The sequence below is a fragment of the Apium graveolens genome, chromosome 3, assembly GCF_009905375.1.
Source record: "Apium graveolens cultivar Ventura chromosome 3, ASM990537v1, whole genome shotgun sequence".
NCBI lineage: Eukaryota > Viridiplantae > Streptophyta > Magnoliopsida > Apiales > Apiaceae > Apium > Apium graveolens.
The window spans coordinates 111,697,956-111,770,044 of record NC_133649.1 but is presented as its reverse complement, the minus strand read 5'-3'; the positions used below and the strand labels follow the sequence as shown (position 1 = coordinate 111,770,044).

General features: G+C 35.2%; 1 protein-coding gene across 1 annotated transcript; it reads left to right on the top strand.

Annotated features, from left to right (window-relative positions):
* Window positions 1-52,436: 52,436 nt before the first annotated feature.
* Window positions 52,437-53,081, top strand: LOC141714531 (uncharacterized). Its single transcript, XM_074518045.1, has one exon. It carries the CDS (start codon window positions 52,437-52,439, stop codon window positions 53,079-53,081), a length of 645 nt encoding a protein of 214 aa, XP_074374146.1.
* Window positions 53,082-72,089: the final 19,008 nt, after the last annotated feature.

Here is a 72,089-nt window from a genome sequence, read left to right as displayed (position 1 = left end):
TCAACTCATCAATTACAGAATTTATCATTTGTCTTCTCAGTAAAGCAAGTCAAGATGAGAGTTGGCTATGGCACAAGAAGCTGTCCCATCTTAATTTCAAGACCATAAATGAGCTTGTCAATAAAGAATTGGTTAGAGGTATTCCTCAAGTGGAGTTTACTAAGGATGGATTGTGTGATGCCTTCCAGAAAGGAAATCAGATTAAAGCATCATTCAAAAAAAAGCTTGATTCAACAATTGAAGAACCTTTGCAACTGTTGTATATGGATTTATTTGGACCGGTTAATGTATTGTCTATTTCAAGAAAAAGATTTTGCCTGGTAATTCTGGATGATTTATCAAAGTTCTCTTGGACATATTTTCCAAAGTCCAAAGATGAAGCTAGTGAAATCATTATCAATCACATAAGGCAAGTCAATAATCATCTTGACTTCAAAGTTAGAAAAATTAGGAGTGACAATGGAACTGAGTTCAAGAATTCTGTGATGAGATCATTTTGTGAAGAAAGTGGGATTATGCATGAGTTTTCTACAGCAAGAACTCGACAACAAAATGGAGTAGTGGAAAGGAAGAACATGTCTCTTATTGAAGCTGCAAGGATTATGCTTGAAGAATCAAAGTTACCAACATATTTTTGGGCTGAAGGTTTGAATACTGCCTGCTACACTCAGAATATCTCTTTGGTTAATCAAGCAAAGTGCATGACACCATACCAATTGTTCAAGAATAGGAAGCCAACTCTAAATTTTCTTCATGTATTTGGCTGCAAATGTTATATCTTAAGGAATCAAACTGATCATCATGGAAAGTTTGATGTTAAAGCAGATGAAGGAATCTTTGTTGGATATGTTGTTGGAAAAGCATATAGAGTCTACAATCTAATAACCAACATTGTTATGGAATCCATACATGTTGTGTTTGATGATAAAAAGATTGAGGGACTGCAAGATGGAGATTTCCATGAAAGCCTCAAGTTTTATAATGTGGAGATGGTTAATGATGACAGTGATGATGAAAGTGATCAAGAAACATTGACTAAGGATAATGCAGAAAAATCTACAACTAATGAAGCACATAATTCAACATCTGTCGAGTTACAAAATGCTTCATCCGTCAGTAGACAATATGCCTCATCCGTCGGGAGACAATCAGCTTCATCCGTCGAGATACAAAGTGCATCATCCGTCGGAACAATGAAAGAAGCTCAAAGTCAGAATAGATTATCTATAGAAAATACCCCTTTTTTCAAATCAAAGATTCACAAACTCAGGGGGAGTTTCTCATTATCAAAACTCAGTCACACATCATGACAACAATGAGAGCTATTCATCTAGAGCTAATCTACCTCAACAAAGAAAATGGACTAGAGATCACCTTTTTGAGCTCATCATTGGTGATGCATCTTCTATGGTTCAAACAAGGAAAGCAACTCAAGAAGAATATCTATATAACAGCTTTCTTTCTAAGGAAGAACCAAAGAAGGTAGAAGAAGCTTTGTTGGATCCTAATTGGGTTTTAGCTATGCAGGATGAGCTAAACCAATTTGAATGGAACAAGGTATGGAAGCTGGTACCCAAACCCAAATGAAAGAATCCAATTAACACCAAGTGGGTATTCGGAAACAAGATGGATAAAAATGGCATAGTGGTCAGGAACAAAGCTAGATTGGTTGTTAAGGGCTACTGTCAACAAGAAGGACTAGATTTTGATGAAACTTTTGCTCCTGTTGCAAGACTTGAAGCCATCAAAATTTTCTTAGCCTATGTTGCGCATGCCAATTTCAAGGTCTATCAAATGGATGTCAAAAGTGCCTTTCTGAATGGAGATTTGGAGGAGGAAGTCTATGTCAGTCAGCTTCCTGGTTTTGAAGATCCAAATTTTCCAGAATATGTCTACTATCTTTTTAAAGCACTTTATGGACTGAAGCAAGCACCTAGAGTCTGGTATGACACTTTATCAAAGTTTTTTTGGAAAATCACTTCACAAGATGTATTGTTGATAAAACTTTATTCTTTAGAAATGTTAATAGCTCTAGCATACTTGTTCAAATTTATGTAGATGATATTATATTTGGATCTACAGATGAAAAGCTTTGCAAAAAGTTTGCCAAATTGATACAAAGTAAGTATGAAATGAGCATGATGGGAGAACTAACTTACTTTCTTGGTTTACAAGTTAAGCAGATCAGTGATGGAATATTCATTAGTCAAACCAAATATATTTTTGATCTCTTAAAGAAGTTTGATCTAATGGATTGCACATCTGCAAAAACTCCCATGGCCACTGCAACTAAACTAGAATTAAATACTACTGAAAATTCTATGGATATTTCAAGCTATAGGGGCATGGTTGGCTCACTTCTATACTTAACATCTAGTAGGCCAGATATAATGTTTGCTACTTGTCTTTGTGCTAGATTTCAGGCTGATCCTAGAGAATCTCATTTAGTAGCTATTAAGAGGATTTTCAAATATCTCAAGGGAACACCAAAACTTGGCATTTGGTACCCTAGAGATTCTGGTTTTGATCTAACTGGTTATTCAGATGTAGATTATGTAGGTTATAAAATTGATAGAAAAAGTACAACATGAACCTGTAAATTTCTAGGGAACAAGCTTGTGTCTTGGTTCGGTAAAAAGCAAAATTCAGTGTCTACTTCTACAGCTGAAACTGAATATATTGCTGCTAGTAGTTGATGTGCAAAATTTTATGGATGAAAAACTAATTGTTGGACTATGGTCTACAAGTGGACAAAATTCCTATTTTCTGTGATAACACAAGTGCAATTGCCATCACTAAAAATCCAGTACAGCATTCAAGAACAAAGCACATAGACATCAAATACCACTTCATTAGGGAACATGCGATGAATGGTACTGTGGAACTTCATTTTGTTCCAAGTGAAAAGCAGCTTGCAGATATCTTTACCAAGCCACTTGATGAATCCACCTTTTCCAGATTGGTAAGTAAGTTAGGTATGCTTAATTATTCTTAAATTATTTCAGATATTTTTTTGCAAGTTATAATGCAGCCAGAAACTTAATTGATTTTTCTGTTTTAGATGAAATTTTGGCTAAGTCAAAATTTACATCCCGATGGATGCTCATTATCCATCGAGTTTGATCATCCGTCGAAAAATAAAAAACAATTACTTTTCTGGATTATTTTATAACCTGACGGATAATTGCTTTATTCTCATCGGTTGAATTGTCTCAATCTTAGCCGTTGGAACTCTGAACATTATCCATCGGATATAGTTACAGTCTTTAAGTATAACACGACAGATAATTGACAGAATTTTGACAGTTTATTTATTTTAAACGGCTATTTTGGGCTATTTCATTTGGTTACTTTATTTTACTTTATTACTTTTGACAGTTTATTTTTTAGATAGTATTAAAGCAAAATTCATTTTCATTCTTTTCTTTTATCATTCTCAAATCAATTGCTCTAACTCTCTTCTTCTCCAAAGCAAATACTCTCTTTCTCTCTACAAATTCCCGTACTTTAACAATGGCACCAGTAGGCAAAATCATGTCTCATTCTGGATTCATCTATGAAAAGAATAACTTCGTAGCTCTTGTGAACAAGGAAATTCCATAATCTGAAGATTTTCACAAAATGATGGATTTTGTGAAAGGTTGCAAACTTAATTATGCTATGCTGGAATCACCCACAATCTACTGTGAAGTTGTGGAGGAGATATGGACAACTGCTGTGTACCAGTCTACAGACAAGACCATAACTTTCACTCTCAAAGGTAAGAAATTCTGCATTAACAGTGACATAATTCAAACATGCTTTAAGATTCCTGAAAACACTACTACTGTTCCACACACAGATGCTAATTTAGTTAGCATGCTTAATTCTGTTGGCTATGCACTCTCTACCTCTAAGTTAAGTGAGATTAGGAGGCTAGGTCTTAGAAAAGAATGGAGTTATCTATGTGATGTTGTTACCAAAGTATTTTCTGGTAAGGTAAGTAATTTTGATTCTGTCAATACTGCCATGCTTAACATGCTTTATATGATAGTTACTGATAATTATCATAATTTCAGTGACATGGTTATGTTTGAATTAGGCTATAAGTTAGGGGAAGTTAACAAGAGAGGTAAAAGTGTCTATTATGCTAGATTCTTTATGATGCTTGCTAACCATCTTATGAAAAATATTGCTATTGAGAACCCAACCAACAAACTGAATTGTTGGGTTCAAGAAAGAAGAATCATTGCAGATCTCAATAGAGCAAGTCACCACAAAGAGGTGCCCCTCTTCTACTTCCCAATCATGGAGGGCCCTCAGGTAAGTGAGGTAAGAACCACTGTCACTACTCCTCCAACCTCACAAATTTCTTTGTCTCTTAGTATAGTTATGGCACCTGTGTCAATGACCCAACATATGCCTACCCAAGCTACTAAAACAAAATCTTCAAAATCCAAAACAAAGAAAGCCCCCTCTGGTTTCTCTCAAAAGAAATCAGTTGTAAAATCTACCAAACCTAAAGAGGGGAGTGTGCTGGGTGAGGGACAGGGTGAAAATTAAAGGAACCCTAAGGATAAGGTTGGTGAGGAAAGTGTACCCAAGTCTAGCCACACCACAGTTTTCCAAAAAACTGTGGTAGTTTATTAGGTCACACAACATTGTAGAAGGGGGTTGAATACAGTGTAGAATACAATCAAATCGATTTAAAGCACAAGTAACGGAAAATAGATGTATTCGATATAACAAACTCTGTTACAATGGAACTGTTCTCTCTCAATAATGAACAAATATCACGAGAGCTGCTAGGTTACAATATATGATCTTCTTGATGATCGTAACTCTTATAGAGTAAACCTATGTCTGTGTTTATATAGACACACAGTTACAAGATAACTTCTAGTTGATATGGAATATAATTCTGTCTCCTAAAATATATCAACCAGATATCTTATAATTCTTCTAGTCCTCGAACTCTTTCCTTGCATATCTTCTTCTTGTATTAGTCTCGATCTTCTTTCCTGTAAATCAGCTTCCTTTCTTAACTGTAAGTCCTCCAGTACTTAAGTTCTGATATCCATCTTCTGATAATCTAAGTTCTGATATCCCTAAGTTCTGACTTCCAGCAAGTCCTGATTCCAGTAAGAACTGATATTTCCTGTTAGTTAAGATCTGAGAACTAAACATGAAACATATTAGAAATGACATCTCAATATATTCAACAATCTCCCCCAACTTGTAAATTATGCAAGAATGTACAAGTTAATAGATTTGATGATGTCAAAAACATTTAAGTTCAAATGCAATAAGAGTTTGACTAAACAAATAATTACAACTTACAAAACATCCAGCTTTACCAGCATCACTGAATCAATCTGAATCCATAATGATTCTTAACAAAATCTCTTATCAGATTATCTTCAGCTTTCTTCAGAACTTCAGCTAACTGTGCTTTGACCTGCATCAGTTCTTCTTCTTTACTATCACCAATTTCATAAGTGGCTGTTCTGAGAGCTTGAATGGATGTTCTTTCAAGTTCATCACCAAGTCTGATAACCTTAGGATGTGAAGAGTTTTCATTATAACATAAGCATCTTCCTTTCAGAATAACTTCCAACTTAGCAGAATTCTTCAGCATAGGAATTTCTCTTCCATCACCTTCAGTAATCATTGGACTGTAATGAGAAGTCTTTGTACCAGAGATTATGAATAGATCTCTTATAGCCTTAAAATGTATTCTGACCATCTTCTTGTAACATCATATTTTACTTCCAGAAGATAGTGAATATGTTGAAGTTCTCTGATAGACTTCTTTAATACATCAGTATCAACTAAGCTATAAGTCCTTCCATCATTGAGAAATAAGATCAATTCTCTTTTAGATTCTCTTTGTCATGAGCATCTATCACAATTTGAGCAGACAACACCTTGTCAAGGTGCCTTTGTTTGATTTGTTCATATGGTTTGTCTGTCAATATGAAAGGATCTCTTAGAGTGACCTCTACTCCTGTTTGAATCTTCTCTTCGTCAGAACCTAATCCAGCTCTATCTCTAGGTTGCTTGGCTTTCAACCAAAATGTAGCAAGTTGATTAATCATGAGATTGGATTTTGGTTCAACTAGAGTAGCTTTCTTCCATAACAGCTTCTTCTTATATGCAATTATCATTTTACCCAAATCAACTTGAACCAAAATTTAATCCCAAAAATTTAACAACGTGCGGGTGAATTTAATCCCAAAAATTTCCAAAATAATCTTAAAATTTTCAGAATATTAAAAACTTAATAAATTATGATTTTCGTAATTTTTGAAGAATTCTGGAATTAAATACTGATTTTACAATTAAATACAATCAGAAAATTATTAAAGGATAAATAATCAATAAAATATTAAGTTTTAAATTTTATAAACTCCTAAAAAATATTAAATAAAATTATAAAGCAACAAAATTAATTTTAGAGACAATTTTAGCATTCATAAGAATAAATATTCAATAAAATTATTTTAAGAACAAAATAATACCATACAGTTCAATACTTAATTATATAGATAAGGTTCGTATCCAACAATTACCCAAAATTAACAATAATGTAACACACAGCTACTAGAACGATCACATATTTTATTTATTTAATAATTTGGTAATTACATTTATATATCGGATCCGAAAATAGGTTACTTAGCCGCTAAGTAACTACAAAGACGATATGATTTTAATACCAAACTTGGATAATTATCAAAACAGAACTTACTATAAAACATTTTATACGAAAACAAGGTAATAATATCTCGCCTTCTGAGAATACGAATTTTTATTGATCTATAAAATGATTAGCGTATCGAAAATTTCACGCCGGGACTCGTACAGGTCAAACCGTACCCCGGATCGAGAAAGTCAAAACATGAAAAATGTTCAGAATTATCATATTAGGTTAGGAAGGAGTTTTCGGAAGAGTTTCGGGTTGTAAAAACGCAAAAAATGGTGTGGGACGATTTCTGATTCTAAAAAGTAATTTTTATAATTATGTAAAAATAATCATTAATAATTCTATAAATTCTTATAAAATCAAATAATAATCCAAAAATTACCAGAAAAATACCAAAACTAGCTATATTTTATTATGGATAATTAAAGATTAAAATATTCTAATTTTATCAGAAATAAACACCCAAATATTAATATCAATCATCAATAATTCACCAAAAATTCACATAAAAATCACATAATAATCATTTATTAATGAAATAATTACATAATATTTCTCAGATGTTACATCCTTCCCTCTTAAAAGGATTTTGTCCTCGATATCACGCTAAGGAATAGACCATGATATTTTTCCAAGTATCTCTCTTATAATTTCTCAGGTTTCATCGCTTTAATCACAACTTAACGGTCTCTTACCGACATCAAATCTATCAGTTACTCACGTAACCTGAATCACATCTCCATTTCATACATATGGAGCTAAATCACTCTTCCTGGTTATTCACCTATGAATTTCTTATGAACTCATTATACCTATGACAATAAGACCAACTCATTCACAATCATTCTATCTACCTCATTATTTCAAAGGACTAACTTAATTTACATTAACCTTCTTTTCTTTCTAATTCTAATAGTTCGTGTTCATGAATTTTCTATTTTCACTGACTGTTCTACTTTACTTTTCATGCCTCCTTCTGTTCGGGTAGTCTGACCTATGATCATTTTCTAATCATATTCGAGAATCTTTAATCGATCTCTCGTACTTTTCATTCATCTGCGTTTGATATACTGAGCTCATGGCATCTTCTGCTTCGAAATGTTCTAAATCTATTCAAAAACTTAAACTTCCAAGAAAAATTTCAACAACTGCATTTAACTTACTACTTAACAGTATATCCCAATTTCTTTTCAACCACTATCAAGTATATTCATCGAGTGAGAATCTTTTACTATCTGAAAGGAAATATATTAATTTGGAACGGAATGAATCATAACTTTATTCAAAACCCGGTCTCTTGGTACTAATACTCATTTTGTTGTCATATCAAATTAGATATTAATATGAACTTTGATGCTCATAACATTCCATACTGAAGTCAACATCAATCATCTATATCAATACCACCTTTGATATCGAACAACAAAGTAAGTATCAACATAATCCAGAAGCCAGATCGAAATCTGTTTGTTTTTTTTTCATTTCAAAATTTTCAATTCCTTTATCCACTCCCCAGCAATCTTAGTGACATTCGCTCTTTCTTTTCTACTCAAGACACCTGTTTCTAAATGGATCTTGCTTGGTTGGTAATTAACCATACTTTCGTAGCTCATAATCAATTATGACCAGAGTTCATACCTTTGAAGCTTAGATATCAGTTGCTACTTTTCAACCCTTCACATGCATATCTTCAGGCGTTCAACTTTGTCTTCCTTAGTCCTTGAATGGGCGAGGATGTTATCAATAAATACAATTACACAATCCAAATACTCCTGATACACTATGTTCATTTAATTCCCAGACTTACAATTTCTGATAATCGATGCATAACTTCATACCTCCATTTCTCTTTTTCCCATGACCTCTTTTGTGCATAGCACGAAACACTCTTTATTTTATTATTCTTTCATTCCACACTCCTGAAGTTTCCTTCACTCATTACTTCATCCCTACTGGGTCACATGATACAGGGCTTTTGACACCAGCTCGACTCTGTGCGGTAACTGACGAGAAATTCTTACCTCATTCCTCGAGGTAACCTTGGTAAATCATTCGTTCGAACCTTCGAGACTTCACTTTAATTCTAAAGAATTTCGACATGAGATTCATTGTAATGTTCTTCTCTAACAGTTCGTCACTAATACATTTTTTTAATCTTTCCTGGTTACACGCATCTTTGGAACGAATTCCTATTTCCAATCATCGGCATTTCACTTCATTCTCCTATCAGTTCTGGCACAACTGATGTTCATAACTTGCTTATATCCTGGATCATTTTTATCAAATTTCTTTATCATTCTTTTGATTCCACTTTTTTTTTCTTATTTATTTCTCCATTCTCATTATTCCATATCTCTTTTAAACATAAGGAATTTCTTTACCTTGATAATATTAATATGTTCATTATAAGATAAGCCATTTCTGAAGTTAACACTAGAATGAAGACTTTTATTTATAATTTTTAAATTCTTACTAACAGAATTATCAAAATTCATCGGTAGCGATTTTCTTAACCTTGCTTAAATCATCACTGATCGCATATTTGGCTTTCTCCAACTGATCAACATTTCTTTTTCTCGAGTTCACATGCGGACTTCGTCAGTCTCTATCTTACATCGGATACTTGTATTTGGGAGTTTCTCAGTACTTTACAACAACTTCTATTCAATCGTAATTCGACAAGGATGTACATTCACGTCCTTCCTGGAGTATTATTACAGAGGGTAATATTTCTTTGCTCTATCTTGGATCTTCAGTTCTTGAAAATATTCTTCTCACCAGCAGGATCTAATAACTTTCTGTTCCTTTTGTCTATTAAAAAGGCGTATTCATCTAGATAAAATCTCGCACATGTCTGCGGTAACATCCCGCTAATTCTACTAAACTTTCAACTTCTGCTAATGTCATTACTTCCTCCAATTTGCGAATCTCTTTGATTTCGGATCTGAAAATCATGTCAGAGTTTGACTTAATTTAATTGGAATCGAACTTCATTTAACTACCCATTAGCTGGTAAAGTCAATCAATTAACTCTTTTAATTAATCAATTAAACCAAATGTTGACCAGCTACATGAAATCAAAAACCAATTACATAAAGTTGGTTTGGTCATAAAAATCTTTTCCCAAGAACCGAAATTGCAATTATTTGGAGTACAACTGGGAATGAGAATATACTTCTTTATTCTTAAAAGTAGGGTAATTTCTGAAAATTTGGGCAGCACTTCCCCTATACCATCGACTACCAGTCGGGTCAAGCCGACACCATTAATCAACCAAAGCATCCACAATCATATCCACCCACTTTTATCAACCAAAGTTATAAATTCACCACAATTCACATTATATCATTTTGATCAGCATCTGACTGGTATAACATATATCTTTTTAATTGGAATTGGGTCTTAAACCAACAATGATTAATATAACCAAACCTTCCTCAGTTTTTTCAGGATATTACAAAATGTTATTAGTGAACTTAAAATTTATCCCGTTGTTTTTTATTTCGCGATTCTTTTAACTTATTTCTTGTCATTACCAATTGTGTATAGTTACTTTCAAAAATTATGCTGCATCCAATCTTTTATCTTTGATGATACCCTCTTAATTTTCTTAATTATTCTGTTTATCTTTTAATAACTACACATGGTTTTCATTATTATCGTCACAATCTGGTGGAAACTCAATTGCCAGATCATTATTCATTAAAAGGTTTCACAGTCGAGTCACCATTGTTTCATCTCCACTCATGTTCCCATATCAAACTTTCGTCACTGATCCAATTATGGGTTGTTAGGTCACACAACACTGTAGAAGGGGGTTGAATACAGTGTAGAATACAATCAAATCGATTTAAAGCATAAGTAACAGAAAACAAATGTATTCGATATAATAAACTCTGTTACAATGTAACTGTTCTCTCTCAGTGATGAACAAATATCACGAGAGCTGCTAGGTTACAATTGTATGATCTTCTCGATGATCGTAACTCTTATAGAGTAAACCTATGTCTGTGTTTATATAGACACACAGTTACAAGATAACCTCTAATTGATATGGAATATAATTCTGTCTCATAAAATATATCAATTAGATATCTTATATAATTCTTCTAGTCCTCTAACTCTTTCCATGCATATCTTCTTCATGTATTAGTCTCGATCTTCTTTCCAGTAAATCAGCTTCCTTCCTTAACTGTTAGTCCTCCAGTACTTAAGTTCTGATATCCATCTTCTGATATTATCTTCTGATAATCTAAATCCTGATATCCTTAAGTCCTGACTTCCAGTAAGTCCTGATTCTAGTAAGAACTGATATTTCCTGTTAGTTAAGATCTGAAAACTAAACATGAAACATATTAGACATGGCATCTCAAATATATCCAACAATCTCCCTCAACTTGTAAATTATGCAAGAATATACAAGTTAATACATTTGATGATGTCAAAAACATTTAAGTTCAAATGCAATAAGAGTTTAATAAGACTAATAATTACAACTTACAAAACATCCAGCTTTACCAACATCACTAAATCAATCTGAATCCATAATGATTCTTAACAAAATCATTTATCAGATTATCTTCAGCTTTCTTCAGAACTTTAGCTAACTGTGCTTTGACCTGCATCAGTTCTTCTTCTTTACTATCACCAATTTCATAAGTGGCTGTTCTGAGAGCTTGAATGGATGTTCTTTCAAGTCCATCACCAAGTCTGATAACCTTAGGATGTGAAGAGTTTTCATTATAACATAAGCATCTTCCTTTCAGAATAACTTCCAACTTAGCAGAATTCTTCAGCATAGGAATTTCTCTTCCATCACCTTCAGTAATCATTGGACTGTAATGAGAAGTATTTGTACCAGAGATTATGAATAGATCTCTTATAGCCTTAAATTGTATTCTGACCATCTTCTTGTAACATCAGATTTTACTTCCAGAAGATAGTGAATATGTTGAAGTTCTCTGATAGACTTCTTTAATACATCAGTATCAACTAATCTATAAGTTCTTCCATCATTGAGAAATAAGATCAATTTCTCTTTTAGATTCTCCTTATCATGAGCATCTATCACAACTTGAGCAGACAACACCTTGTCAAGGTGTCTTTGTTTGATTTATTCATATGGCTTGTCTATCAATATGAAAGGATCTTTTAGAGTAACCTCTACTCCTGTTTGAATCTTCTCTTCCTCAGAACCTAATCCAGCTGTATCTCTAGGTTTCTTGGATCTCAACCCAAATGTAGCAAGTTGACTCATCATGAGATTGGATTTTGGTTCAACTGGAGTAGCTTTCTTCCATAACAGCTTCTTCTTATCAGCAATTGTCATTTTATCCAAATCAACTTGATCAGAATTTGTTGTTTCTTCTGTAGCTTGTTGTCCTTTATTCTGAACAACAACTTGAGCAGTGTCAGTGTAACGCCCCCAAATCTGGGGTCAAGGGATTTGGTTGTCACGATGAAACCTCAATCCAAAATAACTTGTTAAATCAATAAATAAATGCCAGTGGAAGATATTTATCATCTATGACCCCAATTAATCCAAGATCTTTTAAGGTTACAGTTCTAGAAACAAGATATCCAAATTCCACAAATAAATTTTTCACTTTCTTTTAAAACTCTTTTCAATAATTCTCAATCTCAAAACTTACCCCGCTAGTATAACTTCGAAAAGAAGTATACTAGGCCCAACTATAAAATACAAAATATAATACAATATAATATAAACAATTTTATACAATAAAACTTACACTAGTCCACAAACCCTAGACCAACCACCTTCCAAAAGCTTCTTCTTTGCTTCCTCGAATTACGCGGCTAAACAGCGCAAGCTAATCCTCACTGGAGTTTAAATTTAAAAAAAACAGGCAAGTATGAGTGGAAGAAATGCTCAGCAAGATCATTGTAATATATATAAGGTCGTTTTGATATAAACCTGACATCTGCAATAGCGCAGATCATTTAAAAATCATAATTGCTGAAATGAAAAATTTATTAAAAATCGGATAATTGTTTCTCACTATATTCAAAACTCTTTTTGATATTTTTGAGCGAAATGCTTCAGCAATACTTTGAATCTTGACGAGAATAAAACTCGTAATATAGTGTTTACGGAAATATCATAAACAACAATAACAAGAAACAATGATTATGGAATGAATTATAAACTTTATTCAAAACTGAACTCTTGATATTAATACTCATTTTGTTGTCATATCAAATTAGATATCAATATGAACTTTGATGCTCACAATATCCCATACTGAAGTCAACATCAATCATCTATACTAATACCACATTTGATATTTAACAACAACCTAAATATCCACATCAAGCAGAAACTAAATCCAAAACTGCATTTCACCATTAATCCAAAAACAGAAGCAGTTGATAAATAATTTATTCTATGATTAACAAAAACAATATGATAATTTAGATTGGAATCCTCGAACGACGGTGTGTTGCCACCGGTGATCAGCCGCGGAGCAACACCGGTATGCCGAAGCATATCCGACTAAACAAAGGGGTACCCAAGGCACATATCGGCCTAGCAAGGTGTTATATCCTGTATAACATATAGCTCACGCTGGACCGCCTCCACGACCTCTTACGCAACCATCCAATCTTAAAAACATTTTATTGAAAAGAGTCATAATACTCGACACCCTTATAAACTTTTATTCCCCCATGTACTTGGGCAGGAATACTCACAAAACCAACTATTTTTTTTTAAACCCAAAACATTTATAAATCCATTCATTTGATAAGTAAAATCACTTAGCTATTCTGAACATATAATAACAGAAGAGTACTTGCATAATAAGCATTTAATCCAGCGATATGTAAAACATTTATCTATTCTGAACTGAGGAAAGCAATACTTGCATGATAAGATTTAAAATAAATATCACTTGAACAATAAGTGATGATAGGGATACTTGCATTTGGGTTTTAGCAGTTAGTCACACTCGCAATGACGCATCTATTCTCACAGTCTGTCTCAAAACATCACCGTCTTTTACTACGCTAGATCTCTGATCTGCTGCTCATGAAGTGCTACAACCCAATATTCCATATTATTCAACTATAATCATCTTCCATTCCATCTGGTCTTGATCAACTCGGATGATCCGCATCTATAATTAAAAAATACAATTTTAATCGTCTAAACGGTAATTACTCGACGAACTGCGTGTCAAAATCCTATGGTTAACTAATGCGATAGCCCACATATAAAGAATACAGCCAAATACAAGACTCTTGACCCACATATGCACATAATTCACAAAGCATGTAAACACGTAATTCATGTATCACACAATTCATATCACATATGACTCGGTTCGTCAAAAGGTTCGACTCGTTATGTTTAAAACTAAAATTGGGTCAAAATACGATTTATCGATAAAAAAATCGACTAAAAATGATTCGTAAAACAAGCGACCTTTTGAAACAAAAGAATTTGGGTCTCGAAAGTAATTTTAATGAAAGCGAAATATTTTTCTGAGTCTATACGCGTTCGTTTCGTATTAAACGGACGAACGGTCTATTTATTACGAATAAAATAAAAATAAATGGGAATAAATCAATTAATAATAATATTAATTGATTTTTTTAAATACCAAAATAAAATTTTTAAAAGCTTAAAAGCGATTTTTAGAAACTATTTGAATTAATTACAAATAATTGAATTTTATTTAACTATTTATAAATAAAATTAATTGATTAAATGAATTAACCAGTTAATTAAATCTATAAATAATCAATTAAAACAAATTATAAATAATTAAAACAAATATGGATTTTTGAAAATAATAAAAGAAATAATTTTTTTTGGGAATTTAAAATAGTTAAGAAAATAATTTTTAGAAATTAAAATAATAAGTAAATTATTTTAAAATTAAAATAAATGGTTTTTGAAAATAAGAAAAAGAATTTTGCATTAAAATAAAAGAAAATAACTGGAAACTGTTCTAATGCAAACAAGGGATAGGATGTGGGATTCAATGGCGGAGAAGGGGGGAGAACTCGTCGGCCTTGCTGGGAAGATGACCGGCATCTCGCCGGTTTCTAGAATTTCCAGATTCCGGCCGAGAGGTCCGGCCACTTCCCGGACTCCGGCGTGACAAAAACAACACCAAACTTCACGGTTTTTAGCCCTTTTCTGATCTACAGCCACCCAGAAACTCAGTTCGCCGCACAAACATCACCATCGACTAGTAAACAACAAAAACTGATCAAATTTTAAGTCTTTTCCGATGAACTCAATCGGAAAAATCAATGTCACTCCAACCGGCCCCAAAATCATCAATTAATATACGGATTTAAAGCTACTAACCCCTGGAATACGTTCATCTAAACAAAATCAAGCTTAAACTCAAGAATCATAAACATAATCGATTTAAAAATTTATAAAAACCAAAAACTCGGTGATAACATTCCGGGGATCAAATAAATCAACCAAGTATATAAATACATTCAGTGAATCATCCTAAAACTATCTGTAACCTCAAAAACAATCAACAATCATCAATAATCAAAAATCGAAATTCAAGAACATGAACCAAAAATCGATTTTCACAATCAAGCAACCTCAACTTGTAAAAATTGTACCAATAGAACGGGCTCGTTGAGCTGATTGTTTTGGTATGTAGAGCATCAACAGAGGATCCTTGAATCTCTCAAAATCATTGGATTTGTGTTCTTGAAGAAATTTTACCCCGAATTTTGTTCTTGTTTTTTGTTTTTAATGAAAATAAAAATGAAATAAAAGAAATAATGGGCTATTTATATTTTCTGAAAAATAAATACCCAAAATCAATTTAGGGTGTTTCTATCCCCTAATTAAAATAATTAAGCCCCAAAATAATAATTATGGGGAATAATTTTAAAAGTGATAAAATATAAACTTTGTATCAAAATTTCCCAAAAATTGCGAATAATTCCAAAAATGCAAAATACTGCGTATTTGAAATACGAATGATTTTATAAAAATAAAAACACGAATTTTATGAGCTTTGACGTCCCGGTGGGGTCCGGTCCGTTAACCTTTGAAAAACAAAAATGATTGTCGTATCGAAAATTTTACGTCGGGACGCGTACGGGTTAAACCGTAATCCGGATCGAAAAAGTTAAAACACGGAAAATGTCTGTAATTACCAGATTAGGTTAGGAAGGAGTTTTCGAAAGAGTTTCGGGTTATAAAAATGTAAAAATGGTTGAAATTGGACGATTCCCGGTTTTATAAAATAGTTTTTATAATCATTCAGAAAATAATTTATAAATGCATAAATCATTATAAAATCATATACTGGCCCAAAAATTACTAGAAAAATATCACAATTATCTATATTTTATTTTGGACTTATAAAAATTAAAATACTCAAAATTATCACATATAAACATCCAAACATCACTTCCAATTATTATATAATTCACTAAGATTCATATAAAATCACATAAATAATTCCAAATAATAATAATAATAATATTTCAAAATATGGGATATTACAGTCAGAGGTTGTTTTAGAATCTTCACTTATCTTTCTTCTTTTCAGAATTTGAATAATTTCATCTTCTATCAAATCATCATCATGCAATGTAGTTTGATAGACTGGAATGGAAGAATTTTTCTTTTTCTTTAAAGGTTCACCAACCTTTTCTTTTCCTTTTGATTTAGAATCAATCTCAATTTGTGATCTTGTTTTGGCTTTAGATGCCTCAGTGACAGATTTCTCCTTGATCACAATGCATTTCTCCTTAGGCCTTGGAGGTTTATTTGCATCAGAAGCTTTAGACTTAGGATTTGTCTTCTCAGCAGCAAATCTAGCTTCTTCCTCCTTGAGAGTTTCTAAATCCATTCCTGGATTGTGTTTCAGAAATAATCTTCTTGCTATCTCCTCATCAAGTGTCTGGATTTTAGGATCTTTGTAATAAACAGTAGTCTGCTTCCCTTTTAACTTCAGAGTTTGCAAAAACCTCTGAGAGTCTTCAGATCCTGACTGAATCAGAATATCAGAACTTGACGCCAGACTTTGCTTATCACCACTTGACTTCAGTTTTTGAGCATTCATAACATCAGAACTTGACTTGTTCTGAATAAAAGATTTTCCTTGAAGTTTTCTTTGACCTCTACTCTTTTCAGAGTTTCCCTGGTCATCACTTTCATCATCCTTTTTCTTCAGTTCTTGAGTAGGTGAGCATTTGGACTTAACTACCTTCTCCCCCTTTTTGGCATCATCAGGAAGTAAGAGAGAAAGAAGAAGTTCAACTGAAGATTGGATTTCTTCCAATTGAGCTTTCTGAGAAGCTTGATTAGCCAGAACCTCAGCAATTTGGGCCTGTTGCTTCTCTTGAGTTTTCTCAATGGCTGCAACTTTCTCAGCAATAGGTCTGATATACCTGTTCTTGTCAAGCTTGAGTACTTGATCTAGCTTATCAGCTTGTTCTCTGAGTGTATCAACCTTTTCATGAGTAGCAGTATGTAGACCTTGAAGATGTTTTGTAGACAGAGCTGTGATCTTGAGTTGTGTCTTGAAATTAGCATTTATGAGAAACTCATCAGCTTTTGCAATATGCTATGTTAGAACTTTAGAACATGGAATAAAATATGATTGATTCCACTTCTTGGTCCAATTAACACCTCTGTGAGTATCCTCCCAAGGAATAGGTGCTTCCTTTTTAACAAATTTCTTCACCAATTCTTCCTTGCCCAGAATAGGTACTGGAGTCTCAGCGGAAACGCTGTCATCAGAACTTGAGGAAGACTCATTGTGTTCTGATAGCTCAACAGTGTGTGAAGCAACTGGAGATACAGGAATAACATTATCTAACTATAGCATGCCAGAAACGGGGAGTTCTGATCAGCAGAATTTATCTCCAGAGCTGGTGTCTTTGATGTAGATGGAGCTTCCAGATAAAGAACTTCAGGTATATTCAAATTATGAATATCTATTTCAGAATTATTAGTCTATTCTTTAGCATCATCTGTAGCTTTAATAGGAGAGACATGATGAGTAACAACTGTGTTGGAAACAGTTTCTTTGGCTTGAGCTGGAAGGGCTTCAATGATAATAGGTTCCTGTGAGATCAGAGATTTCTGATCCCCTTCCTCAGCTTCTTCAGTATCTTCTGATATAGCCTTAGCCAAATACCTCCTTGTCTTCATTTTCTTCAATCTCCTTGCCAATGAAGGAGTTGCTTCAGCAGCATTAGAATGTACAGATTTCCTATTCAAAGTATCAGAATTTGAGCTGCTTTTTCTTTCTCAGAAGTAACATTCTCAGCTTCATTTATCACAGGTTCAGATGCATGAACCCATGCTTCAATTGTTTCTTCTTCACTCTCAGACTCATCTCTGAGAATCATCTTCCTTCTCTTTTGTGGAGGTTGAGGAACAGACTTTATCCTCTTAGAAGTTTTGGAAGATGAAGGTCTGGTTGTTTGTGCTGATGGTTGAGAAGTCTGAGGTGTTTGTGTAGAGGTCGTAGGTGCTGATGGTTGAGGTTCTGATGGTTGGACATCAGGATATAATGCAGTGTATTTTACTGGATCATATATTATTAAGGCTTGTTTGACAGATAAAGGTATTTGGAGGGGTCTTAACACAACCTTCTTATTATTAGTAGATAATAAGTCATTAAAAGCTCTTTTAGCTAGTCTGAATGATGGAATTAATTCATGAGCTAATTGGGGCTTATCATCACAACAAAAGTTATAAATAAGCTGACAGAATCTAGCAAACTAGACAGTATTTTTATCTTCTGTCATCCTATCCCCAATGAAACCTAGAACAACACTTGCATAATCAAAATCAGTTTGATTAATGAGACCATACCCGATTTGTTGATTAAATATTGGGATTGCATCAAAGTTAGAACATTTTTTTGCAAAAGCTTTGGTAATACAGTCGAAGAAGAAACTCCATTCCCTCCTTATATAAGATCTCTTCAACTGACCCAGCTTTGCCAATGTCCTCTCATACCCCAGACTGGCCATCATGTTTTGAAGAACTGGCTCCTCAACAGTAGAATAAACACAGTTCTCAGGCAGCTGCAGTGCTTGTCGAACCGTAGTCAAAGTTACTACATGCTCGTCCTCCCCTGATAAAAAGATTATACTTGGGGACCCTTGAGCACCACCATCATCATATACTCCACTTCTCCAGAACTCCAACACTTGAGTTCCAGAGACTGCATCAGGTTGGGTTAGAGCGTACCCAATATCAGAATTAGTAAGAAAATCTTGAATGAAGTGAAGTTCCGATGGAGCTTCAGCCTTGCTAAGAATGGCGGAGTAGTTGTTAGGAACAAACTTAGCTCCATTGAAAATTACGTCTTTTGGTGCCATCTCTGTAAGAAATTAAGTGAGAAGAAGAGTGTTTGCAAAGTGTTTGTTAAAAGTCCTGAAAGAAAACGCTTCAGAGAATAAAAGAGAGAGAGAAAGTAAAAGAGATTAAGAATAAAAAAAAGATTAGAAAATCTTTTATCTCTCATATATATACTCTCTCCCCTGAATAGTTGTATTTTTGAAGCATGAGATACACTTTACACCTGGCACCATGTGAACAGTCAATAAACGGTTAAAGCGGGAGTTAATAGGCACATAAAATATGTAATAATTACCATGCACATGCAGTTTTTCAGGACATACACGTTAACCACTAACCCATAATGATTATGACTATTTTATTTCACCAAAATTATTCTGATTTAAATATGACCATTTTAGATTTATCACAAATAAGTCAAGTAAAGAAAAATGCCACGTCAGCATCAAAGATTCCATCAGGATTTAATGTCAGAACTTAACTTATGTCATATTTTAACAGTCATCAGAACATGGCTTCTGTACTCATCAAGTGAATATCTTTTTCTGTGATTCGTCATACAAATACTGACTTGTTTTCTTCAGAGTTTAATCATCAGAACTTCCATCAGAACTTGTCCTCAGAATTTATGCAACTGACACTTAACTGTTTGTCAAAAACAACTTAATCACCATAATAATTTTCATCATTCATATGGAGTGAAAGTGTGTGCATTCAGCAAGACATCAGATAAAGATTAAAGTCTGATCAACTTTAGTACATCTTAGAAATAAGGTATAACTAAGAAAAATGCTTAAAATCTGTCATTAGTCATGATGTCTACTATAGAACAAATTTATGCATGAGTCCACCTCAACTGTTTGTGATCATTTTATGCATCTTTTAAAATTCCTTTTTACAGTGGCTTCGCAGTGTAAGTGAGTCACGACTGCTTATCAGAATTTATACCGTTATCAGAGTATTTCTCCAGTAATCATAGAGTGTGAAAAGTCACCAAGAAATATTTTGCTTTTCTAATGCATATTACTTAATACCAGCAATGCACTTGGGTCTTCCCTTCCACATTTTTACTCTAGATCTCAAAGGAGTACCTGACTTTTATTCTTTTCTTTTCTTTTGATAAGTGAGGCTTATCAGCACTTAGTACATTCTTAAGATTTACTGACATCAGAATTTGACAGATAAGAAACAAGAGTCTAGTTTGTGACTTAGTAATAAGATACACAAAGTAAACTTGACTAAGCTCAATATCAGAATCTGTTTGTGTTAATGATTTTCCACATAAACAACTAATTCAAACATGGGATTTCTAGTATGTTAAAAACTACTAGGTCAGCATCTAGCACAGTTATCCTCATTGGATTGAATAGTCACAGAACATTCAAAACACTTATCAGAGTATATAAATCCACATCAGATAACAATCATTATTTAATGAATTTTCAAATGAAGCACAGATTACATCGAGATAATACAATCTGTAAACGCTGATCATAAAGTCTAATGCATGAGAACAAAAACTAAGCAGATTTAAAGAAAGAACCTGAAACCATTCCAAGTTCATTTACCAATCTTATAAAAGTAGCCTCACATAGTGGTTTTGTGAAGATATCTGCTAGCTGTTGATATGTTGGAACAAAATGCAATTCCACTGTACCTTCATCCACATGTTCCCTTATGAAATGGTACCTTTTGCTAATGTGCTTTATCATTGAGTGTTGAACTGGATTACCTCGCATAGCAATAGCACTTTAATTATCACAGTAAATAGGGATTTTAGAAAATTCTAACCCATAATCCAGTAACTGATTTTTCATCCAAAGAATCTGTGCACAACAGCTTCCTGCAGCAATATATTCTGCTTCTGCAGTTGATGTGGAAATTGACTTTTATTTCTTACTAAACCAAGAAACCAATCTGCCTCCTAGAAATTGGCAGCTTCTACTAGTGCTTTTCCTGTCAATTTTGCATCCTGCAAAATCTGCATCTGAGTAACCAATTATCTTAAAATCTGATCCCCTAGAATACCACAATCCTAGATCAGCTGTACCCTTAAGGTACTTGAAAATTCTTTTCATAACTATTAAGTGAGGTTCTCTTGGATCAGCCTGAAATCTTGCACAAAGACAGGTAGCATACATGATATCAGGTCTACTTGCAGTAAGATAGAGTAAAGAGCCAATCATACCTCTGTAGTTAGTAATATCTACTGATTTACCAGTATCCTTATCTGACTTGGTTGAAGTGGCCATAGGAGTGGATGCATTTGAACAATCTTGCATTCCAAATTTCTTCAGTAGGGATTGACAGATAAAAGTGCCTTCTTCAGATTGCTTGACTTGAAGGCCCATAAAATAGATGAGTTCTCCCATCATACTCATTTGATATCTTGACTGCATCAGTCTTGCAAACTTCACACACAGTTTGGAATTAGTATAACCAAATATGATATCATCAACATATATCTGTACCAAAAGTAAGTCCTTTCCATGGTTGAGGTAGAATAAAGTCTTGTCAATTGTGCCTCTGTGAAATCCACTTTCCAGAAGGAATTGAGCTAAAGTCTCATACCATGCTCTTGAAGCTTGCTTAAGGCCATAAAGTGCTTTGTTAAGCCTGTAGACATGATTGGGAAATTTAGGATCTACAAAGCCTGGAGGTTTTTCAACATATACCTCTTCTTCCAATTCTCCATTGAGAAAAGCACTTTTCACATCCATTTGAAAGACTTTAAAATTCTTGTGAGCAGCATAAGACAAAAAGATCCTTATGGCTTCTAATCTAGCAATTGGTGCAAATGTTTCATCATAATTAATACCCTCCTGTTGAGAGTAGCCCTTAGCAACCAGTCTTGCTTTATTCATTGTAATTATGCCATCACTATCAGTTTTATTTCTGAACACCCATTTTGTACCTACAATTGATCTGTTCTTTGGTCTTCGTACTAGGGTCCAGACTTTATTTCTTTCAAATTCATTTAACTCTTCCTGCATTGCTTGCACCCAATCAGAATCTTGAAGAGCTTCTTCAACTTTCTTTGGTTCATTTTGAGATAGAAAAGAATGATAGAGACATTCATTTGAAGTTGATGATTAAATCAGGTGTATGTGCTTTAGTCCACTTCCTTGCAGATGGAAGTTGATCTCTAGAACTGGATCCTCCCCCATGATCCATACTGTCTCCATCATCATTTTCTGATGCTCCCCCTGTAGTTATGCTCTCTGAGACTTCAGAATTTGAATTTGATTTTTCAGGAGTTGAAGAATCAGAGCTTCCAGAATTATCAGAGTTTGGCTCATCAGAACTAGATAAATCAAAACTTGAAGAGCCAGTGATAGGTTCTGATGCTTCTCGAAAGTCTTGAGATGTGGTAGGATCTTCAGCTTGCTCCCCCTGGACAGGTGCATTTTCCTTTGAAGTTGTTACCACAGTTTCAATGACATCAGAACTTAATCCATCAGAACTTACAGGATCAGAATTTTCAGAATCAGAATTTAAATTTTCATTCTCAAATCTCAGCTGATCATGATCATCAAAATCTTCAAGTCCAGTAATCTTCTTATCATCAAAAGAGACATTGATAGATTCCATGACAACTCTTGTTCTTAAATTGTAGACTCTGAAGGCTTTTGTGGAAAGTGGATATCCAACAAAAACTCCTCATCAGCTTTTAGATCAAATTTTGACAGCTGCTCAGGATGAGTCTTAAGAACAAAACACTTGCAACCAAATACAGGAAAGTATTTCAGATTTGGCTTCTTCTTCTTCTTCGCCATCTCATATGTTGTTTTTCCATGTTTGTTTATAAGTGTAGCATTTTGTGTAAAATAAGCAGTCTGCACAGCTTCAGCCCAAAAATAGGTTGGTAGATTTGCTTCATCAAGCATTGTTCATGCAACTTCAATTAGAGTTCTGTTCTTTCTTTCTATAACTCAATTTTTTTGTGGAGTTCCAGGTGCAGAAAATTCATGTTTGATTCCATGATCTTTGCAGAACTCTTCCATGATTGAATTCTTGAACTCAGTGCCATTATCACTCCTTGTTAGGAATATGTGTATTAGCTTGATGATAAGTTAAGCAAAACACTTAAGTAGAAATCTAGTGATTGTAGCCTCAACGGATAAGACCATCTTGGCTATCCGTTGAAGGAGTAACCTTACTTAGCAATAAGTTTGGTATTGTAGCACATTTCACTCTCTGGTTTCAAGATGTAATTCTTAGATGTTGTTAGGAAATAATCAGTCATGTTGACTACTAATGGATGTACAAATAGGAGGGCTAATTGTAAATATTTCATGCCTTGTAATTTTGTATAAGTGAAGAAGTGTCAACGGATATTGAAGACCTTCAACGGATAAGAAACAAAGCTTCAACGGATGTCTCTAATGCTTCAACGGATAAATATCGATCAACGGATAAGTGCTTCAACGGATAAAGCTTCAACTGCTAGAGCATCAACGGATAAAGCCATCAACGGATGAAAGCTTCAACGGATGCTCAGTCTCATAGCAGTTGATAGTGACAGTTAACAAAGCTGACAGAGGCACATGGATTGACAGAGATGTGGTAGCCTATTTCAGGAACAGCAGAAAAAGCAGCCGTTTTTAGTCTGGTTCAAAATGGAAAGTCAACAGATAATTCCATATTACACTGGATAAAAATGGAATAGAAACAAGTGGAGAACTATTTTCTTATTGTACTTTATCTTTGTCTTCACTTGTAAACTTGGTGATATATAAACCAAGTAGTAGCTAGTAATTAGATGTGAATTTTCCCTGAGCTGTTTAGAAATATCAAGAGAGAAAATCATCTAGTTTGTACTAGGAAGCAGCTGTGATTTAATTTTGAATCACAGATTTTCTGAAATAACACATCTCTGGTGGAACAACAAATCCACCAGAAAAGTTTTTAAGTTCTTTGTGTTCATTACATTTGTGTTTGAATATATCTGTCTGCATCAGCTCCAAGCAATTCACACACATTTGATCACTCAAATACTTAGCCTTACAAACTGCTCAAAACTTGAAAAAGTTTTGAGATTTACATTCAACCCCCCTTCTGTAAATCTCATTGTTAGTCCACTGGGAATAATAATTTGTATCAGAGCAAGCTCTTAACATATAAAGAGTTTAAAGATCTATTCTGCTAACATCATGAGTGCACAGAAGAACTCTCCTGTTACCATCATGAATAGGAAGGATATTGGTGTAAAGATTCCAGTCCTGGAAAAGGATAATTATCATCACTGGAAAGTGAAGATGCATTTACATCTTCTTTCTCAAGATGAAAGCTACATCAACTGTATTGAAAATGGTCCTCACATCCCTCACAAGGTAGCCACAGCTGCTACTGCAACAGTTGCTGTTGGACAGTCTATTCCCAAGCCAAGAGCAGAATGGACTATTGAAGACATGGAAGAAATCCGCAAGGATAAGAGAGCCATGAACATTTTGTTTAATGGCTTAGATCAAGATATGTTTGACAATGTCATCAATTGCCAAACTGCAAAGGAAGTTTGGGACACTGTACAAATCATCTGTGAAGGTACTGAGCTGGTCAGAGAGAACAAAATGCAGCTTCTTATTCTACAGTATGAATATTTTCACTTTGAAGAAGGTGAATCATTAAATGATACCTTCAACAGGTTTCAGAAACTGTTGAATGGATTGAAGCTGTATGGTAGAGTGTACCAAGTCAAGGATTCCAACTTAAAATTTCTTAGGTCTCTGCCAAAGGAATGGAAGCCCATGACTGTCTCTTTGAGAAACTCTCAAGATTATAAGAACTTCACACTTGAAAGATTATATGGAATTTTGAAGACTTATGAACTTGAAATGGAGCAGGATGAGCTGTTGGAAAAGGGAAAGAGAAAAGGAGGAACAGTTGCTCTTGTAGCTGACTGTGAGAAGATGGAAGCCAGGAATGAGGAGAAGACAATGCCAAGTCTCAAAGTTGGCACAAGCAAATCAGAATCATGCAAGGGTAAAGAGCAAGTTGCTGAGGATGAAGACAATTCCAGTCAGGATGAATTTGATGATATTGAAGAACATTTGGCCTTTCTGTCCAGGAGGTTTGCAAAGATGAAGTTCGGGAAAGACACAGAGTTCACTAAGCCAAACAAAAACATGGTGGACAAATCAAAGTTTAAATGTTACAACTGTGGCATTAGTGGACACTTTGCAAGTGAATGTAGGAAGCCAAATTCTGAGAAAAAGAAATTTGAGCAAGTTGATTACAAAAAGAAGTATTTTGATTTGCTCAAACAAAAGGAAAGAGCATTTCTCACTCAAGATGATTGGGCAGCAGATGGGGCAAACGAAGATGATGATGTGGAATATGTCAACCTAGCCCTGATGGCTAATTCTGATGAAAATGAAACTAGTTCATCAAGCAACCAGGTAATTACTACTGATCTCTCTCAGCTCTCTAAACATGAATGCAATGAAGCCATAAATGATATGACCAATGAATTATATCATTTGCGTGTTTCCCTTAAATCTCTAGCAAAAGAAAACACTAGGATCAAGGAGAATAATGTGTTTTTAAGTGATAGGAATTCTGTGTTAGAGGATCAGGTAATTGAGCTTGAAAAGATAAAACTTAAATGCCTGACTGTTGAGAGTGAACTAGCAGAAGCTGTTAAGAAAGTGGAAATTCTTTCTAAACAGTTAGAAAGTGAGCAAGAGGTAATCAAGGCCTGGAAAACATCTAGGGATGTCAGTGTTCAGATTGCAAAGGTCCAGGGAATTGAATCATTCTGTGAGGATGCCTGGAAGAAAAACAAAAAGAAGTTAGAATTAATTGATGGATTGTCAACGGATGTGGAATCAACGGATGATGAAAGTTATCCGTTGAAGGAAGAAAAGGAGCATCCGTTGAAGGCTCATCAATTAAAACAGGCAAGTTCTTTTAAAAATAAAAGTCTCAATAAAAAGAATGATTTAACTCTCAAGAACTTTGTCAAAGAAGGAGCTAGCACATCCAGAGATGTCAGTAAGGTGAATATAGGACACATGACTTTAGATCAGCTAAAAGATCGACTTAAGTTGGTTGAGGATAAGAAGGAAACTAAAAGAAAATCTAAAAGAAATGGGAAGGTAGGGATTAATAAACACAATAATTACACACCTGATAGGTATGCTCCTAGAAAAAGCTGTGTGCATTATAAAAGTGTTAATCACCTATCTGATAATTGCAAATCTCTTAAAAATGCTCTCATGCCTTCAAATCCCTCCATACCTAACATGTCTATGTCATCTCTGCATGCTATGCCTGTTATGTCTCACCAGAATCCCCATGCACATTTTGCAAACATGCCATACATTAACAATCCTTATTTTACTGCATTTAGTATGCCTCAAATGCCATACAGTATGCCTATGTGGAATAACATGCTTGCACAACATATGCCTTATCAAATTCAATCAAATGTGTTAAATGATTCTGTGACTAACCCTACACTTCAACCAACCACATCTGAGACCAAGGTTGACCCAAAGTTACCTAAGTCAAAAGATGCAGGAGGAATGAAGTCTAGGAAAAAGACTAACAAGGGTGGACCCAAGGAAACTTGGGTACCAAAATCAACTTGATTGATTTTGTTGTGTGCAGGGATAAAGAAGGAATCTATGGTACTTGGACAGTGGTTGTTCAAGACACATGACAGGAGATTTCACCCTGCTCACAGAGTTTAAGGAGAGAGCTGGCCCTAGCATAACCTTTGGAGATGACAGCAAAGGATTCACTATGGGATATGGCTTGATTTCAAGAGAAAATGTCATCATTGATGGTCTCAAACACAATTTATTGAGCATCAGTCAACTATGTGACAGAGGGAATACTGTTTCCTTCAATTCTGAAGCCTGTATTGTCACAAGTAAAAGGGACAATAAAGTGGTTCTAACTGGAGTTAGAAAAGGGAATGTGTACTTAGCTAATTTCAACTCTACAGATGCAGAATCCATTACTTGTCTTCTCAACAAAGCAAGTCCAGTTGAAAGTTGGCTATGGCACAAGAAGCTGTCCCATTTGAATTTCAAGACAATGAATGATCTAGTCAAAAAGGACTTAGTTAGAGGAATGCCTCTAGTGGAATTCACAAGGGATGTACTGTGTGATGCTTGTCAGAAAGGAAAGCAAAAGAAAGTATCATTCAGTAAGAAGCTTGAATCTGCAATTGATGAACCACTGCAACTTCTACACATGGATCTTTTTGGACCAGTCAATGTATTGTCAATTTCAAGGAAAAGATTCTGCCTAGTGATTGTAGATGATTTCTCAAAGTTTTCATGGGTTTATTTTCTTGGATCAAAGGATGAAGCTAGTGAAATCATCATCAATCATATCAAGCAAGTCAACAATCATCCTGATTTCAAAGTAAGGAATATTAGGAGTGACAATGGAACTGAGTTCAAGAATTCAACCATGAAGATGTTCTGTGAAGAAAATGGGATCATGCATGAGTTCTCAGCTCCAAGAACTCCACAACAAAATGGTGTGGTGGAAAGGAAGAACATATCACTAATTGAAGCTGCAAGGACAATGCTTGAGGAGTCAAAACTCCCAACTTATTTTTGGGCTGAGGCTGTTAACTGTGCATGTTACACTCAGAATATTTCTCTAATCAATCAAGCAAAATGCATGACTCCCTATCAATTATTCAAGAGAAGAAAACCAACTTTAAACTTTCTACATGTCTTTGGTTGCAAATGCTACATCTTAAGGAATCAATCTGATCACAAAGGAAAGTTTGATGCAAAGGCTGATAAAGGAATATTTGTTGGTTATTCTGCTGGAAAATCATATAGGGTCTACAATCTAAGAACCAACATTGTCATGGAATCTGTACATGTTGTGTTTGATGATAAAAAGATTGATGGACTAACGGATGAGGGACATCATGAAGGACTCAAATTTGACAATATTGAGATATATTGTGATGATAGTGAAGATGAGAATGATGAAGAAGGCATCTCAAGAAGAAACCAGAGTCTGCCTTTGGATAATGCACAGAATGTTGCATCCGTTGAAAGTCATAATTCAGCTTCCGTTGAAAGAAGCAATGCAGCATCCGTTGAAAGACAAAGTGCATCATCTGTTGAAGTTCATAACGAAGCATCCGTTGATCACAGTCTGTCAACGGATAATCAATTCACCTCATCAGTTGATAGAACTCCCAATTCCTTTCAAAGGATCAGCAACTCAGGGGGAGTTTCAACAAATCAACATTCTATCTCACATCATGACAATACTGAGGCAACCTCATCAAGGGCTAATCTACCACCTCAAAGGAAATGGACCAAGAATCATCCTTTTGAACTGATCATTGGTGATGCTACATCAAAAGTACAAACTAGAAGGGCTACTCAAGATAAATGTCTGTATAGTAGTTTTCTATCACAGGACGAACCTAAGCGAGTGGAAGAAGCTCTTTTGGATCCAGATTGGATTTTAGCAATGCAAGAAGAGCTAAATCAATTTGAGAGGAACAAAGTATGGAAGCTGGTACCCAAGTCAAAGAACAAGAGCTCTATTGACACAAAATGGGTATTCGGAAACAAGATGGATGAAAATGGCATTGTCATAAGGAATAAAGCCAGATTGGTTGCTAAAGGCTATTCTCAACAAGAGGGAATAGATTTTGATGAAACATTTGCTCCAGTTGCCAGACTTGAAGCCATCAGAATCTTTCTAGCCTATGCAGCTAATGCCAATTTCAAAGTCTATCAGATGGATGTCAAAAGTGCATTTCTAAATGGAGAATTGGAAGAAGAAGTTTATGTAAGCCAACCTCCAGGTTTTGAAGATCCAAATTTTCCAGACCATGTGTATTATCTGTTGAAAGCACTCTATGGACTAAAGCAAGCACCTAGAGCCTGGTATGAGACTTTGTCAAAGTTCCTTCTAGATAATCACTTCACAAGAGGTACTGTTGACAAAACTCTCTTCTTTAGAAATGTTAATGGCTCTAAGATACTTGTACAAATTTATGTAGATGATATTATATTTGGATCTACAAATGATAAACTTTGTAAAAAGTTTGCTAAATTAATGCAAAGAAAATATGAAATGAGCATGATGGGAGAGCTAACTTACTTTCTTGGTTTACAAGTTAAACAAGTTAGTGGTGGAATTTTCATTAGTCAAACTAAATATATTTATGATCTTTTAAAGAAGTTTGCCTTAATGGATTGTTCACCTGCAAAAACTCCCATGGCCACTGCCACTAAGCTTGAATTAAACAAGGCTGAAAAGTCTGTGGATATTACAAGTTATAGAGGCATGGTTGGCTCACTTTTATATTTAACTGCTAGTAGAACTGATATTATGTTTTCTACTTGTCTCTGTGCTAGATTTCAAGCTGACCCTAAAGAATCTCACTTAGTGGCTATTAAAAGAATTTTCAAATATCTCAAGGGGACTCCAAATCTAGGAATTTGGTACCCTAGAGAGTCTGGTTTTGATCTAATTGGCTACTCAGATGCAGATTATGCAGGTTGCAAAATAGACAGGAAAAGCACAACAGGCACCTGTCAATTTCTAGGGAACAAGCTTGTATCATGGTTCAGCAAGAAGCAGAATTCTGTTTCCACATCAACAGCTGAAGCTGAGTACATTGCAGCTGGTAGTTGCTGTGCATAAATACTATGGATGAGGAACCAGTTATTTGACTATACGTATAACTGTTGACAAAATTCCAATATTTTGTGTCAACACAAGTGCCATTGCCATTACTGAAAATCCAGTGCAGCACTCAAGAACCAAGCACATTGATATCAAGTACCACTTCATTAGGGAATATGTGATGAAAGGTACAGTGGAACTTCATTTTGTTCCAAGTGAAAAGCAGATTGCAGACATATTTACTAAGCCACTTGATGAATCAACATTCACAAGATTAGTAAGTGAGTTAGGTATGCTTAACTATTCATAATCTATGTCATCTATGTAATCTGTCTTGTAGCCTGAAATAAATTTGCTGCAAGAACAAAGTTGGCTTTAATCAAGACTTATCCTATCAACGGATATTCCCTATCCGTTGAAAGCCAAAATTGTTCTATCAACGGATATTCATCATTCGTTGAAAGACAAATACATTTCTGGTAATTTTATCCTTCAACGGATAAAATGGTGTTGTTCATCAACGGATAACTATTTACCTTATCCGTTGATGTGTCACGTCAGTGAGTCACAGCCGTTGATTCTTTTACTCAACCGTTGATACAGATATACAGTGTTGTATGTATTTGTATTTACGGTAGTTTTCAGAATTTCTACAGTTTTATTTATTCCTGAACGGCTGTCACTTACTTAAAAGTATCATTTAATTATTTTATTTATGTTTTAATTCAAGAAAGTATAAAAGCCCAATTGAATTCTTATTTTCACTTTACGCTTTCTTGCAATTATCATTCTCTTTCTCTCTCAATTCTCAAGTTTTTCTCTGCAATCTCTACTCACAACAATGGCACCAGTAGTCAAAATTATGTCTCAAACAGGATTTGTTTATGAAAAGAATAATTTCATAGTCTTGGTTGAAAAGAATGAAGCCCATTCTGATTATCACAAGATGATGGACTTCATCAAGAACTGCATACTGAGCTATGCAATGCTAGAAGCCCCAACCATCTACTGTGAAGTGATTGAGGAAATTTGGACAACTGCAGAGTTCAACTCCACAGATATGACTATTGCCTTCTCTCTCAAAGGTAAGGACTATTGCATTAATTGTGATGATATACAATCTTGCTTTAAGTTGCCTGAGAATAATGCCATGACACCACATACTGATAAAGATGTCTCTGCAATGCTAGATTCCATAGGCTATGCTTTTGATTCTGCTAGTTTAGGTAGTATTAGAAGGAAAGGCCTTAGGAAAGAATGGAGTTTTCTTGGAGATGCCTTTATTAAGGTTTTCTCTGGGAAGATTAGCAATTTTGATGCTATCACTTCATCTCTTGTTAATATGCTCTATATGCTAGTTTCTGATAGGTACTTTAATTTTAGCAACTGTGTTATGCTAGAATTAGGTTCCAGATTAGGCAACAAAGCTAATAGACCACATAACATCTACTTTGCTAGATTCTTTATGTTATTGGCTAACCATGTTGCTGAAGGTTTGGTTATATCCAATGAGAATAATAAACTCAAATGCTGGGCACAAGAGAAAAGGGTCCTTGCAGACCTTTTGAGAATGAACCTCAACAGCCAGGTGCCATTGGTATACTTGCCAATCATGAATGCACCACAGGTAAGTGAGGTAAATGTTTCTATAACTCCTACTATTTCCAACCCCAATGTTTCTTTGCCTTCTAGTGTGGCTATGGAACCTGTGTCTTTGTCCAAACAGGCTCCTACCAAAGCCACCAAATCTAAAGTTTCCAAAGTCAAGTCAAAGAAACCTACCTCTGTTGTTTCTCAAAAGACAACAGTTGTAACAACTACCATAAACCCTGAAGGGAGTGAACAGGGTGTGAGTGGTGAGGGGAGGGGTGAACATCAAAAAGCCCCTCAGGATAAGGTGGGAGAGGTGAGTGGTACCCAAACCAGCCAAGCCACAGTCTCTCAAAAGACTGTGGTGGTTCAAAAGGAGTCCAGCACATCCCTAGTTGCATCCTCCCAAAAGGATGTAACTATTGAAAATAGTCCCCAACCAGGGACACGGAACAAAAGAGGGAGGGACACTGAAGCTACACATTCACCAATTAAAGCCTTTTCAAGGAAGAAGAAGGCCAAAACCCTAGTTTCCACACAAGGGACACACACAGCACATATACATCCACCAGTATCTGTGCCTTCTCAAATTCAGCTTGATGTGATTCCAGCAAATGTGGAATCACAGCCCCATTCTCTTAATATAGAAACACACCATTCATCAAGCTCTCCAACACCCTCTCTGGATGTGGACATGATATTCACATCAATTCCTGATTCTCCCTCATTAAAACTCAGGGAGGAGCCCCACTCAAAACCTGATGATCATGATCATTTTGATGATTTGTTGGATCATCAGCCAATTCTTTCGGATGTAGTTGAAGATTTTGTGTTATCTCACCTAAAATCAATCCACACAGATTCAACAATTATGTCACTTTCTATCTCCACATCATTTCCTTCTTCAACGGATATCTCTCATCCGTTGACAAGTGGTTGTTCTTCAACGGATAAGCTTAACAGCAGTTATCCGTTGATACCATCAATTTCTACTTCAACGGATAATCCCTATCCGTTGATGGCCTCTACACACTTAACAGAAACAATTCCAACTGTAGAGGACATGGCAACTGTACAATCACTTTTAGGCTTGAGGGAAGGGAGTGATTTTTTGAGTGAGAGGCTGGGTTGCTCCCAGGCAAAAGGAGAGGTTGAGAGTCACCAAATGCATGCTATTTCTTCCAGCATGGCAAAAGTAAGTGAGAGGAGTGCCACCTTAGAAGGTGAAGGTGAGGGTGTGAGGGTGTGTGTGAGCCAGGGGGAGCCCCTGATGCAAGAATAGAGAGAAATTGAGAGAAAGGCAGGTACAGAAGCTATAAGGGTGGATCCAGCCATTGCTAGTGAGTTAATGAAAGTGGATGATGTAGATAAGGAAAGACAATTTCAGCAACATTACAAAGCTGTCATTGATAACATTTCCTTGGATGCTGACACTTTTACTCACCCTATTTCAGCCTTTCAATTTTTGGCTGCTCAGGGCAATGTGGAGGCAGAACAGACACTACACATTGTACACACTTCAGAATCTCTTCTCAGAGACAAAGCTGCTGTCAACAGGCTGCCTTCTCAAGCTGGTGAGCCATCTGAAGAATTTGGAGTAAATTCTAATGATGATGACTCTAATTCTTTGAATGAGAGCATGAACTTAGGGGGAGTAGAAGGCCCAAGTTCTGTTCCTGCTCTTCCTGAATGGGCACTGGCCAAATCACCAACACCAGGAGAATTTGGTATCACTTTGGTCAGACAAGTCATGACAATTCAGAAGGCCTTTCAGGAGACTCAAGATGCTGGTACCAAGGCAATTCTTCAAGCTCATCTGGAATCTCTGCATCTCTTGCAGTTGCAGCATTACCAGCAAAATCTAAGTGTGGATGAGCTCAAGCAGGACATTGCTGATCTGAAATCCTACAATGCTGAGAAATTGGATTCAGTTATACCCTATGGTACTATGCAAGATTTGTTGGGGAGACTGAGGAAAGCATATGATGCTGACAAGAGGCTGGCCAGATTGGAAGATAGGGTTCAAATCATTGAAGACTCTATGGTCACCATTCTTCAGAATCAACAAACTCAAACAAATCTACTCATGCAGCTGGCAAAAGCACAAGGCTTGACCCCTACCCTTGATGATAACAAAAAGGGGGAGAATAAAGGGGAAGGGGAAGAAGAGCCATCTACAACAGTTCAGATTTCTCAAGTGCTAGTTCCTGTCATCACAACTTCTCCACCAATTCAAGTCAAAGGAAAGCTAGATGGAATTGATCTAATCCAGATAGCAGCAGCTGAATTACAAGTCAAAGAGCAAAGGAAGAAGATTGATGAAAAGATGCAACTAATATTTGGTTCTACAACTTCTCAATCACAATCTGTGAAGCATAGCACAAAAGTGGAATCAATTATTATGGAACTCAAGCCAGTAGGGAGGCATAAGGATGGAGAAACTTCTTCCAAAGATCTGCAACCTATGGTTCTCAAGCCCAACAACAGCTTCAACAAGGACTCTACAAAGAACCCTCTAAGCCTTGCTCAAATGAAAGGAGTGGATTTTCCTCTTCCAAAGCCTGATGAAGACAAGCTTTTGGGTAGAAGTATCATAAAGCTCAAAGAGAACATGGATGAGGCTGTAAGGAGGAACATGGCTGTTATCTTTAGAGAGGGAAAGAGCATCTATGTGATGCAAGGACATCCCAAATTCTCAATAGCCAAGAGGGAAGAAACCAAGAGGTTGAAGGAAGAAGCCAAACAGCTAAAGGCTAACAAAAGAGCACAAGCAAAGCTTGAAAAACAGCTAAAGTTAAGTCAGGCTGAAGAACAGAAAGAAATTGAAGACAAAGGTGAAGATAGAGCTATGGGGGACATGGTTGGTACTGAGATGGAGGAAAGAAGTAAGGAAGAATGGTAGAAAGGGAATAGAAAGAAGGTCAATGCAAAGAGAAAGATGGTAGATGAGACTGAAGAAAACCAATCAATATCCAAACCACTACCCTCTATTCCTGAACCCATTGTGCCTGACCCCTTCATAAACATTCATGGTGAACCAATCATTCCTAAGGAGGAACCAATTGATTGGGACACCATCAAATTGCCCACCTTCCTAACCTCTTTTACACCATCAAAGAAGCAGAAAAGAAGAATCAAATCAACACCCTCTAAAGCCTCAATCAAATTCACACAGAAGCCTAAGCCTAAACCTCAAACCTCTAAAGATGATTATGTTCACATCTGTGACATAAAAGAATTTTCAGATATTGAACTCTATCTGGATGAGCTGGAGGATGTAAGGGGAATAGCTGCCTACAGACAGCTACCAGAAAGACTAGTGTTCAAATACAAAGGAGCTGGGGAAAGAACATGGCCTCTTCACAGAATTCTGAATGAAGGCTACTCTACCTTGATTAGAGTCTACTCAGCCATACAAAAGGATTCTGGCTTTACCAGGACTGCCAGGACTGAGATTCTCAACAAGATTGCCAACATAAGGAAAACTTGGAGGGAGCCCAATGCCTTGCCTAGAACTTTACTCATTCAAGAGAGAGGTATTACAATTCACAAATCACCTCATTGGTTGATGGAGTTCAGAGACAACAAAGGAGTCAGAAGATTTTTCAGAATTGAAGATCAGCTAAAGATTGCCAGTAATGAAACTCTCAAGGATATGCAGTCTAAGTTAGATATCAATGAAGAAGATGAAGCTGAATTCTACAGATAACTTCAACTTCAAATAGAGGAGAATGACAGGAGGCTAGGAAAGAAAACCAGGGATCAAAGGAAAAGAAAGTAATTTGCTCAGGCTAAAGGAGCACCCTTGGAAACAATGTATTTCTTCAATTTCATCTCAGCATATACACTTTTGTAGCACTTTTGAATTTCTGCTTTGTTACAGTTTATATATTTGTTAAGTGTTTTGTTATCATCAAGCTAAACCCAAATTTATGCCTACAGTTCTAGTAGACATAAATAGGGGAGATTGTTAGGAATATGTGTATTAGCTTGATGATAAGTTAAGCAAAACACTTAAGTAGAAATCTAGTGATTGTAGCCTCAACGGATAAGACCATCTTGGCTATCCATTGAAGGAGTAGCCTTACTTAGCAATAAGTTTGGTATTGTAGCACATTTCACTCTCTGGTTTCAAGATGTAATTCTTAGATGTTGTTAGGAAATAATCAGTCATGTTGACTACTAATGGATGTACAAATAGGAGGGCTAATTGTAAATATTTCATGCCTTGTAATTTTGTATAAGTGAAGAAGTGTCAACGGATATTGAAGACCTTCAACGGATAAGAAATAAAGCTTCAACGGATGTCTCTAATGCTTCAACGGATAAATATCCATCAACGGATAAGTGCTTCAACGGATAAAGCTTCAACTGCTAGAGGATCAACGGATAAAGCCATCAACGGATGAAAGCTTCAACGGATGCTCAGTCTCATAGCAGTTGATAGTGACAGTTAACAAAGCTGACAGAGGCACATGGATTGACAGAGATGTGGTAGCCTATTTCAGGAACAGCAGAAAAAGCAGCCATTTTTAGTCTGGTTCAAAATGGAAAGTCAACAGATAATTCCATATTACACTGGATAAAAATGGAATAGAAACAAGTGGAGAACTATTTTCTTATTGTACTTTATCTTTGTCTTCACTTGTAAACTTGGTGATATATAAACCAAGTAGTAGCTAGTAATTAGATGTGAATTTTCCCTGAGCTGTTTAGAAATATCAAGAGAGAAAATCATCTAGTTTGTACTAGGAAGCAGCTGTGATTTAATTTTGAATCACAGATTTTCTGAAATAACACATCTCTGGTGGAACAACAAATCCACCAGAAAAGTTTTTAAGTTCTTTGTGTTCATTATATTTGTGTTTGAATATATATCTGTCTGCATCAGCTCCAAGCAATTCATACACATTTGATCACTCAAACACTTAGCCTTACAAACTGCTCAAAACTTGAAAAAGTTTTGAGATTTACATTCAACCCCCTTCTGTAAATCTCATTGTTAGTCCACTGGGAATAACACTCCTTATGATTTTAACAGAATCTTTGATCAATTTATCCAGCTGTTTGACATGATCAGTTAGGGTAGATGCAGTTTCAGTCTTCTTGTGCAAGAAGTACACCCAAGTGTACCTTGTGAACTCATCCACTATAACCATAGCATATTTCTTCTTTGCAATAGACATGACATTGACTGGACCAAATAGATCAACGTGCAGTAGGTGATAAGGCTCAAGAATTAATGACTCAGTTTTGCTCTTGAAGGAAGATTTTCTTTGTTTTGCCTTCTGACATGAATCACAAAGGCCATCAGGAGCAAATACTATTTTTGGCAGTCCTCTCACAAGATCTTTCTTTACAAGCTCATTTATATTGTTGAAATTTGAATGAGAGAGTTTCTTGTCCCAATTCCAGCTTTCTTCAATTGATGCTCTACTCAACAGACAGATTGCAGAACCATCAGTACTTGTTGAAAGTCTGGCTTCATAAATGTTACCATGCCTGTATCCTTTTAGAACCACTTTGCCCATAGAAATACTTATAACTTCACAGTGTTCTTCAAAGAAATCCACATGATAACCTCTGTCACAGATTTGACTTATACTCAACAGATTGTGTTTAAGTCCTGAGACTAGAGCTACTATTTCAATGATGACATTCCCAAGATTGATCTTGCCATATCTCAGAGTTTTCCCAATGTTGCCATCTCCATAAGAAACTTCTGGGCCAGCTTTCTCCACAAAGTCTGATAGCAGGGCTTTATTTCCAGTCATATGTCCTGAACATCCATTTTCCAGAACTAGGATGTTCTTCCTGTTGCCCTGTAATCACAAAGACCACTAATGGTTAGTTTTAAGGACCCAGACTTGCTTGGATCCTTTGGCCTTTTTAAGTTTGTTAACATTTGCAGCGGATTTAACATTAGAGTTTATGCTAACATTTTTCTTATCAGTATTGACAGTATCAGACTTTGCATCATACTTTACACTAGAAGGAATTAAAGTAACTTTCTTCAAAGAAGGTTTTATCTGATAATAATCATAGTACAAACTATGATATTCCTTACAAGTATAAATGGAATGCCATATACTACCACAATGAAAACAAGGGTTTTGTGGCTTAAACCTGACAGACTGACTCTTAACTCCTGACTTAGAAGGTAAGGAGTTTATATTCTTATTCTTCCAAGAAAAAGAAGCCAGATGATTAAAGTTTCCACAGTTATAGCATTTCTTTCTAGGAGCATTAGGAACAGGCATATAATTATTGCTTTTATTCACACTTTCCTTTCCATTCCTATTTTTCCTAGCTGCTTTTACCTTGCTTATACTGGTAATCTCTTTCAGCTTATGTTTAAGCTGCTTCTTTGTCATTAAGCCTATGTTAACTTCAGTTGGTTTATCCTGTTCTAACTTGTCAGAAGTTGACTCTGCTATCACTTCTGTCTCAATATCTTTCATCTTTTCAGAATCAGACTTTACAGTTTTAGCTACAAATTTAACAGGATTTACCTTTGGCTTAGTAGTCTGTTTAAAAAAAATTGGCTTAACTTGTTCAGTTCCTTTTTCACTATTCTCATCTCCATAACCTAAGCCCTCTTTCCAGTTTCCACTACTTAGTATATCCTGAGTTGCTCTGCCAGAGTTAGTCCAAGTCCTGATAATCTCTCTCTCCTTTTCTAACTCAGTTTTTAGAGATTTATTCATTTTTAGCACTTCATCTCTTACATAGAAAGCATCATCTCTATCCTTTTGAGTTTGATGGAACATAATTAACTCTTTTTCTAAATAATCATTCCTCATTTTAAAAGCAAGATTTTCAGAAGTTAATCTTTCACATGTTAAAGTTTGATCTCTATAGCTAATAAACATGGTTTTAAAATATAATCTCAACTCAGTAATATCATCAGTATGAAAGGCATAAGTTGTTTGAGGTACCTTTAACTCAACAGCATCAGAACTGCTATCAGCATTTGCCATCAAGGCATATTTCTCCTCATCTTCAGAATCTAAGGTGTCTGCCCAGCTTTTCTTCTTTATGATAAGTACCTTGCCTTTGTCACTCTTTCCTTTCTTGCATTCAGGAGATATGTGGCCTTTATCACCACAATTGTAGCATTTAACATTTGAGTAATCTCCTCTGTCAGACTTTCCTCCTTTGTCTTCAGATTTTCTGAAGCCCTTCTTATCAAAACTTCTACCTTTCCTGGAAAACTTCTTTCCTCTTCTGAATTTCATGTATGCTATCTTTGTGATACCCTTCACCATAAGAGCACACAGCTTCATCATCTCTTCATTATCATCTCCTTCAGATAGACTTTTAGTTTCTGAATCATCATCATCATCAGAACTTGATGATTCTGAATCAGACTTTATGAAGAGAGCCTTTCATTTTCCTTTCTTTGAGACATCCACTTTGGGGGATTCCTCCTCAGCATTAAGAGCAACTGTTCTTGATTTTCTCTCATGTCTCTTGCTTCTTTGATCCATCTCAAGTTCATAAGTCTTGAGCATTCCATAAATTTCATCAAGAGTAGTTTCATCAAGAGCATAGTTATCTCTTATAATAGTAGCTTTCAAATCCTAACTTTCAGGATGAGCTAAAAGAAATTTTAGATTTGAATCTTCAATGTCATATTCCTTGTCCACCAGTGACAGATCATTCAAGAGTTTGACAAACTTGTCATATAAGTCAGTTAATGACTCATCACTTTTTGAGTCAAAGTGCTCGTACACTTGAGTGAGTATAGTCCTCCTATTTTTCTTGATTGCATCAGTTCCTTGACACCTTGTCTCCAAAGCATCCCATATCTCCTTTGTAGTCTTGCAGTGAATTACCTTATTTGACATGACATTATCAATGGCACTATGCAGCAAATGCCTTACCTTTGCATCCTTTGCAATAGATGAGATATCTTCAGCTGTGTATTCACTTTTTTCCTTTGGTATGGTCTTTGCTGGCTGATCTGCAACTACAACAGAGAGCTTGGTTTGCTTATGCGGTCCTTCATTAATTCTGTCAATCTATTCTGGATCTGTAGCTTCCAGAAACATAGCCATCTTCACTTTCTATATGGGATATTCAGACGGTCTCAGCATGGGAACCCTGCTAGTCTCATATCGACTATGGGTTTGAGTCTTTGGAGTTTCTTCAGTTTTAGCGGGCTTAATTGGATTTGCTGCTTCTTCAAACATGATTATTTTGGATCTTTACTGTATGTGTGTTAATAGAGAGACTCTGATACCACTTGTTAGGTCACACAACACTGTAGAAGGGGGTTGAATACAGTGTATAATACAATCAAATCGATTTAAAGCACAAGTAACAGAAAACAGATGTATTCGATATAACAAACTCTGTTACAATGGAACGGTTCTCTCTCAGTGATGAAAAAATATCACGAGAGCTACTAGGTTACAATATATGATATTCTCGATGATCTTAACTCTTATAGAGTAAACCTATGTCGGTGTTTATATAGACACACAGTTACAAGATAACTTCTAGTTGATATGGAATATAATTCTGTCTCCTAAAATATATCAACCAGATATCTTATAATTCTTCTAGTCCTCGAACTCTTTCCTTGTATATCTTCTTCTTGTATTAGTCTCGATCTTCTTTCCTATAAATCAGCTTCCTTCCTTAACTGTAAGTCCTCCAGTACTTAAGTTATGATATCCATCTTCTGATATTACCTTCTGATAATCTAAGTTCTGATATCCTTAAGTTCTGACTTCCAGTAAAACCTGATTTCAGTAAGAACTGATATTTCCTGTTAGTTAAGATCTGAGAACTAAACATGAAACATATTAGACATGACATCTCAAATATATTCAACATAGTTAATAAGGAAATTAGCACAATTCTAGCTTCATCCTCCCAAAAGAATGTTGCTATTGAAACAAGCTCCCAACCAGGAGCACAAGCCAAGAGGGTAGGGACACAAGTTCACCTCAAACCTATGCCAAAAAGAAGAGATTCAAAACCCTTGGGGAGGCACAGGGAACACACACAGTGCAAACTGGAGCAAAAGACTCAGTCACTGCACCATCTCAAATTCAGCTTGATGTGGCTCCAATAAATGTGGAGTCACAGCCAAAATCTTTAGTGATAGAAGCACCTCAAACACCAAACTCTCCCACAAATTCTCTGGATGTGGATATGATTAACACATCAATTCCTGATTTCGCTTCTTTAACTTTTCTGGGAAAGCCAAAATCTAGTGCAAGTGAGCATCATCTTTTAGATGATTTGTTGGCTCACTTGCAAATTCTTTCAGGATCTATTGAGACATCTGTGCCTAAATTTTCATCAATCTGCACAGAGTCTACAATAGTCTCCACTCCAAACTCATTCATTTCTTCTATTCTGATGGATATTGTTCATCCGTCGGTTAGTGATTGTATCCCGACGGATGTGCCTAACAGTAGTCATCCGTCGGCTAGCCTACCTACTATCCTCTCTACACGCATTGAAAATTCAACAATTTTGACAAGTGTTGATGAGTTAGTAGTTGTACAATCACTCTTACGACTGAGGGAAGGGAGTGAAATGAGTGAGAGGCTGGGTTGCTCCCAGGAAAAAGGAGAGGAAAAGAGTGAACTCATGCAGGCTATTTCTTCCAGCCTGCCAAAAGAGAGTAAGAGGAGTCCCACCTTAGAAGGTGAAGGTGAGGGTGTGAGGGTGGTGAGCCAAGAGGAGCCCTTGATGCAACAAAAGAGAGATCATGAGAGAAATGCAGGAACAGGAGTTATAAGGGTGGACACCATTGCTAGTGAGTCAATGAATGTCAGTGATGCAGAGTGGAAGAGACTATTTCAGCAAGAATATCAAGCTGTCATAGATTCTATCTCCCTGGATGATGAGACATTTACTCATCCTGTTCCAGCTTATCAAACTCTAGCTGGACAGGGTAATGAAGATGCTAAGAAGATGTTGAACCTAGTGCATACAACTGATTCTCTACAAAGGGCAAAGAATGCAATCACTACTATGCCATCTACAACTGACAGTGAGTTTGAACTGGCTAAAGACTTTTTTGGGGATGATGGTACGGATGATGAGGATGACAACATGAGCATAGGGGGAGATGAAGATATTCCTTCCTAGATGCTAACCAAAGAGTGTTCATATTCACATCTCCAATCCATATTATTCAAGCTTATTCATGACACCCAATCGGTAATTCAGGCATCCACAAGTATCAGCACTAAAAGATTACTTACAACACATCTTGAAGCTCTACAGCTATACAAGATTCAAGCTCTCCAACACAGTTAAAGTGTGGATGAAATGAAGCAAGATATTTCTGAGGTCAAACAGGATTTTATAGCAAGGTTGGATGCTAGACTTCCTGAAACCACCATGACTGAGATAGCTCAGAAATTGGGAAAAGAAGCTGATTTAAATAGAAAAGTTGAGGCCATGGACTCTAGGTTGTCTAATGTGGAGAAGTCAGTGGCCAACATACTTGCAAATCAAGAAGCTCAAACTGCTATGCTCCAACAGTTGGTGGGTGCACAACTCCCTTCTTCTCAACAACTTGATGCTAACAAAAAGGGGGATAAAGGTTCATCAAGTGAGTGGGAGAAACAGCTCAACATTCAAGTCAGTAAAGTAATTATGCCAGCAATTGCTTTCACTAAGCTACCAACTATGGATAGCATTGATCTCATCAATCTAGCAGCAGCAAAACTGGAATCAAATGATAAACTGACAAAGATTGATGTAGCAGTAGCTGAGAAGGAACTAGATGAAAAATGGAAGAAGATTGATGCAGACATTCAGAAGAAATTTGGTCAGCTACAGAAACCAGACAAGACTTTTCATCACCATTCTCAAGTCCAACATATCTCAGTGCATGAAATGAGTCTAGGCAACTTGGAAAAAGGCCAAACTTCATGCATCAAATCTCTTAAAGCTAATCTGATCTTGAAGCCTAAAAGGAATTATTCAAAGTTCTTAGAAAAAATCCTGTAGATCTTATGTTTGAGACACCTAGGCCAGATGAAAAAAAGCTGTTGGCAAGGTCAATTGCATTTTACAAGGATCCATCTGATTCAGTTCAAAAGAAGAGGATTGCCAAAATTTAGAGGAATGGAAAAGAGATCTGTGTGGTGGCTGGACACCCCCTATTTATAGAAGCTAAGAAGGAAGAAAAAGAAAGGATCAAGCAAGAAAAGTAGCAGGCTGCTTTAGATGCTAAGAAGCTCAAACAAAAGAAGGAGCAAGCTGCTATCTTGGCTAAACTTCAAGCTTTCAAATCTACAACCGAGATCTCTGAAAAACCACCTGTGATTACTGAAGCTCAAGATCAACAAATGCAAAATGAACCTCCACAGAAAAGAAAGTTCAGATACAAGCTTCACTCCAAAAGAAAATTGGACTTTAGTGATGAGGAAATGGAGGACTACATTCCCAAAAAGTCTACAACATCAACTTAAACATCCATGCCCTCAGTGGTGCATGAGGAATTCAAGGTGGATCCAACAAAGAACTTTCATGGTGAGCTATTATTCCCAAGGATGAGCCATTAGACTGGGAAAGTCTGCCAATTACTGAATTCAACTTACCTATCTTCAACAAGCCAAAGAAGATAAAGATTAAAGCAACCAAGAAAGTGAAGTATGTGACTCTTAAATCCAAGACCCTAACCAAATCTCAACCCACAGTCAACAAGGAGGATCTCTTATACATCTGTGACATCAAGGAGTTTTCTGAAATAAACCTCTACTTGGATGAATTGGAAGAAGTAAGAGGGATTGATGATCACAGACATCTTCCTGAAAGGCTGGTGTTCAAGTACGAGGGAGGGAAAGTAATCACATGGCCACTACACAGAATTCTTCAAGAAAGCCAGTCTGTTCTGATAAAAGTCTTCTCATCCTTTAAGAAAAACTTTGGGTTCAATGTAACTGCAAGGAAACTGGTTCTAAAGAAGATAGAAGATCTAAGGAGTAATAAAACCAAGAATGCACTTCCAAGAACTCTAACAATTCCCTTCACAAGAAAGAGAGTGCATTTGAGGCCTTATTGGCTGATGGAATTTATGGATGACAAGTGAGTTAGAAGATTCTTCAGACTGGATGACCAATTGAGTATCTCTAGCAATGAGACTCTATTGGAAATACAAGAAATGCTAGATCTATCTGAAGCTGATGAACTTGAATTCCACAGACAACTCCAGAATCAAATAGAAGAAAACAACAGGAAGCTTGGAAAGAAATCCAGACAATCAAGGAAATAGAATCATCTACTCAGACTAGAGGAGCACCTTGAAAATGATTGTGAGAACTTTGTGTACACTTTGCTTTGTTCAATTTTCAATAAATTTTGTAGCTCTTATCAGTTTTATCTACTACTTTTTAATCTGTATTTTTAGGGTGTTTTGTTATCATCAAGTTTCTCTTAATTTATGGTTATAATTCCAGTAGACATAAGTTGGGAGAGATTGTTATGAATATGTTATGAACTTGATGATAAGTTAAACAAAACACCTTAGTAGATTTAACTTAGTGAAAATTTGTAGCTCTCGACAGATGATCTAATATAGTCCCGACGGATAAATTTTATAGTCCCGACGGATGACAATTTGACATCCATCGAGAGTGTAGCTTATGTACCAAAAGAGTATAGTAACACATTTCTGCAAACAACATGTTTTAGTCTAGTAGATAGTATAGGGTTATCTAAGTCATGTTGACTACTAGATTGATATACAGAATATGTTGACCAATTATAAATATGAGATGCCTTGTAATTTTGTATAAGTGAAATAGAGTCAAGTAACAGATAGACTCCTGATGGATGATCTACAAGACTCCCGACAGATGATCAACAAAGCTCCCTATGGATAATCATCCAGACTCCTGACGAATGACATACATAGTCCCGACGGATGATCAAATTCAAAATAGCTGTTGACAGTGACAACACAGTCATATGCGTTGGGTGTTTGCAAAAGGAATGTGGCAGCCTGTTAAGCAGGACTTTGATAACAAATAAGCATTACCATTTCCATACAAATATGAAGATATTCAAAGATGCTGGAATAGTGTAGTGAAGGAGCATAGAGTTAGACTAGATATGTTTTATTTTATTATCTTGTCTTACTGTCTTGTAAACTTGGGGACATATAAACCAAGTATAGCAAGTAGAATAATTTAACTAAGCAAATACATTTTCCAGAGAAACATATCAAGCTGTATTCTGTAAGAATTTCTCTGTGGTTTGTTTGTTCTACTTGTAAAGCAGCTGTGAGCTATTTAGAGCTTCATAGAGTTCTCAAACTGATATATATAAATATCTCTGGTGGATACATTCAAATCCACCAAAAAGTTTTAAAACTTGTGTTTTATTACTTAGTGTATTAATTTCAATTATCTATCTATTCCGCACTTTAGCAAATCAAACACTGTTATATGTATTAAGTTAGAACTGCTTGAAAATCTCAAAAAGAAGCCAGAATTATATTTAACCCTTCTTTTACGGCATCATGTTGTTTAGTGCATTCCTTTGTATTGCATCGTGCCTTAAAATAGTGATGAAAAATAGCATTTCCATACACTAGGACAGTCTGCCTGAAGGCGACATAGTGTTCATTCTCACACAAGTTATCTGGAGGTAAAGCACGAATAGTTGGAAATATTACCTGAGAAGAAGATTCGGCCATTAATGCTAGATTTCCATATTTCTCTTCTTTATCATCGATGTCATCCCAGCTTTTCCCTTCAGTTATGTATGATTTCTCTGGATACTTCCTTGAGCTACCGGAGTCCTTCTTCTGATAAGCTTTGCCTTTATTCTTTCCTTGTTGAGACTTTCTGATGAACTTGACCTCTGACCACGGTTGCTACTTCCAGAACCCCTAAAGCCTTGCTTTCTTCTGAACCTGATGTTACTGAACATCCCTGCTAGATTGGCCATAATAGGATCTTCCATGCTTTGCAGCTCCTCTATGGTGTAGTAGTCACTTGGACTCCCAAAGAGGTTTTCATCATCCATCTCAGCCTCAAAAAGCGTTTCAGCTTTAGACTTAGGCTTTTCAGCAGTAATGTCAAGCTCTTTGATTCTACTAGCTACAAGAGCAGTTGTCTTGAGTAGTTCAACATTCTTGTTATCAATTGTGCCACCACCATAGATGATATTCCTTTGTTCTTGCTCCATTTCATGAGTCTTTAGTTTACCATACAACTTCTCAAATGTCATGGTTTCAAAGTCAACACGTTCACGAATAGATGAAGCCTTATTCTCTAGGTGGTGAGGTAGGACTAGCATAAACTTCCTGTTGACTTCTCTCTGAGGATAAGTCTTGACATGAATACTTAATTCATTTAACAGCTTATTCAGTCTTTCAAAGACTTAAGTAATACTTTCTCCAGGGAAGGACTTAAAGGCCTCATATTGTGAAGTCAAGATATCCAATCGATTCTGCCTGACATCTTCAGTTCCGTCCATAAGCAGTTCTATGGTTTCCCACATGTACCTTCCACTCTCGCAGACCATATTTTGGTAACTCATATCATCATCCATCGAGTCCACCAAAATAAGCTCCATGCCTTCATCCAGAACTATTAGTTCTTTATCACGAGCACTCCATTCTGCTTCAGGACATGTCATCCTCATATTAGGAAACTCCGGACGATCCTTCATCGGCACATGTCTTCCTTCTCTAAATACTCTCATATACTCTGGGTTCGACGCTCGAATATACAATAACATTTTCTTTTTTCATAGATTATATCTCGATTTATCAAACTGAGGAACCTTGATACTACTAACTTTCTGAGAACTCATCTTTTTAGATCTGAGAAAAATTTGCAATAAACTATCTCAAAATATGATAACCCAGTCAGTCAATAATACCAAAACAGTCAAGTCAAAACCAACAAACCCAAATCAGATCTACACACCGAAAGCACTCCCAGACTCCGTACAACCAAAATCAACAACAAAACTTGCTAATCTAACGGATCAGATATGTATATTGATCAACAAGCTCTGATATCAATTGTTAGGTCCAAATATACATAAAGGGGGGGTGAATGTATGTTCTTCATTTTCTAAAATTAATTACAGCGGAAAATAAACCTCGAAAAGGAAATAAACAAAGACAAAGAGATTCACGGAATAATTCTTATTATTAAGAAATTAAACCGTAAAGGTTTTCTTACAACTCCGAATATAATAATTCGAAGCAACAAATATAGAGAGAACCAAAATAATAGCTATCAATCTAGGGTTCTATCTATCACTCTAAAAATGTAAAGCTTCTATCGAAAGATAATGAATACAATCAAAAAAGTTTTAAATAATGAGTGTTACAAGTTTGTAAGGCTTTAATTGGTGTGAAATAAATTTTGCAGTACTTCTCTCCTTAATTTGAATAAATGAAATCACCAAAACTACAAGAAAAATTCTGCAGAGCTTCGATAGTATTTTTGCTGAGAAGTATATTTAATCTGCTGCAATTCTTTTGTTTTGTAGATGGTAGAATGTAGGAGAGATAAAAGAGACTACGTGTCTATTTTTATTCCTTGCATTTAGCACCAAAAAGATTGTGTGGCGACCAGCGTATAAACCAACAATTTGTACACTATTAATTTCTTTATGGCGACCACTACTATTCACATGAACTGTTTCCTTGATTATTTCTGTCTCTCTGGCGACTACAGCTCTTCTAGATCATCTGTTGAAGATGAGTCACTCTCAACTTCAACCTCTTTGGCTTTTCATTTTGATGATTTTGGTCTTATTTCTTCATATTCATTTGTTGCATATTCCACCTTGGCTTCCACTTTCTTCTCACAGTGATTTGATGTAACAATAGCTACATATCTGTCTTTTTTTCCTTTTCAATTTCCTCATCCTATTGCATCTTCCGCTCATAAGTATTCAAGACTCCATACAATCTATCAATAGTGTATTCTTGTATTCATATGAGTTTCTGACAGAGGTTGTTGTTGACTTTCATTCCCTTCGAAGAGATCTTAAGAACTTCAGATTTGATTCTTTGACTTGATAGAACCTACCATGCAATTTTAACCCATTCAACAACTTTTGGAATCTGTTGAATGTTTGACTCAATCCTTCACCAGTAATAGAGTGAAAATTACTTATATTATTGTATGAGAGTTGCATCTTGTTCTCTCTGACTTATTCAGGTCATTCACAAAGAGTTTGAATGGTATCTCAGACATTTTTAGCTGTAGAGCAGTTCATGACACATTCAACTATGTCAGAATCTATACCATTAAACAGGATGTTCATAGTCCTCTTGTCTTTTTTATATTCTTTTAGATCTTCTGGTGAATAGTCATCTGGATTCTTCACAACTATTCTGTCAGCACCAATGGTTCCATCAGCTGCAGCAAGTCTTGTGATCGTCTTCATAAAAACATGAGGACCATTGTCAGTACAGCTGGCAAAACCATCATCATGAGACATCAAGTGAAGCATCATATTCACTTTACAGTGAGAATAAAATTCCTTATCCAGAACTGGAATCTTCATACCAACATTCTTCTTACCCATGATTGATTGTATGGCTTCAAGATCTTTAAACTCTTTGTAAGTTGAAGGCTTGCATCGATACCAATTGCTATAATATAGGACCAAAATTAAAAAAAAACTACTCCAATGCATAGCTATATTTGTCTTATAAATGCATAAATGGATAGATATTCTTATATTTAGGACTAAAGATAGCTATAGCTATTTTTACCATATCATTAAATCACTATAAATAAAATGTAGTTTGGTTTGCTTTAAATAAAATTTAAGAGAGAGAGAGAGAGAAAGAAACAAACAAACAAAACTTCACTAAATTTGGAAATATTTGTTTATAAAATAGAACTAACATTGAAGTTGAAGTCATATTTAAATATTAAAATGTAATTTTTTATCTTAAATTATATCAATGGTTATAGTCATTTTTGTTTTAGTATTGGATTTTCTATAACAAGCTTGGTACTAGTTAGAAACCTTATCAACAAGCTTTAGGGCTTAACTCAGATAGACTATATCTAGCGGCTAAGATTGTTTCTGTAGATAATTTGTTTATAAATATTTTAATAATAATAATTTTTTAGTTGAAAATAATAAGATTACCATTTGTCGGAGAGGATTGTTAAAAATACCATTTTTGGTACCCAGCACTCAAATGTGTACTAACATATACCCCTTATGTTGTTCATAACCGACCCGGACCTGAATATAACTCAACATCATGCATTTTCCCCGTTCCACATTTACTCATTTAATATATGCGTATCAGGATAATAATAGTACCCAACCCACACTTGCGTATTCAGATAATCATAGGTTAGATTTGCATATTCTTCTTTTAAGAAAATATAATATTAATTGATATTCAAGCTGTAGTTGTGTATTGATTGATTACACTAGCCACAAATGCGTAATAGATGATATCCCAATTACATATGTGTATTGAATCCGATATTTGTTGCCCTCCTTTTTGGAAATTATTATTCTGGTTGGTGCAACTTAAAAATCGGCTTTTAAGTACTTTACCAGTTTGTTTACCTTTAACTTGCCATTTTAATTTAAGCTATGCTTGTTTATCTACTATAATTATAGTTTAACAAAAAAATCTAAAACTCTAATGATTGTTAATGAATATACCAAATTGTTAACTAAATAAATATATCTTATATTTTAATAAAAATCTAATAAAATATTGTATATTTTAAATTTTTAGACAACAATTCAAATTTTATCCCGACATTTTTAAAGTTCGTGCTTATATTCAGACCGAACAGTATTTTTATCCGAGTTTATTAAATATGAACTTTTATCCGGATTTTTCGTGATTCGTGTCAGGCCGTATTTTCAAGAGAAAAGGATGCTCGTTTTATCTAAATTATAGGTTCGACACTTCGACTCCCGCTCACCCGTAAATATTACTTTTTCGGGAATTTCTTCTTAAAATTCTATTTAAAATTTTATAATATGATATTTTCATACAAAGTAAAAGTGAATCTAGAATATTGATATTAATAAGGCTGAACAAAATCAAACCGAAATCGAGAAATCAAAATTAAAACGTACTAATTCGTCCCGGACCTAAATTTTGAGAAATTTGGTCTATTCGGTTTGGACCGAATAGACCGAAAAAAATCGATTCGGTATGGTTCTTTTTAAAAAATATTTCGGTCAGGAACCAATAGACCAAATAATTAATACTGTAATTTTTATATTATATATATATTGTACATATATCTTAAAAATATAATTAAAATTTTTTAATTTTATTTATACACTTTTATAGTTTTCTATATCATATTACTTTCGATTTTTTAAAAAAAAATCGGTTCGTTTCGGTTTGGATCGTTCCATATTACATTTTGGTTTGATAGGTCTAAGAAAAAATAATAATTTAATTTTTGATCTATTTGTTCGATTCGGTACCAAACCGACCAAATGCTTAGCTAAAGATATTATATTTTAATTTTTGTTATTTTCGGCTCTATTTGTATTAAAATTTTAACCAATGAATCAAAAAAATTAAAAAATTAATATTTTAAATGAACTTAAAATTAATAATTTAAAAAATATATAAAAGTAAATATATTTATGTAACCACTCAATCAGACTTGATATCAGAAATAAATCTCAAACCATTATAACCCAACCCAAGATGTTTTACAGGTTCGTTAAACCGACCCTCTCGATTTTTTTTTGACCCGAGGAAGTCAATCAAATAATCTGACATTTGATTGGGTAAAAAAATATAAACAAAATTAAATTGGTTGGTACATGCTTGTTCTAAATTTTGTAGGTTAACCTAACCTATCTTCATTTAATTAAAAAGTTGTGTTTGATAATTTAAATATATTTATATATTAAATACAATCATATATTATACACTACCATATAATTTTATTTATATATGTATGGTCCCATTTTGTATTTACATTACAAAAATTATAAAACTAATCAAATTTAAATAATATGGCAGTACTATAATTTTAAGTTATGCTAACGTAAAAATCAATCCGATTTTAATCCAATCTAAATCTAAACTGAAATCAAAACGAGTTTCGTCATCCTGGTTCACCTAATTTAATAAGCAGAGGTTCGTGGCTTAGTTCCAGTTTTATTTTAAACTAATTTGTTGCCAAAACGAACCTATAATTTTTTAATATATATATATAGGGCCGTACTAAAATGAGAACCTCTCTAATTGTGAGATATGAGAATCAATCCTAATCACCCATTTTTATAGCTCATATTAATCTCTCACCACACATTAATTTTATATATTAAAATATTTTATCATCATCTCCATTTCCGACCACCACCGTCTCCGTCCACCAACATAAAATCACCACCGTCTCCGTCCACCAACATAAAATCACCACCGGCAAACATAAAATCATCAACGTCAAACAAAAAATCACCACTAGAAAATAAAAAATCACCACTAGAAAACCAAAAATCATCACAAGCAACCGAAAATCACCAAATTCGGCTACTATCTTTCCCACTAGATTCGGCCACGGTCACCAACTCCGACCACTATACCAACATAATCACCACCCCATCATCATAAATCATCACTAATCACAATCAATACATACTTAAATCACTCTATTAAACACTCCAAACACCACCGACAATTTTTACCACCACAATAACATCACCACTAATTCATTATCACACCATCTTCATCACTATCACATATTAATATCGAAATCATTAATATTTAAAGTATAATTATTAGATCTGAGTTCGATCAATTAGAGTTTCATACATGAAAAATAAATTCGGGGTTTAGATATGAAAAAGGGCAAGGTAATGGTGGTAGTAATGGTCGGTGGTAGTAATGGGCGGAGAGAGAAACTACAGTGAAGATGTGCGGATTTCGGCAACCATTAATTTGGATGAAAACGGTGGGGGAGGGAGGGAAAGAGAGAGAGAGAATAAATAAAATACGGGGGCGGAATGACGGCGACCAGAACATCGGCAGTTCGTGCATGGTGGTAATGGGTGGTGGAGGTAGGTGGGTGGGTGATGCGTGTGGTGGGTAAAGATGTAGATGAAAGAGATGAAGTGAGAAATAAAATTTAAAATGTGTGGTTGTGATTAGATTTAGAGATAAAAATGAGTGGCGGAGATTAAATCCCAGTTCTCACAATATTAAGAGTTTTAATTTGAGTAAGTATCTATAAATATATATAACTATAAATTATTAGTTATATATTACTCCTTGCTTGAATTTCACCGGAATTGTCATTATTTAATAAAATTTTAAGTTCAATACAGTGGACAAGTTTAGTACCATTTCTTTGTTTATCCTTTTGGATTATTGTTGAAAAATTCTTAATTATTTATTTGTTGTTATTCATGTACTACAAGTTTTTGGTCATTATTATTGGATAACTATTATTTGTCATTATTTGATTAATACATAATAATTTGAGGGCTAATAATAAATTCATTTGGAAAGAATTTTATTAATTTTCTATTAATATTAGTAGTAGTTTCTGATAATCATTATATCAATGATCACTAATCTTTTAATCTCTTAAACTCAACCATCTAAAACCTCATCAGATAGATAGATTGAGGATCAGAGACTCACATGTTAAATACCTTTTAGTCTACCAAACTGAATAATCTAAAACCGTATCACATAATTCGAGTTAGATGGGTTGAGAGTTATATTTTAATTTAAATTTTTTTAAAAACTGTTTTGATTTAAATTTAACCTCTAACCCAAATCAAATCAAATAGGATAGCCATCACACCTAAACACACGGTCACGATTCCAGTTTCATATTGATCACGTCACTAAGTCCTAAATGAAAAAATAATGACATATACATGCATGATCATAATCAAGCAACGCCTTGATTTAAATATTTGTATCATAAAAACCACTAAACTAATTTTACAAATCTCCGTAAGGCCCGAAAATTCTTACCTAAAAGTGGCCCCCAAGGGGCTATTCAAATTCAATTGCGTCATTTAATTCTGACAAGCGACCTTGATCGACTTTCTCCCTATATATCACTTGCGGCCAAACAAAGACCACATATTTGTTTACAAAAAATACTTTCACATATATAACGTTATGGTACAACGTTACATCCTCATTCCAGAAATATACAAGTCGTGGAGATCATCCTTTCCATATTTCCCATTCTCACTAGTTACACAGTTTAGCTCAAATTTTAATCTACCATGCCATTTTCACCTATAAATTTTTTAGTCGAGAAAAGAAAAACCAAACCGAAATCAATCGAAGATGAACTCGCCGTTATAAAAGCAGCTGCATGGACATGGTATGAACGTGGTTCGGGATCGGAAGGCAAGCCTATACGCGAGTTTGATTTTACTAATTCTCGCAGAAATCCAACTCCGTCGCGCTACAAAATTGAGGCCATGAACAACACAACGATTGACGAATATTCGTCGATAAAGACGTCTAGGACATCTATATCAATGAGCTCTTGCCCTAGTTTTAATAGTTCTCTTATGGATAATTATGAGATAGAGAGCATTTCCAAGGACCTTGATCATTATATTGAGTCGTCTGATCAAGATGTTAGCGGTAAGGTTGGTCATGGCAGTGCTCATCATCGGAGAGTTGTTGCAGTACCGAAAATCGATAAAGGAGAAGTTGTCAGCAGTAAGGTGAAGAATAAAAAAATGTCAAAGGGAGGATTTTTGTCGAGGCATGCAGCGGTTTGTGGGTCAGTAAATGATGTAGTGTCTGGTCGGAATAACATTGTCGTTGGCATTCGAGGAAGGCGGCAGCCGGAAAAGAGAGCTCCGGTGGTGATTAGCAGTAGTTCATTACCCCCACGGGTACCCCATGCCTTGTGACTAATTCTTCATGAGGCACGGCAGATTAAATGTAGGTGGTTGGATTTCGATGTAATTGTATTTTACAATAGTTTGAATAAGTTTTAATTTAGTAGGGGCCTCAGTGGGTTTGTATGTGAAGTAGGTTAAGGATAGAGCTTTGAAAAAACCTAATGAGAACCGAAATCGTACTGAAATTGGAAAAAATCACTAAAAATTGATGCGAATTAAACTGATTCGAAACCGAAATTGAAACAGGAAAATAAAAAACCGAACCGATTTCAGTGATTCGGTTTCAGTTATAGGTTTCAACCGAACCTGAAAAATTAAAACCGAACCAATTATTAATGTAAATAAATATATAGTTTATAGTACATAAATTATGTAATTTATATAAATTACAAAATTAGTAAATTTACTTAATTAAATCTTATAAGAAAATTCGGTCAATTTGATTCTGGACAAGTGAGTCAATTACAAGGAGTTTCATTCTGCATCTACTACATACTTGAAATTTAAAGCATTTTAAAATGTCAAACTCAAAAACACCGTAACTTGAAAATTTCTGGAGCATCTTATATTTATTTTTTTATTTAAAAACCTAAAACATAATGTCTGTGTTAGTATAGGTCCGCGCCGAGGCCAAGTAGATATGAATAGCTAAGATTAATTCAAAGAGTTGATCAAATTTTAATTGTTAGGAAATGATTAGGACAATTCCAACGGTGATCTAAAAATTCAAATTTGGGCAATTCCATTCCAACAGTGATCTAATTTTAATTGTTAGGAAATGATTAGGGCAATTCCATTCCAATGCATTGATCCAAATTTGGATCACTTGATTTAATATAAAATAATGGTTTTGTTATTTGTAATTTATGAGATTTTAAATTGATTTTTGATTATATAATTATATAATTAATAACAGCATATAATTAATAGTTAACAAAATTTATTTTTAAAATAAAACTTAAAATAATGAGAAAACATAATTTCATTAAAATTTAAAAATAAAAAATAAAGAGGCACATATTGCATTTAGAGATTCATTAATTGAGCATTTATGGGAAGAATATACTAATTCGAAAAATTAGTGTGTATCAATGATATTTTGTATGTTAATTATTGCAATAAATGTGTTTTTCGTGAATTAAGTGCACAATTTTAAAATTTTTATATGTATTAATTTTTTTTGATTTAATTAATTCATGAAATGTTATATAAATTGTTAATAATGATTAAATGATAAATTTAAGATAAAATTGCTTACTATGATATTTATATATTATTATATGTAAAAAATAATTTGAATCACATATTTGGGATCACATTGTTGGAGTTATTCAAAAATTTGGATCAGTATTTGGATTAGTTGGTAATCTAAATTTGAATTTTTGGATCACAACCGTTGGAGATAGTCTTCGAAAGCGGGCGCAGGCCTCTTTTCCTCTGATTTGTTGTATGAATTGTCAAGATTTGTATGTCATGCACCTTGCTTGAATCACGGCCTTGTTGCAACTAAGCAACTAAAAGTGTATGCACGGCACAAATTTATTTAATTTTAAGTAACTTTTTAAATTATTGTAAATTAACAAGGCCTATCTATAGTATTACATTAAAATAAAACATTAAAATTTTGATTATTGGTTGTTAGTCATTATATTATATTTAAAATAGGACACTTAATATTATATTTAAAATAAGACACCTAAAATTACTCGCCTATCAATTTTATTATATTTAAAATAGGACACTTATATTATGACACTTGATATTATATTTAAAACAGGACACCTAAAATTAATCGACTATCAATTCTATTATATTTAAAATAGGACACTTATATTATATTTCTATCTATACTATTATATTAAATACGAAATATTGAAAATTTGATTGTCGATAGTCGTTGACCGTTAGATTTATTCTTAAAAATTAGTATTATTTAAGAAGTATAAGGTTCGAATCCTACCAGCAACATATTAAAATTATAAAAAAAATTAGTATTCTTTGAGATGTATAATCGAAAATAAAACTTACAATATATATGATAAAAACAATCGTGCGCATGAGTTATATACTGGTATGATATTTTGTGTTTTGATATTCATCTGCTGAAGTAAAAAATTATCACCTGTGTACTCTTTCTCGATTTATTTCACCAGAAAAGCTCGCTGCACAGTAGAATGAGTAATTTTAGAGCAATTCACTGATTAACATCTTTTAAGAAGACAAACTTTGCTCCGTTATTAAAAATATTAGTACTTTTTATGTTCTCTCTCACATCATTTTTATCGGTCTTTATTTAAAAAATATTTCGATAGTTGACATATCACTGATTTAACAAAAAAATACATACTTAACAAAAATATATATAATATAAATAAATAAAATAAATAAATAATATTTTAAAATATTATAGCTCCAAATTTGTACAATTTTACGACTCAGTTTTCATTTTGTTGTTGCTCAAGTGCCCCCTCAGTTCACATTCGTTACTCAATTCTGGGCTTAAATCCCAATCCCATGGGCGCTTTGTAATTTGTATCGAATTTATGTAGGGGTGGCAAGATATGGATTTGGGTTGATTTTGGATCGATAAATATGGGCTTGGATTGGGTCGTGACCCAAAACTATATTTTACCCATATTTAATTAAAATATAAGTTAAGTTTGGTTCGGGTTGTAATGATTCCAGGTCAAAATATGGGTAACCTATTTTTCTCACAATTTTTTTATGTAATAAAATTATTATATTATATTAATTTTTTCTTTATTTCGAAACAAATTATATTTCTAGACTAGAGACATTAATACATATTTTCATGCAAGTGCTTGTCAAAAATTGTTTTAGTAAAATAAATTTAACTGAAAATTAATGATTAACAATTTTTTGTTCTCGTAGTGACATTTACTCGAAAAAAACAAAAAAAAGTTTTGGTACATTGATAATTAATTAATTCTTATAACTATAATGACAATTAATTAATATTATATGTATATATGTACTTGATTAATTTCTTCTTTTAGTCACCTTAGCCAACAATATCCCGGCTTAATTACCGGTAAATATTTTAATTATAATTTTGAACAATATTGCACATTATCTAAAGTGGCTGGACTTAATCCATAAAATCTCGCTAACTGCTAAAAAATCACATGGATTCTTCTAACATAAATCACTTTTACTTTCAATTAAAAAAGTAGAAAAGAAAAAAGTGTTAGAAATACAGGTTTCTGATGATGAACATATCAAGATGTCCGAGAATGCAGATTATGAAACATGGTTGTTTTAGGTGATGGAATTTGTTGCAACTTCTATTTGACAGGGTAAATTAAGATTATTTTCAAAACAAACTCTTTCGAGATAAACCTATTTAAACTTTTCAAAACTTATCATCTTTAAGGTTTATCTCTTCTAAAACAAGCTAACGGGTTGTTTATAAACACTTATTCAAATCATTTTCAAATAATTAGTTTTAACAACCTTATCTTATCTCGTGTTTGAAAATCGAAACTCGTTACTTCTTTACCTATATATGCAACTCCTGTTGTTTTCAGATTCAAGACTAATGCTCACACGTCTATTCATTATGAAAATCACTCTTGTTTATATATCTTGAATATCCAGTCAAATAAGAAGATAGTTTAAGTTGTAAATCTTTATCATTGTTCATTTCGTGTTTTGATCAACTTGTGATGGGTTGCGGCAAGAATTTGATTTCAAATAATTAGTCAAAGGTAGCCAGTGGGTTAGGTGGTAGCAGTAGTGCGGGTAGCAGTAGTGCGGGTAGCAAGTGCGCTAGAGGAAAAGATTCTTTCGTGGCTATATGTTTGTAATCAAGAAAGAATGTAAGTTCTTTATTGAAGTTGATATAATACATTTTCTATGCTAGTTGACACGGAGACTTGGATGTAGGCCATAGACTAGGAGTAGGGGCCGAACCAAATAAAAACGTCTTGGTGTTCTGTAAATTAATTTTCCTATTACTGCTTTATATTTCAGTAATATACATTTTGCAGAATTAACTGAGTATCTCTCATAGTCTGTCACATTCGCTACAGGGTCTGGCCCATTTACAAAAGAGACTGTCTCATTTGTTATATCAGTCATATAATCGAATATATAGATTATGTTTTGAATTTCAAAAAGAAATCAATGGGACCGGTGGAGACAATAACATATTATATCACTACTGCTGCGTCGGGATAAGTTTGGGGGTAAACTAATTCATTCTGACGTGTAATCTACTATTGCTTCCATCTAGGATGGACACAGGCGTACTTGTTATTCCCAGTGGACTAACAATGAGATTTACAGAAGGGGGGTTGAATGTAAATCTCAAAACTTTTTCAAGTTTTGAGCAGTTTCTAAGGCTAAGTGTTTGAGTGATCAAATGTGTATGAATTGCTTGAAGCTGATGCAGACAGATATATATTCAAACACAAATGTAATGAGCACAAAGAACTTATAAACTTTTCTGGTGGATTTGTTGTTCCATCAGAGATGTGTTATTTCAGAAAATCTGTGATTCAAAGAATTAAATCACAGCTGCTTCCTAGTACAAACTAGATGATTTTCTCTTTTGATATAGCTGCTACTTGGTTTATATATCACCAAGTTTACAAGTGAAGACAAACTGTAAAATACAATTGAAAAGATTCTTCACATGTTTCTTCTTCATTTCTCTATCCAATGCAATCTAGGATAATCTGTAAATCTTTGAATACTTCCTTGTTTGCATCAGAATGGAAATGCTGCATTTTCTTGATTCCTCCTAGAGGCTTCCACATTCCAGTATGTCTCTGTCAACCCATGTGCCTCTGTCAGCTTGTGAATTGTCACTATCAACTGCTAATGAACTAAGCATCCGTTGAAGCTTTCATCCGTTGATGCCTTATCCGTTGAGGCTTTATCCGTTGAAGCTTTATCCGTTGATGCATTATCAGTTGAAGTCTTTATCCATTGAAGCACTTATCCGTTGATGGATAGTATCCGTTGAAGCATTTATCCGTTGAAGCTTTGTTTCTTATCCGTTGAAGGTCTTCAATATCCGTTGACACTTCTTCACTTATACAAAATTACAAGGCATGAAATATTTACAATTAGCCCTCCTATTTGTACATCCATTAGTAGTCAACATGACAAATTATTTCCTAACAACATCTAAGAATTACATCTTGAAACCAGAGAGTGAAATGTGCTACAATACTAAACTTATTGCTAAGTAAAGCTACTCCTTCAACGGATAGCCAAGATGGTCTTATCCGTTGAAGCTACAAACACTAGATTTCTACTTAAGTGTTTTGCTTAACTTATCATCAAACTAATACACATATTCCTAACAATCTCCCCCTATTTATGTCTACTAGAACTGTAGGCATAAATTTGGGTTTAGCTTGATGATAACAAAACACTTAACAAATATATAAACTGTAACAAAGCAGAAATTCAAAAGTGCTACAAAAATGTATATGCTGAGATGGAATTGAAGAATTAAATTGTTTCCAAGGGTGCTCCTTTAGCCTGAGCAAATTACTTTCTTTTCCTTTGATCCCTGGTTTTCTTTCCTAGCCTCCTGTCATTCTCCTCTATTTGAAGTTGAAGTTGTCTGTAGAATTCAGCTTCATCTTCTTCATTGATATCTAATTTAGATTGCATATCCTTGAGAGTTTCATTACTGGCAATCTTTAGCTGATCTTCAATTCTGAAAAATCTTCTGACTCCTTTGTTGTCTCTGAACTCCATCAACCAATGAGGTGATTTGTGAATTGTAATTCCTCTTTCTTGAATAAGTAAAGTTCTAGGCAAGGCATTGGGCTCCCTCCAAGTTTTTCTTATGTTGGAAATCTTGTTGAGAATCTCACTCTTGGTAGTCCTGTTAAAGCCAGAATCCTTTTGTATGGCTGAGTAGACTCTAATCAAGGTAGAGTAGCCTTCATTCAGAATTCTGTGAAGAGTCCATGTTCTTTCCCCAGCTCCTTTGTATTTGAACACTAGTCTTTCTGGTAGCTGTCTGTAGGCAACTATTCCCCTTACATCCTCCAGCTCATCCAGATAGAGTTCAATGTCTGAAAATTCTTTTATGTCACAGATGTGAACATAATCATCTTTAGAGGTTTGAGGTTTAGGCTTAGGCTTCTGTGTGAATTTGATTAAGGCTTTAGAGGGTGTTGATTTGATTCTTCTTTTCTGCTTCTTTGATGGTGAAGAAGAGGTTAGGAAGGTAGGCAATTTGATGGTGTCCCAATCAATTGGTTCCTCCTTGGGAATGATTGTTTCACCATGAATATTCATGAAGGGGTCAGGTACAATTGGTTCAGGAATAGAGGGTAGTGGTTTGGATATTGATTGGGTTTCTTCAGTCTTATCTACCTTCTTTCTCTTTGCATTGACCTTCTTTCTTTTCCCTTTCTGCCATTCTTCCTTACTTCTTTCCTCCATCTCAGTACCAACCATGTCCCCCATAGCTTCATCTTCACCTTTGTCTTCAATTTCTTTTTGTTCTTCAGCCTGACTTGACTTTAGCTGTTTTTCAAGCTTTGCTTGTGCTCTTTTGTCAGCCTTTAGCTGTTTGGCTTCTTCCTTCAACCTTTTGGTTTCTTCCCTCTTGGCTATTGAGAAATTGGGATGTCCTTGCATCACACATATGCTCTTTCCCTCTCTGAAGATAATAGCCATGTTTCTCCTTACAGCCTCATCCATGGTCTCTTTGAGATATGCAATACTTCTACCTAAAAACTTGTCCTCATCAGCTTTTGGAAGAGGAAAATCCACCTCTTTTAGAGGATTCTTTGTAGAGTCCTTATTGGATCTGTTGTTGGGCTTGAGAACCATAGGTTGCAGATCTTTGGAAGAAGTTTCTCCATCCTTATGCCTCCCTACTGGCTTGAGTTCCATAATAATTGATTCCACTTTTGTGCTATGCTTCACAGATTGTGATTGAGAAGTTGTAGAACCAAATATTAGTTGCATCTTTTCATCAATCTTCTTCCTTTTCTCTTTGACTTGCAATTCAGCTGCTGATATCTGGATTAGATCAATTCCATCTAGCTTTCCTTTGACTTGAATAGTTGGAGAAGTTGTGATGACAGGAACTAGCACTTGAGAAATCTGAACTGTTGTAGATGGCTCTCCTTCCCCTTCCCTTTTATTCTCCCCCTTTTTGTTATCATCAAGGGTAGGGGTCAAGCCTTGTGCTTGTGCCAGCTGCATGAGTAGATTTGTTTGAGTTTGTTGATTCTGAAGAATGGTGACCATAGAGTCTTCAATGATTTGAACCCTATCTTCCAATCTGGCCAGCCTCTTGTCAGCATCAGATGCTTTCCTCAGTCTCCCCAACAAATCTTGCATAGTACCATAGGGTATAAGTGAATCCAATTTCTCAGCATTGTAGGATTTCAGATCAGCAATGTCCAGCTTGAGCTCATCCACACTTAGATTTTGCTGGTAATGCTGCAACTGCAAGAGATGCAGAGATTCCAGATGAGCTTGAAGAATTGCCTTGGTACCAGCATCCTGAGTCTCCTGAAGGGCCTGCTGAATTGTCATGATTTGTCTGACCAAAGTGACACCAAACTCTCCTGGTGTTGATGGTTTTGCCCATGCCCATGCAGGAAGATCAGGAACAGAACTTGGGCCTGCTACTCCCCCTAAGTTCATGCTCTCATTCAAAGAATTAGAGTCATCATCATTAGAATTTACTCCTAATTCTTCAGATGGCTCACCAGCTTGAGAAGGCAGCCTGTTGACAGCAGCTTTGTCTCTGAGAAGAGATTCTGAAGTGTGTACAATGTGTAGTGTATGTTCTGCCTCCACATTGCCCTGTGCAGCCAATAATTGATAGGCTGAAACAGGGTGAGTAAAAATGTCAGCATCCAAGGAAATGTTATCAATGACAGCTTTGTAATGTTGCTGAAATTGTCTTTCCTTATTTGCATCATCCACTTTTATTAACTCACTAGCAATGGCTGGATCCACCCTTATAGCTTCTGTACCTGCCTTTCTCTCAATTTCTCTCTGTTCTTGCATCAGGGGCTCCCCCTGGCTCACACACACCCTCACACCCTCACCTTCACCTTCTAAGGTGGCACTCCTCTCACTCACTTTTGCCATGCTGGAAGAAATAGCATGCATTTGGTGACTCTCAACCTCTCCTTTTGCCTGGGAGTAACCCAGTCTCTCACTCAAAAGATCACTCCCTTCCCTCAAACCTAAAAGTGATTGTACAGTTGCCATGTCCTCTACAGTTGGAATTGTTTCTGTTAAGTGTGTAGAGACCATCAACGGATAGGGAGTATCCGTTGAAGTAGAAACTGATGGTATCAACGGATAACTGCTGTTAAGCTTATCCGTTGAAGAACAACCACTTGTCAACGGATGAGAGATATCCGTTGAGGAAGGAAAAGATGTAGATATAGAAAGTGACATAATTGTTGAATCTGTGTGGATTGATTTTAAGTGAGGTAACACAGATTCTTCAACTATATCTGAAAGAATTGGCTGATGATCCAACAAATCATCTAAAAGATGATGATCATCAGGTTTTGAGTGGGGCTCCTCCCTGAGTTTTAATGAGGGAGAATCAGGAATTGATGTGAATATCATATCCACATCCAGAGAGGGTGTTGGAGAGTTTGATGAATGGTGTGTTTCTATATTAAAAGAATGGGGCTGTGATTCCACATTTGCTGGAATCACATCAAGCTGAATTTGAGAAGGCACAGATACTGGTGGATGTATCTGTGCTGTGTGTGTCCCTTGTGTGGAAACTAGGGTTTTGGCCTTCTTCTTCCTTGAAAAGGCTTTAAATGGTGAATGTGTGGCTTCAGTGTCCCTCCCTCTTTTGTTCTGTGTCCCTGGTTGGGGACTATTTTTAATAGTTACATCCTTTTGGGAGGATGCAACTAGGGATGTGCTGGACTCCTTTTGAACCACCACAGTCTTTTGAGAGACTGTGGCTTGGCTGGTTTGGGTACCACTCACCTCTCCCACCTTATCCTGGGGGGCTTTTTGATGTTCACCCCTCCCCTCTCCACTCACACCCTGTTCACTCCCTTCAGGGTTTATGGTAGTTGTTACAACTGTTGTCTTTTGAGAAACAACAGAGGTAGGTTTCTTTGACTTGACTTTGGAAACTTTAGATTTGGTGGCTTTGGTAGGAGCCTGTTTGGACAAAGACACAGGTTCCATAGCCATACTAGAAGGCAAAGAAACATTGGGGTTGGAAATAGTAGGAGTTATAGAAGTATTTACCTCACTTACCTATGGTGCATTCCTGATTGGCAAGTATACCAATGGCACCTGGCTGTTGAGGTTCATTCTCAAAAGGTCTGCAAGGACCCTTTTCTCTTGTGCCCAGCATTTGAGTTTATTATTCTCATTGGATATAACCAAACCTTCAGCAACATGGTTAGCCAATAACATAAAGAATCTAGCATAGTAGATGTTATGTGGTCTATTAGCTTTGTTACCTAATCTGGAACTTAATTCTAGCATAACACAGTTGCTAAAATTAAAGTACCTATCAGAAACTAGCATATAGAGCATATTAACAAGAGATGAAGTGATAGCATCAAAATTGCTAATCATCCCAGAGAAAACCTTAATAAAGGCATCTCCAAGAAAACTCCATTCTTTCCTAAGGCCTTTCCTTCTAATACTACCTAAACTAGCAGAATCAAAAGCATAGCCTATGGAATCTAGCATAGTAGAGACATCTTTATTAGTGTGTGGTGTCATGGCATTATTCTCAGGCAACTTAAAGCAAGATTGTATATCATCACAATTAATGCAATAGTCCTTACCTTTGAGAGAGAAGGCAATAGTCATATCTGTGGAGTTGAACTCTGCAGTTGTCCAAATCTCCTCAATCACCTCACAGTAGATGGTTGGGGCTTCCAGCATTGCATAGCTTAGTTTGCAGTTTTTGATGAAGTCCATCATCTTGTGATAATCAGAATGGGCTTCATTCTTTTCAACCAAGGCTATGAAATTATTCTTTTCATAAACAAATCCTGTTTGAGACATAATTTTGACTACTGGTGCCATTTTTGTGAGTAGAGGTTGCAGAGAAAAACTTGAGAATTTAGAGAGAAAGAGAATAAGAATTGCAAGAAAGCGTAAAGTGAGAATAAGAGTTCAATTGGGCTTTTATACTTTCTTGAATTAAAACGTAAATAAAATGATTAAATGATACTTTTAAGTAAGTTACAGCCGTTCAAGAATAAATAAAACTGTAAAAAATCTGAAAACTACCTTAAATACAAATACATACAGCACTGTATATCTGTATCAACGGTTGAGTAAAAGAATCAACGGCTGTGACTCACTTATAGTAACTGACGTGACACTTCAACGGATAAGGGAAATAGTTATCCGTTGATGAACAACACCATTTTATCCGTTGAAGGATAAAATTTCCAGAAATGTATTTGTCTTTCAACGGATAATGAACATCCGTTGATGGAACAGTTTTGGCTTTCAACGGATAGAGAATATCCGTTGATAGGATAAGTCTTAATTAAAGCCAACTTTGTTCTTGCAGCAAATTCATTTCAGGCTCCAAGGTAGATTATATAGATGACATAAATTATGAATAATTAAGCATACCTAACTCACTTACTAATCTTGTGAATGTTGATTCATCAAGTGGCTTGGTAAATATGTCTGCAATCTGCTTTTCACTTGGAACAAAATAAAGTTCCACTGTACCTTTCATGACATGTTCCCTAATGAAGTGGTACTTGATATCAATGTGCTTGGTTCTTGAGTGCTGCACTGGATTTTCAGTAATGGCAATGGCACTTGTGTTGTCACAGAATATTGGAATTTTGCCAACAGTCAGACCATAGTCAAATAGTTGATTCCTCATCCATAGTATCTGTGCATAGCAACTACCAGCTTCAGCTGTTGATGTGGAAACAGAATTCTGCTTCTTGCTGAACCATGATACAAGCTTGTTCCCTAGAAATTGACAGGTGCCTGTTGTGCTTTTCCTGTCTATTTTGCAACCTGCATAATCTGCATCTGAGTAGCCAATTAGATCAAAACCAGACTCTCTAGGGTACCAAATTCCTAGATTTGGAGTCCCCTTGAGATATCTGAAAATTCTTTTAATAGCCACTAAGTGAGATTCTTTAGGGTCAGCTTGAAATCTAGCACAGGGACATGTAGAAAATATTATATCAGGTCTACTAGCAGTTAAATATAAAAGTGAGCCAACCATGCCTCTATAACTTGTAATTTCCACAGACTTTTCAGCCTTGTTTAATTCAAGCTTAGTGGCAGTGGCCATGGGAGTTTTTGCAGGTGAACTGTAACACCCCCAAATCCGGGGTCGGGGATCCGGGTTGTCACGAGATCCATTTCTCTTAATAACACCCAATCTTAATACACAATCAACTACTCTGTACTGTGACCCCACAATAGACACACACACCACAAGTTATAGTCTCAGAGATGAATATTCAAAAATAATCACAAGTCGTTTTATTCCACAATTATATGTCAATACACCTTAAAAGGTTTTCTGAATAAATTTACATTTCTTTGCCATTATTACAATTCATAATATACAGAAGTCTGGTACATTATTAGTTGAAAACTTAGCCTATTGGTAATTTCTACCTCAGCTACAGCAGCCTCAACGCTTCCAGAAAGCTACGGAACGTTTCCTATCCGCTTGCGAATTGGGAGCTTGGTCCTGTTCATCTTATCTATCTGTTGTTGTGTGATGAAAGAAGAAAGCAAGGGTGAGCAGCAAGCCCACTAAAATAATATGTATAAAGATTAACAATATATGAGCCTACTCATAATACTCATGAAAGTCTTGGTCAAAAGAAATGAACCAAGTTGATATCTTAATGCGATGAAGTCGCAGAATATTCAGTATATATATATACATATATACTTTTCAAAATATTGTAAGTCCTCTTCCATGCATAATATACACAAAGTCCCAGTGTATAACTGTATAAAAATATCGTTGCAAGGTGATCTCATATATCTAACCTTATCTCAACGTTTTTCTGAAAATCTTTGTCATTCATAAGACAATTATTAACTAGATATAAGTTTAAAAGATGAAGTTACCAAATACTTCACTACACTTATATCATTTATAAAGCTACTTGAACTACCATTGTTCAAAGTATAATGAGCTTTCAACAGTTCATCACATAGATGAGACTACAAGACAAGATTTGAATAGATTAAATCTTTAAAATATTATTAAAGGAAATGAAGTTATGACATACTTCATTAAGTTCTAATATATATATATATATATATCCACATATACATCTTCTTTATACATTTCCTGAAAACCTCTGTCATGTAAAGTATGAACAGAATTGCAATATCCAATAAATTTGGAAAGGAAAAGAATTTGGCATAAACCAGATATCTTGCTGATCAGGCAAAGATATCCATAAGTAACCTTTTCTACTAGTAGATGGACGAATTCCCCACTGGTCATCACCCTGGTCGTAATAGGACCTTATGCTGGACTGCCACTCAGCCACTTATGCATTTGATGGACTCCCACTGAGCCACTTACACTATCATGGACGCCCACTGAGCCCATGTTGCTTATGCCGACTCAATAGATGGACTTACTTCCCGAACGTTGGGTAAGTAATCAATTCATTTACCAAAACTGCAACCGTGTTGCGAATATAAAATACACCACAGAGCCGGATCCCTCAGGTTTTGAGCGAGTATTTAAATCCCCTTAAAAAGGAAGATCTTAAATATAAAAATGAGTTTTGGGATCCGCTCTAACTTTTAAAAATCATTTTGAAGACTCGAAAACACTTTAGAGAGTGTTTGGAGTAAAGCTGATTTAATGAAGTAAATCAGTCCCCAGAATATTTAGAAAATGTCTGAATATTATTATTTAAATAATATTCTCATAAAGATATTCCTTATAAAAATAATTGAAGTAGAAGTATTAAAACTTATACTTGAAACGAGTATTAAATAACCAAAGATATACTTATATGAAAGTACTATCTTTATTTGAATAATCGAAAATAAGTTTGATTATTGACACCTTATTCTTTAATAAAATAAAGAATATATTTCAGTAATAAGCGGAGTCATAATACCTCGAATGAATATTATAAATAATATTCATTAAATAAAAATAAAGGAGTCATACATCCTCAAATGAATATTCAAATAATATTCATTAAATAATATAAACTGAGTCATAAGCCCTCGAATGAATATTCAAATAATATTCAATAAATAATATAAAAGAGTCATAAACCCTCGAATGAATATTCAAATAATATTCATTTAATAAAATAAAGAAGTCATAAGCCCTCGAATGAATATTCATTTAATAAAATAAAGTTATCGAATAAACCTTATTTGATTAATAGTTTTGAAAACTATAACCATATATATATATATAAATATATATATATATATATATACATATATACAAAATCTACTCGGGATCCTCGGCTCCCGGTTTTAGAAAATGTTTTCACCTTTTGGGTCCCTATACTAAGGGTATATGCAAGTTACCGCTATCCTCTAGCATAGGTATTATCAACTGAACCAATCAGATATATATGGCAAGAATACGAAACAGGCACGCATATGTACCATATAACATGCTACAATATATCGCAAGAATTTGCTATAACAAATATGCATTTAACGCAAGATCATGCATATACACCAATACATCACAACAACAGTTATAACGGGTAGAAAACTTGCCTGAGTGCTCTCGGGTAGACTTAAGCTTAGAGTGGGTCCGATAACCTTTCTTGGAGGGTGGAAAGTTACTAGAAAGCCTTATGGAGCCTCCTACAAGCTTGATCATGCTTATTTGGACGAGACTTGTGAACAAGAGTTGTAGGCCATCTCAATACCTTTCCAACGAGCTATAGAACACAACATTTGAGTGAGTATTGAAGGAGATATGGCAGTTTGAAGTTGCTGTGTTTATTTTGGCCGAGAGCTTGATGAAGAAAAGGGAAGAGCTTTTGTGTTTTTTGAGATTTGTTTTGATTTGCCTTGGTTGGTTGACTTTGTTTTGTTTTAATCATTTTTAACCATGAAAAATTGTGTGGTTATAAATCAACCACACTTCTTTCCCTTATGTCATGCTTTGGTCATCATATGATGTCACCCTCCACACTTGTCCTCTTCTTGTTGGTTTGATGACATCATCATCCCTAACCTCCTTGATTAACTCTTAATTGCTTGCCTAATGACCGCTGATCTGTTATATGGTTCGCTTAACTTTCGTTTTCGTTTATCGTTTGAGGGATCATACCCGGGATCTTATTACTTAGGTTTCTTTAACCTTTCTCAATACATTATGTTCCTTTCATGATCCTCTCTTTTAATCCTTGAATTTAAATCCTTTTTATTTTGTTACCTTATACTCAATTCTTTCTGTATCTGGTAGATTTTCAGGAAAAATCAAAGTGTTCGAATTTGGATTCTGACGATCTTTACATACACTTATTTATCATATAGAGTACTAATAATATCTCAGAATATCCATAAAAGAACCCCTACCTAGTGTGGCATGAAAAGTGTTCTCATTCAGCAAAAACACTATTCATAAGGGTTTCAAAAATTTTCCAAAAATTGGGGTTATTACAGTCTCCCCTCCTTAAAAGGATTCCGTCCCGGAATCAGATAGAAAATGAATAGGGATACTTTCTTAACATTGCATTTTCTAACTCTCGAGTAAATTTTCCCACATTGTGGTTCTTCCATCAAACTCTGAATAGTTTGATAACCCTTCTCCTAAGCACTTGATCCTTTTTCAATCTATAACCCTTCCTGGTTGCTCCATATAGGTTACGTCTGGTTGCATGTATATGCGCTCATATGACCCTATTTATCTGGCATCCGAATTACACTTCCTTAACATTGATACGTGAAACACGTTATGACTTGCTACATGTTCTGGGGTAAGGCTAGCTCATATGCTAACTTCCCAATACTTCTTAATATATCCAAGGGTCCGACAAATTGTGGACTTAACTTTCCTTTCTTTCCGAATCTCATCAATCCTTTCCAAGGGTTTCCAAGGGGATACCTTTAACAACACTAGGTCCCCTACTTCCTATTCTTTGTCCTTTCGTGTCAAATCAACATACTTCTTATGTCCATCTTGGGCTACTACCAGCCGTCCTCTGATTAAATCTATTAAATCCTTGGTCCTTTGGACCACTGCTGGTCCGAGCATCTTGCGCTCTACAACTTCATCCTAACATAAGGGAGATCGACGTTGTCTTCCCTCAAGGATCTCATAAGACGACATCTCGATACCTGACATACGATCTATTGTCGTAAGAAAACTCTATCCGTGTTAAGTGATCATTCCAATTTCTTTCAAGTCTATTGCACAAACTCTCATTATAGCTTTTAGCATTAGAGCTTTTGCTTCTCAATACCCATTCTTTTCCAGTTCGTAATCGCTACTACCTTCCGTTCCTAATATTATACTGGTTATACCTTTGCTCGTTAGCGTTCTATAACCTTTTAGTAACCACGTCAACCTTAGTATCACGAATGTGTTTCCATTCCGAATACCACCATAACTTTACTACTCCTTTTTCAGCTGTTTCTATTTTTGAAAGCTTGATCCATCATATAGAAGTAAAAGAATTCATTGAGAGATCACTATGATTATGAACACTTGTTATATCGCATAGTTAGTACAGAAGGTGGCCAGCCTTTAGTACTTGACAAGCAATTAAACAATAGATGGTATCCTACTAGGCTTCTATCACACAGATAGATAGTCATTCGGCAATACCTCCCCTTTCTGGAAGGGTTGTTCTTCTCAGCTTACATGAAATGAAAAGAAGAGAAAAGAACGAACTGAAGAGAATTGTATATATAAAAAAAATATACTGCCACAAAATATTTGGCTTGGAACCTACCTCTGAACTATAGAGGTTTGTCATAGGAGAACAAAACATATATGTATATATATCAACATCAAGTATTATCGCATCGCATTTCACATGCTTAAATATTTTTGCTATCCCGTCCATCATTCTATGGACCCACACTCTTCCTCGAGCTTATACACAATCACCTTTGAAACTCCCTCGACATCAAAAATCGAATATGGGATCTCATTCTATACATCATCGTTACTAGAATTCTATGCTTGCACTGCAACCTTCCTCGTATAATAATACGACTCTCTTTTCATAAGAAGGAATAAATATTCAATAGGTAGATACTCTACTTAATTAGTCTATCAATGATAACTTATACATTACCACGACCCGATTAGTGGTACTCAATCTCAACATCCATTCCAATACAACTCTCACGGTTGTAATCAGCTCATTACTCGCAGAATCATTGCTGCATTACTATGGTCCACCACTGACCTACTATCGTCATTCACTTTCCATGAAATCTTAATATCTAACCATACGGAGTCCATACATGTCGTATCAAATCCTTCTAAGGAGGTAACATATTCACCATTCATGATTCATGAAGAACACTCCTGATCCTGCCATACATACATGACATGAAGTAGATAAAATTGCAGAAGAGTTTCAATCAAAGCAACGATAGCAGGTTAGTACCATTCTTAATCATATGCCTTCGATAGAAGACTTAACTCAAAGGTTCGTTTAGTCCTTTTGAAACATGGTCCAGGCTCATTCTCAAGATAGTACCTTCTAAGATAGATAGCCCGCTCATGGCGATTACACGAATTAAACCTTTACCAACTACTATTATGGTTGGGTATTGCACAGTCATCAGAAGGAATGTCAATCTTCCAAACCATAATACAACCTTCACAGCTTTAACCATCATCACTGTATTCTTTTGGCACACGCGCTTATAATTATCCTCTTACCTTTAAAGTGTCGGCCACCTCTTTGGCCTTTCCTGATAGTAAAATTTCCTTACAGTCAATGTCATTTTAACCACCTCCAAATAATTTTCTACCTCATTTCAATCACAGCTTATGTGAAGATATTTTCCTTAAAATCTAATGAGTAAAAAAAAAATATCACCATCGTTTTCCATAAGTTATTGCCTCAGTCTTTAGAGGTTAATCACTGTCACGACTGACTTTCAATCATACTTAGAACATCTTTTATCTTAGGCTCTAATTGCCCTGAACAATTTCGACCTTTACTGGTTCGATCCATACTCTCTCGTGGTTTAACACGTGCCCCACTTGGCATCATTATAATTACGTCATATTCCCTTTATCAACATTTCTATTCTTGAGAATTTTGAATATTACCTTTCTCCTTGTAAAACCTCTAAGGTTATCCTTGAATCGTTCCTCCTGTATTCCCTAGATACAGGGCATATCAAGATACCATTTATTAATACCAGAATCATTGTCTATATACTTCTGAAAAATTTCTCCACTGATCCTTAAAGGTTGTTATTACCTTAATCCTTTCCAATTCATACTGTCAAAACTCATACTATCCCTATTAAGGATGAAATGCCAACCTTTATGCATTCCCCTAGGATTCGTTTTAAGTTACTGATGTTTTATCCTTAATTCCACCTTTAAAAAGGTACTTGCATCCTTCCATGGATAAATCAAGTCTTATATCCTTGATAGATTATCTTAATCAATCATTCCCACCTTGATAGTTTATACCAATTTCACGATAGCATCCTTATTCAAACTGAGGTCAACCCATATGGCCTTCAAAAGATAACAATGGTTACCCGCTTTTCTTGCCTAATTTGGTAATGATAACAAGGATGTTCTGGAAGATATTGGTCATGTTCAACGTGAACTTCTTCTTAATAATTCCTTATTTACTTTTGTTGTTTATCCCAACAGTCATCTCAATGTTGGGATATCTCCCATACCTGGCATCTCCCTTTCTGGGTATCATGCCACCGGTCTTACACTTCACCTTCTTGAAGGTCACTTCCTTCATTCAATTTTTCCTAATTTCTTACTCCCTTGTCTCCTCAGTCTATCCGCATTTTATTTTTCATCCTTCGAACTATCTCAAGGTTTCCTCGGATCCTCCCAACTTACAGGAAATAAAATATATGTATCTCTTAAGCCTTCCACCATCAATTTAACTCATGGTGAATCACCCTCATCCTGACGATTACATACTTTTCTATTTCTATTGCTACGAGTCTTTAGGGTTTCCCTATACCCAACTCCCTTATCATTCCTCAAACTCTATTGCCGTTATATTCCTTTCCACTTCAATTTCTTTTAATTTTCCTTTCTCTTATCATTATTTCATGAACCAACACAACATAAGCATTGATTTCAAACATCCCGTCATTCTGGATTCGTGTCCTCAGAATGAATCTTGATAACTTTTACAACTTAGATTCATAATTCATCATACTCGTCTGCCTTTGTTCTGGCTCTAAAGCTTTTACACTATCTCCTTATCTTTGGGAATTACTTTCCCAAAAACAATTGACTGAACTTAAATCAGTTTATTATAATCTCTTGCTTCGTGCCTTCCTTGGCCTTTCACCAGCGGGTGGTCTCTTTCTTAGGAGGGTAAGTGACAAAACAGTCTTTTGTGATTCGTCAATCATTTAGAATCTCAAATGATTCCTCTATTTCCTTTAGCCAAGCTTTTGCCTCGACTGGGTCAGCTTGTTCCTTTGAACTCTGAGAGCTTAGCGACTTAAAGGTCCTGAAAGAATTTCTCACCGCACTGTCTCCTCAGGGTGGTGGTTGGGGATAATAGTCTAAGTTCTTTTTAGACAGGTCCATGAATTGCCGTATAGGAGTGCCGTCTCGGGTCTCCTTTCCTTACTCGACTTTCTGTTTCCTTAGTATGAAATGTTTCATCCTTCTCCCATACTTGGGGTTTTCTTATACATTTTAAATCCTCATTTTTCCACTTCATTATGTTATGGGTTCATTCTATCTTTATGGCGACCTCCCTGACTATCAGGTTCAGGGTTTGCTCTAAATCTTATTCCTCAAACTAGCTTTCATCTAAGATTTCATCTTTAGGCTCTTGAACATTTGGAATCCAAATTCTGTAGGAATACCTCATTATT

What these genes read in the sequence shown, in the direction of transcription:
- LOC141714531 (XM_074518045.1), top strand. Translation starts at nt 52,437, where the DNA reads ATGCCATTTTCACCTATAAATTTTTTAGTCGAGAAAAGAAAAACCAAA.